The sequence below is a fragment of the Emys orbicularis genome, chromosome 9, assembly GCF_028017835.1.
Source record: "Emys orbicularis isolate rEmyOrb1 chromosome 9, rEmyOrb1.hap1, whole genome shotgun sequence".
Lineage (NCBI taxonomy): Eukaryota > Metazoa > Chordata > Testudines > Emydidae > Emys > Emys orbicularis.
In genome coordinates, this window is record NC_088691.1 from 5,512,907 (window position 1) to 5,584,995 (window position 72,089).

The 72,089-nt window shown below is 42.0% G+C and overlaps 1 pseudogene; it reads left to right on the forward strand.

Annotated features, from left to right (window-relative positions):
• The first annotated feature begins 9,277 nt into the window (after nt 1-9,277).
• LOC135883380 (transmembrane 9 superfamily member 2-like) lies at nt 9,278-55,716 on the forward strand (annotated as a pseudogene).
• Nucleotides 55,717-72,089: the final 16,373 nt, after the last annotated feature.

Consider the following 72,089-nt stretch of genomic DNA (forward strand, 5'->3'; position numbering starts at 1 on the left):
CTGGCTTTTTGAACAAGGCAGATTTCATCCAAGTAACAAAAGATGCCACATCGCTAAAGAAGTGAAAATGCTGCCATGTTTCACCTATCAGATTGATTACACTGGTCTACAATTTTTGAGAAGTCGTCTGCTTCAGAGATAAAATGTGCTATTTATTATGTATTTTGATGTGCTGAATTCAAATATGACAATTAAAACAACTGATTGGCTACTGTTTCTAAGATATTTAAGTTTTTACATTTTATGTCTATGTATATTGTGTAGATAGTAGAGTTTTAATCATAAATTGTAAACCTAGGTCTTTTCATGTGTTTATGGTTGCTTTACATGATAGTATTTCACCTGTCCTGTTTATGTAACACTTTAAATATCAGCAAAAGGGTTATATAAATAAAATGTATTATGAAACAAAAGGCAAAAAACTATTATATACATAGTTTAGTCCTATTCAGTGTCTACTCGGCGGTTCTTGGCTTGTCTCTTGTATTCATTAAATGGAGCATCTCTTGTCACTGTCTAGCAATAGTCTGCAAGCATTGATGGGCTCCATTTGCCCTGATAGCGTTTCTCCATTGTTGCAATGTCCTGGTGAAATCGCTCGCCGTGCTCGTCGCTCACTGCTCCGCAGTTCGGTGGGAAAAAATCTAAATGAGAGTGCAAAAAATGTATCTTTAGTGACATGTTGCAACCAAGGCTTTTGTATGCCTTGAGGAGGTTTTCCACCAACAACCTGTAGTTGTCTGCTTTGTTGTTTCCGAGAAAATTTATTGCCACTAACTGTAAGGCTTTCCATGCCGTCTTTTCCTTGCCACGCAGTGCATGGTCAAATGCATCATCTCGAAGAAGTTCACGAATCTGAGGACCAACAAAGACACCTTCCTTTATCTTAGCTTCACTTAACCTTGGAAATTTTCCATGGAGGTACTTGAAAGCTGCTTGTGTTTTGTCAATGGCCTTGACAAAGTTCTTCATCAGACCCAGCTTGATGTGTAAGGGTGGTAACAAAATCTTCCTTGATTCAACAAGTGGTGGATGCTGAACACTTTTCCTCCCAGGCTCCAATGACTGTCGGAGTGGCCAATCTTTCTTGATGTAGTGGGAATCTCTTGCACGACAACAACCTTCAAATCGCCACAAAGCTGCCACTGATGTTGGTCATAGTTTATGCACCTCAAAAGTTGTTTCATGTTGTCATAGGTTTCCTTCATATGGACTGCATGACCAACTGGAATTGATGGCAAAACATTGCCATTATGCAGTAAAACAGCTTTAAGACTCGTCTTCGATGAATCAATGAACAGTCTCCAGTCATCTGGATCGTGAACGATGTTGAGGGCTGCCATCACACCATCGATGTTGTTGCAGGCTACAAGATCACCTTCCATGAAGAAGAATGGGACAAGATCCTTTTGACGGTCACGGAACATGGAAACCCTAACATCACCTGCCAGGAGATTCCACTGCTGTAGTCTGGAGCCCAACAGCTCTGCCTTACTCTTGGGTAGTTCCAAATCCCTGACAAGGTCATTCAGTTCACCTTGTGTTATGAGGTGTGGTTCAGAGGAGGAGGATGGGAGAAAATGTGGGTCCTGTGACATTGATGGTTCAGGACCAGAAGTTTCATCCTCTTCCTCTTCCTTATCTGACTCAAGTGAGAATGATTCTGGTGCATCAGGAACCGGCAGTCCTTCTCCGTGGGGTACTGGGCGTATAGCTGATGGAATGTTTGGATAATGCACAGTCCACTTTTTCTTCTTTGACACACCTTTCCCAACTGGAGGCACCATGCAGAAGTAACAATTGCTGGTATGATCTGTTGGCTCTCTCCAAATCATTGGCACTGCAAAAGGCATAGATTTCCTTTTCCTGTTCAACCACTGGCGAAGATTTGTTGCACAAGTGTTGCAGCATATGTGTGGGGCCCACCTCTTGTTCTGATCTCCAATTTTGCAGCCAAAATAAAGGTGATAGGCTTTCTTAACTATAGTGGTTATACTGCGCTTTTGTGATGCAAAAGTCACTTCACCACAAACATAGCAGAAGTTATCTGCACTGTTCACACAAGTACGAGGCATCTCTGCTCACTTTGGCTAAACAGAAATGTGTCCCTTTGCAAAATCAAACACTGACAAATAAGAGAGCACGACACTGTATGATTTCTAGAGCTGATATAGGGCAATTTGTTCAGCAGAGTGATGTAAGCTTCGTTATGACTGCATCATCCATGACTTCTAGGAATAACATGATGCAATTCATATCATGTATGACGCAACACCAGCTTCAGATTGCATCATTCATTGTTTTGCCTAAAAAGCAAGTACTGTCCAAACCCAGTCATAGATTTATTCATAGATCCAGTCAAAGATGTATTTTAGTCATTTCTGGTTTAAATTGAGATCCCTTCCCTTTATAACTCACTTATCCTCCGCCATTCCCAAGTCAAGGGTCGTATATACTGACCCAATAGCATATCTTGAAAACTAGAGCCAATCAACAATTTTAAGCATCATTTTCGTTCTCAGTGACCCAGAATTAGTAAAGTTTGACTACATTTATTTCAGAAGCATTTTGGCTGTAGAGCAGTGTTATGTGACATAGACATGTCACGTGCACGGCTGGGTATGACACATTTCAGTGCTTCTCTGTATGCTTTGATGCAGTATGCTGCATTGTCAGTTCCGACTGCCCAAACATCATTGAGGCTGAGCTAGTTCCTATTCATTGACTCCAGAACAGTCTGTAAGAATGTGGAATGGTTGCCGTTCTTCATGAATATGACATCAGTCAAATAGCACTGATCTTCAACTCCTGAATATAATATATATTCTATTGCCATAATTTTTCTACTTGTTTGTTACTGGAGGATTTCATTAAACAAACTTAACATTCAGTAATGGAAGAAAAATCCAGCTTCAAAATCACTATAGTATCATTTCATGATAAAAGGGTTTTTTTTTATATTGTACAGGCATAATATTACAGGTGCACTGCAATACACAATTAAATGTCCTAATGCATATTAAATATGAAATGTTTGATACAATTATTAACAAGCATTTTATAGAATAGCTCTAAAATTCCAATGTGGTGCTTTTTGTGTGTGTTAAGGCTATTTTAAGGGGTTACAGCATCTTAAATGTTTTTCTTAAAGTATCTGTACTTTAAATAGTATAAATGGTTAGTCTTTTCTAAGTACAACAAATGTTTTTCTAAAGGCCAATGCACACGTTATAATAAAGCATCTACTTATGGATCTCATTATAGTAAAAGAAAAAAAAATTACCTTTAACAATAGCACAGTGTAGTCTTGGATATCTGTTGTCTTGTCGATCACCATTGAAATCTTTCTCCCATGGATTTTGCCAGCACTGCCACCATGTGCTCCTGATAAACATGCAGCAGGTGAATCTGCTATAGAGTTGCTTCATTTTCAGGCAATGCTCCCCTCTCCCCTCCACCTGCAGTGTTTTAAGAGGGAAGGTCGAAGCTTCTTCATTTTTTCCAATGGGATATCAGCCTCAGCACAGACCGCAACAAAATCTTCTACAAACTCGCATCTGGCATCTGCAGATTTCATACCGTCTGCAATTGTTCTCTGTAGAGGGTGAGAACCTCGATGATTCTTGTCATATGTGGCCTGATTCTTCAGATGGGTTTTTGACATTAGATGATGGTTGCAGGTATCTTTTCGGGTCCAGTCTATTTTTATGATGACAGCACTTGCAGAACATCATACCGCCTGATTCATAGAAGTCATTAGGGAACTGACTAGCTCTTAACTTTGGTGTCAGCATGTTGTTTCTTAGTTTTTTGGATGAGCATTTTCCAGTTGTAAAATGCCTTTTAGACATGCTTAAATTGTGTACTGAACATGGAGGGGTGTGGGAACCGCACTAGTAGTAGCAGGCTGAGTCTCTAAACAACGGTCAGTTAATTTACAGTGGCGAAGAAGGGCGAAAATGCATATATATGCATTCTTGTTCTGTGTGTGTACGTGTCTTTGACACTTCCCACACAGTACAAAATTCACGCACGGAGGTTTCAAGTATGCTATTTCAAGCTTCATTTTCTGCTGTTGAACGACTTTATTTTTTTTGTATAGCATAGATTTTTTTTTTTTTTACAGTGCTGGATTCCATGTTGTTTTGATTCTGTGATTCTGTCCAAGTTCTCGTTAACGCGGTTTCATAGGTTCCTTACAATCTCCTTACAGGTTTTGATGGACAGCCCTGGGTTTTTCTGGATCCTGCCACCCACTTGGCAGGGTGTAACTTCTTTTTCTTCCCATAAAAATGTATTTTGTGGTGTTTCCACCCCTCTTGCTCCTTCCTGGCAGGGTCACCAGCGCAGCTTGGGAGGAAAATTCTAATCACAGGGTAACTCCCACTTACTTGCCAGATAGTTGGAGACTTCCAAAAAATAATACAGACATATACAATGTATTTAGCACGGTAACTATATTAACCAGGAAATAAATATTACATAACAAGGTAAAACACTATTCTTAGGGTCACTGGTGCCCATGCTGATAATACCATGAATTTCCCCAGTGACCTGATATAGCAAATGCAAAATTAGTGTCCCGTTGGTATGTGTACTTTGTAGGGGCCCTTGATGACCGGTGACCACGCTATCTTCTGTGCAGAAGTTAGCAATGTGGCTGACTGCGTTCAGTACAACCCAAAAGACTCTCAAGTGAGATAAGGTGGTAAGTGCCTATGCAGATTTAATAGGCCGCAGGTAATAAAATCTCCAAACTCTTTCCCGCTGGCTTGAGGACACAGTTGAGGGAATAAGGGGTCTCCCAAACAATCTCCCTGACTAGCTAACTGACACTCACAACTCTGCAATGGATCCTCAGGTTCAGAGATGGCTCTGAACTCCTCAATCACTGCAGAGGGGCTGATGATCTCTGCTGGCAGGCATCCTATTCATGCAGGAATCAGGTTGCTTCTGGTGCCAGGATTTCCCCTCACCACACAGGGGTGCAGGACTCAAGGTGCAGATTACACAACTATACTAAAATCCAAACTAGTCTCCCACCCCAGCACTCAGACACACTCACAGCAGGTGCAGCCCTGAACTAGCAGCCAGAGGAGCAGTGATGCCATGTAGTGACTAATTTCACCTGGGGAGCTCAGCCTGGCTGGGGGTAGTTTTCCCAACAAAGTTCTACATTGTGGGGGTGGGAAGCTCAGGACCTCTGCCTTGCAGCGGGATGGTGCAGTAGGGGCATCTGCCCAGTGGGGAGGGAGGTCTTGGGGCTTCAGCCCAGCGGGGCGCACCTGCCAGAGCTTGGGGCTTCAGCAGGAGCGGGGCTGAAGCCCCGAACCCCATCAGGCACCTCCCACAACCACAACCCCGGCCCTTGGCAAGTATGCCCCGGCTCTCGAATTTCTGAAGATTGTCATATGTGGCTCGGGGGGGCCAATAAATTTGGCCACCCCTGGATTAGACTGTGGATGTTCCCCAGACTCACAACATGTGTCAGTAACAAACATGTAGCAAAACCTCATAACTTCATATACTATGATGATACATACATTTCAACAGGACAATAATGGTCAACTGATTATGACTAAGATTAAGATTTTGTCACGTTTAATAGGGATTCTGCACTGTAAAACAATTCAGGCACTTTAACCTTTTAGCTTATTGGAAAGCCAGGCGTTAAGGAATGATGGTGTTGGTGCTGGAAAGGGGTAAATAAGGTGCCCTATTAATCCAGTTTCACTCTTACCAAGGGTTTAGTGATGGAAGACTCAGGGGCAGGATGGGATTAAGGCAATCTGGGGACCTATGAACAGCACAATATGGGGCACTCTGTGGCTTAGTCCTCATGCTGTGATCACACCTCTTTAGTGTGGCGATGGCAGAAGGCCCTCCTCCCTGCCCAGAGAAGCAGAGGAAGGAACATGGTGCCTATTTTCCCCAAGGAGTAGCAGCAGGAGTCTCTCAGTTTGGGAGAGAAGGGAGGTGTTGGTGGGACACCCCATCCAGATGGGGGCCATTTGCCCCTTTTGGAGCTAGTGTTCCAGGCTATCTGGAGACCCAGGCAGTTGTCACTGCGACAGTCATGCTCAGATCAGGTTTCAAACTTTTCTTTGTGAGAACTGGAAACTTACTTTTGTTGATGAAAACTGAGATTCTGACATTATCATATGACTCCAGGAACTGGGGCCCAGAGCACAGACTAGTAGAGCCTATTCTTTACTCATAACCGGCAAGGGGCTCTGACACCCAAGACTGTGCTGTTGTACATACTCTTGGAATGGGAAAAGTTGTCATGGCTCCATCACTGAGGCCCTGATCCTGCAACTTGAGCTGCATGGGGAAACCCTCGCATATAGCACTTCAACAGGGCTCTGCATGGGTGTAGGGTAGGGGTCCATCTAGATGGAACAGATTTCAGGATCGGGGGGCTTAAAAGTCTTAGGGAAGGGAGGCTTGCATATATCACAGCTATGATTTTTCTTGCCTCATTTTTGCCACATGACCAGTCCCAATTCAGAATGTGCATTCCAAAGTGATCTGGATGTTTTCACCCACATTGAGACAGTGCACATATGCCAGTGTTTGCGTGCGCACACAGACAGACAGACACACAAGCATCCGCAAAATTTATCCAAGTTGGCCCAAAGTTATATTAAACATTTGCTTGTTTCCCTGGAACTGATGAACTCAAGCACTGGATTACTAATCAATGGTTTTGATTTCTTTTTGAAAGATTTTCTCAGCTTTAACTGTGAGAGAGCGAGCTCTTTTGTCCAACGTGGATTATTTTCAATAATTAAGAAGGATAACAATAAACTTACTAGCAGAGTTCCTTCCTGATAGCATAAATATTATTTGTTTTAAGGTTTTCCGCATTGTAAAAGTATTTTAATGGTTCTCATTAGAAATATAACACCGATCATTCTTTGAAAAGTAGGAGAAACAGGCTTTTAGCCTACTGGAAAATTCTAAAATATTTTAAGTATAAATTATTTACCTTAAAGTTCACTCTGTGAATTTTTCTTGCCACGGTAGCTAACTACTTATCAGGTTATCACAGCAATGTACAGGACAATGTACCCATCCCTTTCAGCAGTTTGACGGATGAGCCTTCCTAACTGGAATATGTTGTCTGTAACTTCACAATTGCAATACTGTGTCTGTGTTTGGGACTTTGAATTATTTTTTTTTTTTTTTTTTTTTTTAGCTAATGGTCTGTTTTTATGGAAACCTTTCAGAGATTAGGAGCTGATTTTGAAAATCATCCTCCATAAAGTCTCTTGGTCATATTTTATGGCATCTGCAATTTATAGAGGTAATCTTGTATCTGATACTTACGACATGTAGGAATAATTTCCTATGATGGTTAAGCTCAGTTCTATATCTTTTCAAAATATTAAAATATCTTTATACCAGAGCTTGTAAAAAGGTAACTCTTACAGCCGATCTTCAGCTCCAATTGCTCCTGCAGGGGAAGTCATAATGATGAATTTGTGACATAATTTCTATGGCAACGTTCTATGATTTCATAAATGCAGGATGATGATTATAGTGCAGGTTCAAGGTGAAGCTGAATTATGATGGAAAGAAGTCCCTATTCAAATGCAAATGTTTCAGTAATAGTAGATGGGATATCAGAAATTACTGGCAATTTATTATATTTGTGATTAAGCTTCTCATTAAATTTTCTCCAGTGTGAAAGTAACTCTTTACACGAGGAGAAGCAAAGAAATGGCAGAAAAGAGAGCTTAAAACAAAATAAAACAAAACAACCCTCTCGAGTCATGAGAATAAAATTGGTTTAGTAATAATAATACAGTAATTGACTAATATAATTAATAACAATGCTCTGTACTTCTACAGCTCCTCCATCCACGAATCTTAAATTGCATCACAGACCTTAATTCATGAAGCTGCACAACAGCCTCTGAGGTACATCATATTGTTAGCCTCATTTTACAGATGGGGAAGGGGTGGAAATAAGGTATAGAGGTTAAGTGATTTGCTCAAAGTCACACAGTGAGTTAGTGCTGTACAGTCAGGGGACACAGCGTGGTGGTGAGGGGATCATGCTGTATGGTTGCGGGGACACGAGGGCAGAGCTGAGGAGATGGTGCTGTGAGGACAGTTATGAGGGGATGGTGCTGTAAGGCCATGGGGACGTGAGGGCAGAGCTGAGGGGATGGTGCTGTAAGGCCATGGGGACGTGAGGGCAGAGCTGAGGGGATGGTGCTGTAAGGCCATGGGGACGTGAGGGCAGAGCTGAGGGGATGGTGCTATAAGGCCATGGGGATGTGAGGGCAGAGCTGAGGGGATGGTGCTGTAAGGCCATGGGGATGTGAGGGCAGAGCTGAGGGGATGGTGCTGTAAGGCCATGGGGATGTGAGGGCAGAGCTGAGGGGATGGTGACGTGAGGACAGTTATGAGGGGATGGTGCTATAAGACCATGGGGATGTGATGGCAGAGCTGAGGGGATGGTGCTGTAAGGCCATGGGGACGTGAGGGCAGAGCTGAGGGGATGGTGCTATAAGACCATGGGGACGTGAGGGCAGAGCTGAGGGGATGGTGCTATAAGGCCATGGGGATGTGAGGGCAGAGCTGAGGGGATGGTGCTGTAAGGCCATGGGGATGTGAGGGCAGAGCTGAGGGGATGGTGACGTGAGGACAGTTATGAGGGGATGGTGCTATAAGACCATGGGGACGTGAGGGCAGAGCTGAGGGGATGGTGCTATAAGGCCATGGGGACGTGAGGGCAGAGCTGAGGGGATGGTGCTGTAAAGCCATGGGGACGTGAGGGCAGAGCTGAGGGGATGGTGCTGTAAGGCCATGGGGACGTGAGGGCAGAGCTGAGGGGATGGTGCTGTAAAGCCATGGGGACGTGAGGGCAGAGCTGAGGGGATGGTGCTGTAAGACCGTGTGGGGACGCGAGGGAAGAACTGAGGGGACGGTGCCGTAGGGCCATGGGGATGAGAGGCCAGAGCTGAGGAGATGGTGCTGTAGGACTGTGGGGATGCGAGGGCAGAGGTGAGAGAGGATGTTGCCCTGGGGATGCCAGGACCGTGTTGAGGCCATTCTTTGGGCTGGATGGTGGAAGGTAAGCGTATGGGGGACACAGACAGAGCCTACGGCCACTGCCTTTGGAATCCAGCCCCTAGATTGGAGGAAGGTGTCAGGCAACCACCTGAGGAGGCGCTTGGCGTCATAACGTGGGGGCGGGGCCATTGTTCCTTCTTCCACCTCAGGCACAAGGTCGCGCCCAAGGGTTGCGCTGCCCGCACTCAAGATGGCGCCCGGGGCCTCATCATCTGGTGCCGAGGCGCGCAGGCGCCGGGTAGCGCGATTGTGACGCCGCCCCGCCCCGCCCCGCCAGGCGCTGAGCTCGGCCCCTGCACTGGAGCTGGGTGCAGCTTCGTCGGGTCCCAGCTCGGGCTTTCCTCCCTTCCCAGCAGGCGGGACGATGAGGCTGCTGGCTGCCGGGATCCTGCTGCTGGGCTGCTCGGCTCCCTTCTGCGCCGCCTTCTACCTGCCCGGCTTGGCCCCCGTCAGCTTCTGCGAGCCCGACGAGGCGAGGGATAGCTGCCAGGTGAGAGCGGCCCGCGGGGAGCCCTGCGTGGGCGCCGGCGGATCCCTGGCTGGGCCAGGGCCTGGGCTCAGCGCTCCTGGGAGCGGGCACCGCTTGTCGGGGGACGCTGGGGAGCCCTGGATGGGGGCTCCTGGTTTGATGCACCCTGCGAAGGGCTGGGGGGGAAGGGGGCTTGTAGGGCGGCCCTCGGCTGGGTGCGGAGTAGGGCCCATAGGGGCATGGGGGTGTGTGTGTTGTAGGGGGCGCCTAGTTGGGTACGGAGCAGGGTCCTGTGTGGATGGGATGGGAGGATTTGTAGGGGGCCTCCTGGTGACTATAGAGTAGGGCCCTGTGCCTGGGGTATGTGTGGGTGGGTGGGAGGGTTGTAGGGGATGCCCAGCTGGGTATGGAGCAGGGCCCATATGGGTGTGTGTATGGGGAGGTGATGACCCTTTCTCAGTGGTCAAACTTAGGGATCCTTGGGGCAGTCCCTTCATAGGGCAGCCAGTGGCTCTGGTGGGAGGAGAGAGCCCCACCCGTTTCACATCCAGTTCTCTCTTTCCTGTGGTGGGGTTTAGGACAGGGATACAGCCCATGGCTTTTAGCATCTCTGGTACAGATAAGATGTTGAACCTGCCTGTCAACCCTGGCCAGGTGCTAGGTGAGAGCAAGCTGCTTCTCAGAGGAACAGTGGATCTGTCATACAATACAGCTTTTCTTTGAATAGCGTACTGTACATAGAAAACCATGAGGGCTAAATTAGTTGTTATCATGCAGGAAAAATATCTTGAAGTTAGTGTAGATAGTTCTCTGAAAACATCTAATCATTGTGCAGCAGCAGTCAAAAAACAGATAAGAATGTTATGAACCATTAGGGAAGGGCTAGCTAATAAGACAGAAAATATTATAAGGACACTTTATAAATCCATGATATGCCCACACTTTGAACACTGCATGCCGTTCTGGTCACCCCATCTCAAAAAAGATGTATTAAAATTGGAAAAGGTACAGAGAAAGGCAAGACAAAAGATTGAGCATGTAACCGCTTCCATAGGAGGAGAAATTAGAAAGACTGGGACCGTTCATCTTAGATGACTAAGGGAGAATAGGATAGAAGTCTATAAAATCATGACTGATGTAGAGAAAGTGAATAAGGAAGTGTTATTTATCCCTTCACGGAACAGAAGAACCAGGGGTCACCCACTGAAATGTATAGGCAGCAGGTTTAAAACAAAAGAAAGGAAGTACTTGTTTACACAACACACAGTCAATCCGGGGAACTCATTGCCAAGGTATGTTGTGAAGGCCAAAAGTATAACTGGGTTCAAAATGAATTAGATAAGTTCATAGCTATTACCCAAGATAATCAGGGATGCACACCATGCTCTAAGCCTCAAACTGCCAGAAGCTGGGACTGGGCCGCAGGGGATGGATCACTTGATAATTGCCCTGTACTGTTCATTCCCTTTTAAGCCTCTGACATTGGCCACTGTGGAAGACAGGATAGTGGCTAGATGGACCATTGGTCTGATTCAGTATCACTGTTCTTATGTTCTTAAAAAAAGAACAGGAGTACTTGTGGCACCTTAGAGACTAACAAATTTATTAGAGCATAAGCTTTCGTGGGCTACAGCCCACTTCCTGAGGATTGAATAAGGACTGGGAATGGCTGAGCCATTACAAACATTGAATCTATCTCCCCTTGTAAGTATTCTCACACTTCTTATCAAACTGTCTGTACTGAGCTATCTTGATTATCACTTCAAAAGTTTTTTTTCTCTTACTTAATTGGCCTCTCAGAGTTGGTAAGACAACTCCCACCTGTTCATGCTCTTTGTATGTGTGTATATATATCTCCTCAATATATGTTTCACTCTATATGCATCCGAAGAAGTGGGCTGTAGCCCATGAAAGCTTATGCCCTAATAAATTTGTTAGTCTCTAAGGTGCCACAAGTACTCCTAGTCTGTATCCGCAAAAAGAACAACACGGCTGCTACTCTGAAACCTGTCCTTATGTTCTTAGTGTATCTGGTGCAAACTGTAACTCTGAAAGCATTTCCAAGTTAAAAGTTACAAAGCAAAGTTTCTGGGAACATTTTAAAACTAGGTGTTATCCACACATTTGTGTGCATGATAACATTTTTTTTAAATGTTTCTAACCATTTGTTAGGTGCCCAGAAATCCTCTTGCTTCAAACTTGTCACCTATGGAAACTTGGCAGAGGGGCAAGACTGCTTGTGCATTATGACGTTGTATCTTATTGCCATTGAGCCCTTCAAACAGCACGCTGGTTTCTGCTGTCATTAGAGACCATTGGTGCTGAAAAATTATCAGTTTCTTTTGTGATGTGGTGCCATAAAAATGTGAGAACTTCCTGCTCAGTTCTGCAAAGTGGACAGTCTACCTGTGTAGGTGTGTCTCTACTAGAAAACCTGATACCTGTCTTTCAGTCAGTGGTGCAGCTGTGCTGTGCTAGCAGCCTGGTAAGTGCTAATGTAGTTAGAGCTAGAGCGCTTTTAACCAATGTTTTAAAAACCTGAGTTTTGTCTGCACTGATGTTTACACAAGTGACTAGTGCTAGCTACTATTGTGCTACTACTGGAAAACAGGTGCAAAGATTTTTAGTCTAGTCAAGGTCTTTAATGTGAGTCTTCCTAGCACTGCACACACAATGTAAAGGATAAAAAATGAGCCTTTCTAAACTTGGAATGGGTTTAACTAGTTTAAGATACTTCTCACATGGGTGAAAGCCCTGTTGCCTTTTCTTGTATTACAGTGTATGTTACTTATATACTTTTTCATTCTTTTAGTCAAAAATTGAGCTGTTTGTGAATAGACTGGACTCAGTAGAATCAGTTCTACCTTATGAATATGATGCGTAAGTACATTACAGTACAATTCTAGAGTGTTTGAAAGCATGTTTTCTATCCTCACCTTTATTTTTATATAAACTAAAGTAATATGATTTATAACTTGATAAATATATATACAGTTTGAAAGAACTGTCAGACACTTGCTAGCTGGAGGAGTAAGCCTACTACTCAGATAGGTATGGAAGATGACAATTGGTGGAGTTATAGGGGTTCACTAGCTATGTCCTCCTAAGTAATTCAACCCCTACACTATTTGGAAAGAGGGGAAGTTTTAGGGTTTTCTATTGGGGTTTTGTCCCTGGGTCCTGCTTTGGAGTTCTATGTAGACATCTATTAGATAAAGTGGGGGTGAATTTCAAATTTATCAGCTATCTGCTGTAAGACCAGAGCTTTCTGTCTCTCTTCTCCCAGTGCCTCCTGGTTGCTATGAAGAGGAAGGAGGTCTTCATTACTCTGTTACACCCCCAACCTCTGTTTTTTAGTTTTTTGGGGGGATTTTTTTGGTCCTTTTCTGTGAAAAATGTTACTGCCTGCCTTTGCTGTTGCTTGTAGCTTTGCCAAGTAGAAGTGTGAAATTTGTGTGATTCTTAAATTTTACTGCTGAACACACTGGGGAATAACAAGTGATACTCTTGTAAACTTTACTCTGCTCTTCTTTGGAAAAGCAATGAATAGCTGCAGAGATACTGGAGGCTGGCTCAGTAAAACAACACTACAAGTGTTGCATTAAATGCTGCAGAAATTGATAGCTTAGGCCCACACACTGGTTAGGGAAAGCTTCTTATTCACTAGTTTCAAGTGTGTTTTTTATAATGTAGATGTACCCACAGAGATCATGAATAGTTATATTTCCCTACCTTCAGGTGTTTCAAGTAAAGGGGGACTTCTGGACAGGTGAATGGATCTTTTTTGCATACTGGTATAAAAGCCATCAGATTTGTCCCTCAGAATATACACTTGCCATGTTAATTATTTTCTATCTTTAAGGAATCTTTTTTTTTTTTTTTTTAAATCGTTCTTCATTTGGCATTATGTCATGCCAATAGTGCTTTGTATAATTTTCTTTCTTCTTTTAGTCTGGAACTTATCTTACTTCAGTTGCTGTCTGAAAACGGCACTTTTACTACAATCTTACAGTATTTATTTTAAACAATATTGCTGGAACTATGGAGTGCGTTGGTGACTGATTAAAAAAGTTACTTTTTGCAGTGAATTGTACCTAATCTGTCTGCATTTGGAGTCAGACTTTCAATGGTATATTAAGCATTGTTGGTTTAAAAAAAAACCCCATGAAAACTCCTGTATCAAAGATATAGCTTAACAAATTAATTTATTTTGTAACTGTAAAGTTCAGCCTAAAATGTATTCACATTAAAGACTCTAATTTTTTTCAGTTTTGACTTCTGTCAAGATGAGATAGAAAAAAGGCCTTCGGAAAATCTTGGACAAATCCTGTTTGGAGAAAGAATAGCATCATCACCGTATAAGGTTATTCTAGCCATCCAAAGTGATTGTGGTTACACTTGATAGTTGCAGTCTTAACACACTTAAAAAAAATCTCTCCTTCAATAATATTCAGATGATAGAAAGCAAGGAGATAACAACTATGGATTTTGTACTGTCACTATAAAGCAGTATCTTGGTCATTGTTAACTTAGTGCATGGGAATTGAGAATTCCATCCTAACCTGCTAATGCTTTTTCCACGAGTACTTAATTGTATATTTTACAGAGATTATTCAAGTACACATATGTGCAAAATTTTGGGTAACATAGAATGGAAGTTAGTTTGGTCCTCAGTATAGTTACCTTTGCACACACAATTTGGTAGAGCTATTGGTGTGATGTGGCAATATAAAAATGGCCCACAAGCCATTCAGAATACTTGTGAGCAATAACTTTCACTCACTCTTAGGGCTTGTATAACCTAGGATTTTTAATTGTGTTGTAACACGTGTTAATTAACACAGCTATAAATTCTAACCACACTCTAAAACCAGATTAGAAATATAAATATGTGAAAACACTTCCTTAATGGAAAAGTGCGCTTCAGCAGGAAATGTCCACCATGCTGCTGCAATTTGCCAGCATTGCCTCATAGTTTGTCATGCTCTATAGCAGCTGAAATTAAAACATACTATACAAAAGGGGTATTGTTGGTAACGAGTAATTTCATGATGCACCGTGCTAAGTAAAGCTAATGTGATTGCTCTCTTTACTGGTGCAATACTTTATCAATTTGCAAGCGGATTATTTTTAAAAACCTTATGGTTAACATTTCAAATAGTTGTTTACTTGGATTATTCTAATTGCAGAGATTTATGTGCTTTTTGGAATGTACAGATGAAATATTTTGCATAAGTTGTACATAAGCATTGGTTCTCAAACTGAGTTGAAACTGCTGATATGAAACCAACATTGGCTTCAAGAATTCTTTTTAGTGGGATAGGCTAGGATCTAGATGAAAAATAAACTTTGATTGAAAAATAATGGCTTTTTAAAAAGGTACTTTGGGAACAAAATTTTAAAATTGCTCTTTTTGTATGTTTTGGTAACAGTTTACATTTAAAAAACCGGAAACATGCAAGGTAGCTTGTACAAAATCATATGACCCAGAAAAAAGTGATGACAAAAATAAACTGGCTTTTTTGAAGAAAGGAATGCAATTGAATTATCAACATCACTGGTGAGTTCAGACATCCTGTTTTGAACTATGAACAGCTAAATGAAAATTAACATAATGTAATGAGTTGTTCTGAGAGGTGACACTTTTATCTTTCTTCTATCCAGTAATTGTCCTGTAATATATTATTCTTTGAGACCAAACTAAAACCCTGTTGCTTTTATTTGCATATGAAATGTAACTTAAAAATAACAGAATAATTAGATAACATTTCTTACTAAGGAGTTGCCTGTTTAAAATTTCTTTACCTAGGATTATTGATAATATGCCTGTAACATGGTGTTATCAAGTGGAAGATGAACACAAATACTGTAATCCAGGATTTCCAATAGGATGTTTTATTACTACAGATGGCAGAGTTAAAGATGCTTGCATTATTGATGTAAGTGGTGAGAGTTTATTTCTTTAATATGGCCAGATAAGGGGCTAGCTACAAAGCTGTGGTGTTGGGGTCATGTCCTTGTTAGTCTTTGTCATGGTTTTTTGTTTTTAATAAATAACTGTGTGCTTACAGAGTGTAAAACAGGCTTGATATACAAAACACAAATATAGTTAAATAAGATCTACAGTATGTGCATCGACAAAGGTAAGCACACCTATATGTAATCAAACGTTCCTCATTTTTATACATTATGTGGTTGTGCTGCAGTTTGTAGTAAACACTATAGTTAAGTATCGGGGGTAGCCGGGTTAGTCTGTATCTACAAAAACAAGGAGTCCGGTGGCACCTTAAAGACTAACAGATTTATTTGGGCATAAGATTTCGTGGGTTTTTAGAAGTGAGGTTTTTTACCCACGAAAGCTTATGCCCAAATAAATCTGTTAGTCTTTAAGGTGCCACCGGACTCCTTGTTGTTACTATAGTTAAGGGTGCAAAATAGCTTCATACATAACTTCCTGGTATAGCCTGGGTTTAAACTTTCTGAAATACATTTTGGGATGAAACTTCATGTTTAGGCTCCGGCCGAGGGGAATTTTTAATAGTTTGGGCAAAATCCTGTGCAGATTTTCAAGTTCTGTAAGGGTGGAAAAACATTCTTTCTGCCACCTCCCTAACTCAGAAACAGTAGCGTTTTGAAACCTGAGCCTAGATCCTGCTCCATGCAGGCAAATCCCTGCATCCATGCAGAACCCCACTGACTTTAATGGGGCTTGTGCTGCATGCAGCTTATTGCAAGATCTCACTAGGAATGAAACCATCCAGCAAACGCCAAGAAATGGGTACTGATGTGTTTGTTGACAAATGTGTAATCCTCAAAAATGGCAGTTAAATATATGTAGTTTATTCACAGTTGTGGAAATACTTGTCAAACACTGCTTTGATGGAGAAAATAATTGTTAGCAGCAAGTGTGTTTAGTACTCCTGGTAGAATTAGTGCCAAAAAAAATTAAACATTCTGCGCACAATATTTTAAAATTCTGCAAAATTCTGGGAATTTATTTAAACTACCATACAATGGATGGAGAATGGGAGTGGGAAGCGTTGGAGGAAATCCCCAAACCCCCTTTGTCTAATAATAATGTAGCTAGGTTTGATCCTTTATTTCTAGTTATTAGTTAACAAATATATGCAGCCATATACTCAGTGTTACATCATAGGCAACTGAAGAGTAAGTGAGGGCTGGGGTATCAAACCCAGAGTTTTTATATTGGCTACTGACTAGCTCCAGAAAGGTCAGTAGTAACAGTTCATGGAGTACATTTTGACAGAAAAAAATTTCAGTCCAAAAATTTAGACCAGTTCTAATCACTAAAGCACCATAAGCATTTATAAGGCCACACTGTTTTTCACAATGTCTCCTTTACACCACTCTGGCAGGGTAAAGTAGCTTTAAAACTTTTACACCTGTTTTATGCTTCTGAGGAGATTAACTAACAACAATGGAAACAACTAAGCAGGCAGGCTGCTATATTATTACTCCTGGGGGGAATTTTGTGCCCCCCCCCCAAATTCAGGCACATCTGCCCTGTCCCCATGTGTCCCTGCACTGCCATGTGTCCTTGCACCCCCTGTCCACATGGATCCCTACAGACCCACTCCCCCCATCTGGCCCTGCACCACCCCCACCCCCAATCCCCATGTGTCTCTGTTCCCCCTACTCAGCCACTCCCCTGTCCCTATGTAGTCCTGCATCCCCTCCCTGTGTCCCCATGTGTCTGTGCCCCCACTCAGCCACCCTCCTTCCCGTTGTAGCGCTGCACCCCCTTCCCCTCTGCTCATGTGGCCCTGCACCTCCCTCCCACCTGTGGTCCTGCACCTCCATTCCCATTCAGGCCCTGCCTCCGTATGTCCTCCCCTACTAGCCCTTAATGAGCCCCTGTCTGATTCCCCCAGCAGCCCAATGCTGTCTGTCCCCCTCATAGTTCTTCTGTCCTGACCGGGCCCGCTGCGAAGAAGGCTCTGCATGCTCTTTCTCGTCCCTAGCTGTCTGGGAGCTGCTGCTCTGTTCTAGCGCCACAGCAGCCTCTGGTCGCCAAAAGGCAGAACTGCAGCAACATTCCAGCAGAAGCTTTTTTCTGCACAAAAAACTAAAAATACGTGTGGCTCATTAATTATGCGCAGTCGTGCAGAATTCCCCCAGGAGTACATTATGCTCTGCCTGAGGGGACAAAGCCTGCCTCACACCTACCTCCAAACATCCCAAAGCCCTGCCCCTCCATGCTGGGCATGTCACAATACCGAGCTAGAGGGACAGAGTGTCTCTCTCTCTCTCATTTGCTTGCATGCATACACGCCCAGCCCTGTCCCCCCGGCAGTGATTGACGTGTCCCCCGGATGCATGCACAGTCCCCCCCGCCCTCGCACTGATTTACGTCTGTGCCGGCTGCTGGGGAGAGGCGAGAGACCGCTCTTGCGGCTTCCCTTTGCTTCCCCTCAGAAGTCACTTTTCTCCAGGGAAGCAAAGCAGTCTGCGGGTGACATGAATTCTGCGCCCGCGCAGTGGCGTAGAATTCCTCCAGGGTAGTATAGGGGAATATTGTAAACTTGATATCATAGTAATGCTGTTATGATACCAAGGTTCATACACGAATACATTAATAGGACAATATTTTATGGATTAAATTTGTACAGTAATAGATCTAACAATTGGCTGGTAAATGCATATTGACTGAATCAAAGACAGCAAGTTGAAAACTCCAAAGCTTAAACTTCTCTGGGTTTTGATACACAGGTACCAAATGATTTTCCCAGAGAGAACAGTATGTAGTACAAGCCTATTTATAAAGTGTACATGTTTGGATAAAGCACTAGCTCTGCTGTACAGTGCTTCTGCAGCAGTGGATATCCTAGCCTGGTAATGTCTCTGTGTATAGATGAATGGATTAAATATATTTATATGCCATTGTGCCAGAGACGTAACTGCCATTGTGACCAGAAGCAACTGGGCAAGGAAAAACACAGTAGTTATGCATGTAAGTTTAAATTGCAAAGGTGGTAAAATGCTATGCATCTTTCCAGCATCTTTTAAAAACACACCAAAATACGTATTCCATCCTACCTAAATTCAGAAGCAATTATTGCTGCTTTAAAAAAAAAAAAAAAAAAAAAAATATTTTAAAGAGGGATAATACAACATGCCGACAGGGCTACTGCATATCCCCCATACTTGCTGCAGCTATTTAATTTTTCAGTGCCTCCAAAACCCTTAACTTAGAATATTTAAACTGCACAAAATGCCAAAGAAAACAAACCAGTGACTAAATACATAAGTTACTGGAGAGAATAGTAGCAAAAAGCTAGCACTATGCCAATAATGCATGGATCTTGATCTTGGGGAAGGAAAAGACTCCAGAGTTACTGGATCTTAGAGGATCAGATATTTCAACACTAGAACTCCCCAGTGTTACCTTTGTTGGAATCCTGAAGAATACTGATCTGAGTGCTTTCAGAACAAGGACAGATTAATCTATGCAGCAAAGCATGAGGGGAAGAGGGCATTTTTACCTGAAAATTCAGGTAATGTTTCTGGGTGCAAGGCACATTACTCAAAATAATTGAAATGCTGGGGAAGGGGGTTAGAGTGATATGGAAGTGTTTTCTGAAGGCGTTTTGAAACGGGCTAACTGTTAGTTTCACTAACACTTTCTGGGACAAGCTATTAGCAAACAAATCTCTTTTGGGAAAAAATGTGGGATGGAAGCAGAAAGGAAAGTTCAATCAGACTTAGTTATGTTAGACTTTGTCTACATAGTAAACTTTGTTGTTGTCATTTATCACCATTGCAGCTCCAGGAGCAATAGAATAGAGAGGACTCAGTATGTTTTTTTAAAAAAAGTAGCTGCATTGTTATTACCAGTGTCTAACTATGGCTACAAAATTAGGTGTTTTGATATGCACTGCAGCTTCCATCATTGCTATTGCCAGTGGAAATGCACCAGTAGTGATTGGTCAGAAAGTTTGCTAGTGTAAATTTAACATCACCTCTGGATTGGTCATCTGCGGGAATTGAATAATAGATCTAAAATATTTTTGTAATTTAAACTACAATACAATGGATGGAGAATGGGAGTGGGGAGCATTGGAGGAAATCACCAACCCCCCTTTGTCTAATAGTAATGTAGCTAGTATTGACCCTTTACTTCTAGTTATTAGTCAACAAATATATGCAGCCATATGCTCAGTGTTACATCATAGGCAACTGAAGAGCAAGTGAGGGCTGGGGACTCAAACTCACAATTTATACTGGCTACTGATCATCTCCAGAAAGGTCAGTAGTAAACAGTTCATGGAGCACATTTTGATAGGAAATTTTTTCAGTCCAAAAATTTAGACCAGTTCTAATCACTAAAGCATTTAGTCACTAAGCATTTATAAGGCCATACTGTCCTTTACAATAAGGCTCCCTTACATCACTCTAGCAGAGTAAAGGAGCCTTAACATTTTTACAACTGTTTTATACTCCTGGGAGAATTCACTAAGAACAATTAACTAGCAGGCAGGCTACTACATTTTGCTCTGTCTGAGGGAACAGAGCCTGCCCCACGCTTACTTCTTCAGAAACAGCCCAAAGCCCTGCCCCTCCACGCCGTGCGTGCCACAATAGCGAATGAAAGGGACAGAGTGTCTCTGTCTGTCTCTCTCTCTCTCTCTCTCTCTCTCTCTCACATGCATGACTACACCCCCCCCCCGCCCGGCGGTGATTTATGTCTCTATTGGCTGCTATGGGTGCCCAAACCAACCTGCCTGCATTACTGGGCAGAGGGCGCATGACCGCTTTTGCGGCTTCCCTTTGCTTTCCTGTCAGAAGTCATTTTTCTGCGGGGAAGCAAAATCTGCAGGGGCCATGAATTCTGCACAAGCGCAGTGATGCAGAATTCCCCCAGGAGTAATAGACTATTCAGCTGAAGAACCACATGTGTTAGGTTAGAGATAGTACTCACATGTCTATGCTCTAGCCCAGTGGTCCCCAAACTTTTGAGAGTCACGGCCCCCACCCTGTCTGCATCCCACCGTGGCTGGGAGCAGGGCTGTGGCTTGTGGGGAGAAGGTGACGCGGACAGGGGTAAGGGGGCTGGGGATAGGTCTGGGGCCAGGAGCGGGGCTAGGGACCGAGCTGTGGCCAGGGGCTGAGCCTGGGGGTGAGAGTGGAGTTGCAACCTGGCTATGGTGAGGGCCGACAGCCAGGCCTGGGGCCATGTGCGGAGCTGCGCCAAGGCTGGAGTGGGGCTGGGAGCCAGGACTGGAGCAGAGCTGGGGGCGAGGGAAGGGGCTGGGTGGTGTTCTCTCCCCACCCCCCCTGGGGGCTGGCCTGGGCCCCACTGTGCACCCCCCTTTCCTCCCCAAGCTTCCTCCGTGCCCTCTGCGGGGCACACCCCACAGTTTGGGGACCTCTGCTCCCGCCACTAGAGGCGGGACAAAGAGCTGCAGTTAGTGTGAGTTACATGGAGATAATAAAGAGTGAGCAGACTTTTAAATTTGGACTGGAGTGTCTTATGATGACCTTGCAAGGCTGATGTAGACTGCTTAAACCTTGTGGAATGCAAAGTTTATTCTTTACCTTTATTTTCTTTGCTTTTTGTAGATTTGTTACCTTTCTAATGTCTATTTTAAGAATATATAGAAAATATTCCTCATTCCTCCACCCCTTCTGTGTCTCCCCCACTCGCCCCCAGCATTCTTTTATTTTGGAGTACTTGGATCTTTGACCACAGTATTACCTCTCTACTGGAAATGTTTTTCAAACATGTAATATTTTGCAGTCTCAGTTTCACAAGTGGGACACTTTCTATCTCTTCAACCATGTTGACATTACGATCATGTACCATAGCGGGAAAGATGAAAGCTGGTCTGGATCAAGACTGGTAATGGCAAGACTGGATCCAAAAAGGTAATTACTAGTACACGCCATTTTAATATGCTTCAGTGTCTTCAACCGTGCATAGGGAAACTAGAAATTACAGTTGAAATAAACCAATTTCAGTCTTTCTGAAGAAATGTCTGTGATCTGTTGACTATTGTAAATCTTTGAATACATTGATGCATCTTCCTTACTTTACTTCTTAAAAGTAAAAATGAATGGTGTGGAGAAAATGTATGGGGAAGTGTTGTTTACTTCTTCACAGAACACAAGAGCCAGGGGTCATCCAATTAAATTAATAGTCAACAGGTTTAAAACAAAAGGAAGTACTTCTTCATACGACACACAGTCACCCTGTGGAACTCATTGCCATGGGATGTTGTGAAGGCTAAAACTATAACTGGGTCCAAAAAAAGAATTTAAATACGTTCATGGAGGATAGGTCCATCAATGGCTATTATCCAAGATGGTCAGGGATGCAACCCTATGCCTTGGGTTTCCCTAGGCCTCTGACTGCCAGATGCTGGGACTGGATGATAGGGGATGGATCACTTGATGATTTCCCTATTCTGTTCATTTCCTTTGAAGCCTCTGGCATTGGCCACTATTGGAAGACACGATAGTGGGCTAGATGGACCATTGGTCTGATCCTTTATGGCCATTCTTATGTTTAGTGGTAATAAAACTGACTCATTAGAACATTCAAAGGCCACTGTTCAATGAAGGCAATTTCTCTGGTGTACTTCAGCTTTCTCTTCATGTCAGTTTTGGCTACAGGGCTGTGGCAAGAATGTTGAATAATGGGGAGATGTGTTTTCCTATTATCCTCATAATCAGAAATAGCGGAACCATGTTTGCTCTAACTTTCTAAAGCAGGGATGGGCAAACTATGGCCCGCGGGCCACATCTGGCCCGTTAGACCTTTTGATCCGTCCCTCAGCTCCCCTCCTCATGCCCTCCGAACCCCTTGATCCCAACCCAGAGCCCCTTCTTGTACCCCCAAACTCCTTATCCCCGGCCCCAACCCAGCGCCCGCACCCCCAGCTGGAGCCCTCACACCCCTCCTCGTACCCCAATCCCCTGCACCCCAACCTTCTGCCCCAGCCTAGAGCCCCCTCCCAGCCTCTGAACCCCTCGGTCCTAGCCTGGAGCCCCCTCCCGCCCGGAGCCCCCTCCCGCACCCTGAACTTCTCATTTCTGGCCCCACCCCAAAGTCCTCACCCCCAGCCGGAGCCCTCCTGCATCCGTACCACCAATTTTGTGAGCATTCATGGCCCGCCATACAATTTCCATACCCCGATGTGGCCTTCAGGCCAAATAGTTTGCTCACCCTTGTTCTAAACCCTCAAACTAAACCCTTCACATGTTCAGAGGTGAAGTCCATTTTGATGGAGGGAACAGGAAGGCCTGTTGTCAATAAAGAAATTGTAAAACTGGTGGGAAAAGATACAAAAAGTTAGATGGCCAAATGTTTCACATATTAGTCTTAATTACTTTTAAATAATTGTGAAGTTCTCTACCCAATCCAGCAGCTATGAATCTTATTTAAAATTTCTGTCTTGCTAGCTACAAACATACAGATAAAAACAATTTAAATTGTGGAGGTCCCCCTATGGAGATTCCTGCTAAATTCACGAACAAACTGGATTTGATCTACACTTATTCTGTGAAATTTGAAGTAAGTATATTAATGTTTGGAACAAATCTCCTAAATTGTTTGGATCCAGGTTCTTTCTGGCAGTTATGCATTTATTCAGTATAAATGTTTCCACTGTTTTAATACAGTTTTATGAATATTAAAGGGTCTGAGGAACAACTTGGGAATGTAAGCAGTTCTGTAGCTAAAAATAGTAAACATCCAGTCCCAAAGTTCAGAATGCAGTAGGAGAGCACTGTGAAAAATGACTTCCAGAAGCAAATTTCTCTGTTTACAAGTAAAAAGATGGCTTTAACTACCAACTCTCCGTTTGAAAACTATGCAGGGCTTTTCTTTGATCATGCATCATCAGTACTGAAAATATTACAGGTTAAATTATGCCTTCAGTTACAACAGAGCAATCCACCTGTTCTCAAATTTTAATCTGCAAGTGGAACTGGAACTGTCTTTCTGATGGTTAAGAAGGAAATGGAATCCAGGTCACTCTTCTGTAGCTTCATTGGATCTTCAGTGTTAATAGGAGTAAAATTAAAATTTAGATTTGGCATTAAAGTTGGCAAATCCAGCTCTAAACACAGGGAGCAGAGCTATTGGTTCATGTAACTCTTCTACGTAGTCACTGTTCATAGTGAATCGCTAACTTAAGCAACCCTTATTGGAGAGAATATATTTATATATAAACTTTCTTGGAGACATTTTTGATTTTATAATTTACCTGCTTTAATGAATCAGTTTATAGCCAGCATATTTTTTTAGTTCTTGTCAACTGAGTTGCTGTCCATCTGATTTGAAAGTGCCTTCGTTATAATTTTACCCAGACACTTGCAAGCACTAAATTAAGTACTTGATAAGTGACTTTGAAAACAGAGTCCTTATTTCACCTAATACATCACAGGCAGTAAGTAGCAAATCGTACTTGTGAATGTGCTTTTACCCTAATCTGAAAAGTAACCTCTTATGGGTGTGAGGATAGTTCAGTTTCCCTGTTGCTTCAAAAATTGGTACCTCTGTTCAGCCTACCCTAAAAAGTGGCAATTATGGTTTGTTTTTATGATGTAAGACACCTGTCTACTAGGAATTGGACTGAGAGCACTAGTTCATTTTGCAAAGGCAGCCATACAGCTGTCATATGATAATAGCTTTCATTAGCCACCCATCTGAAGTTGACTTGAACCTATGACCTTGAGGTAATAGAATATAGAGCCTTGGACTTTTCCCTTGAGCTATCCTTAGACTTGCTGATTTTACTACATGGATGAGCCTCCTGTCTATTAACATGTGTTTAAATCTTGAGGATAAATTGCAAATTGTAATTGTAATGTCAATGTTGTTCAGTAATTTACAAAATGCGTTATGCATGTGGGACATCTGTTCTTTCAGCAAGAGTCGATAATTCCTGCTAGTTCAGATATTTCCAGCAGATGTCACTATTTACATCTTAAATATCAGGTACACTTCAAATTGACTATCTGCAGTTTGCTGTCGTTAAGCTTTACTTTAGATATAGTCAGAATCCATTTTTCGAAGGAAAAAAGGCTGTTATTTATTTAAAATTTAAATTAATAAACCAGTAAAGTCAATAGTGGCTGTTTTATGGATCCAGGACACTTACTTTTCAAAAGTAAACTTAAGCCCATTTCTTAAATAGTAATGGCTTCATGATTTGTTATTGCACCTGCATTGTTTTAGTTTGGCCACTGTTTTGTCAGTCTGATCTTGCAGTCTGCACACTGAGGAGACAGAAATCTGCTCTCTGTTCTACAGTAGCTGACTTTTGGTAATGACGCCATGATAGACTGACATCTTGACCCATTTTGAAGGGTCGGGCTTTTAGACCTGTGCATGTGCAAAAATACACATTTGTGCACTTGCTGTTTGCATACAGCACATACAAAAGTTCAATTGGATGCTAAAATAGTAAATTGCACACAGTTTTCTGAAAATCTGATCCAGTGAATCATGATCTATTTACCAAATTGTGGGATGGTAACTTCACAGAGTAGCTTGATGAACTCACATGAAGAGGTGAGTTCAATCTTGTGTTGTATAATTTTACTCTGAAGAACACTGATCAATATAAACTTTGCCCAAAAACAATACACATAATTCAAAAATTACAGGCAATGGACATTATAAAGTAAGTTACAGAGAAGGACAAAGTCATAAAATAAAGCAGTCAGAAGAAGAGATTGAAGAGTATAAGGCAGGGAAAAGACCTGTCTCTAAGGTGAAGATTGGAGTCAAGTAGATTATGCATACTCACTAATTTTAGGAAGTGGATCAAAACCTTTACTCCTCCAAAGCCATTTTTTTGTTTAATCGTTTTGTTTCAATTTGTTTATAGGAAAATGATATCAAGTGGGCTTCCAGATGGGACTACATTTTGGAGTCCATGCCACATACCAACATTCAGTGGTTTAGGTAAAAATTTTAATTTATGGAGCGAATAAATCTTGCTGTGAAGCACAAAGAACTTGTCCTGCAGTTTTCAGGATACGTAACTCTTACATGTAAAATGAAGTCTGTTAGTTTCCAAGCAAATGAACTTCCTTGTTTCAATATATGAAGTAACTTTGATCAGTCTTGGATCTCTTGAGAGCAACTAAAGTATTGTATGTCACCAAAGGAATGTGCCATTAGTATCCAAAAGCAAAGTAAAAACATGGAGGTTACTTTATCATCTTGTTCTGCAGAGCTTTTGGAAGGTGACTGCCCATCAGTTTTCTTACCATTACCATCTGGCTTACTCTGATGTACAGATCTTTATTTGGTAAAGTTTTGTTTTTAATATTAGCTGCTGCTGTTAAATACAAAAAATACAGTCAGTGAGATTTTTTTTATGCTAAAGAATGTACCAAAAGAGCTATTGTTTATGAATTAATGTATAATTTGTACAGTAAAGAGGAAAATGCTGTGCTGTACATAAATGCTAAAAAAGCAATATATATTAAACATGAAATAATTCATTTGATAGTTAATATGTAACTAATTTGTTTAATGGAATTACATTTGATTATTTCATATATATAAAATCCATTTGGTTAAAACCAGGTGGCTTGAGATTCTCTAGTCTTCGCTGCTCTTCGGCAGAATGGCTTTGCAGGGGCTTTCCTATTTGTTATATAGTAGTATGTCGTATTATAATTTATTTTTTCTGTGTAGGAAAACATTAAAATTAAAATACCTGACAGAATGACTTACACAAAAACTTGATATCCAAAAATGTGCTTCAGACTTCAGATGTGCACATATTATGACTATTGCAGTGCATATGCTGAAGTCTGAAAAAGCGGATAGAAACTTTGATTTTTTCTTTATCTACAGCATAATGAATTCACTCGTAATTGTTCTCTTCTTATCTGGCATGGTGGCTATGATCATTCTGAGGACTCTTCATAAAGATATTGCAAGATACAACCAAATTGACTCTTCTGTGAGTAGAACTCTTCCGGTTTTTAGATTATCTAATTTTCTATGAAGAAAAAATCTATTAACTACAGTTTTGAATGCAGTCTGGGGGGTCAGTATAAGTAATATGTAGACATATCAGCTCTTTGGGAGTAATAAATGGCCTTACTAAAATTTCAGATTCTCTAAAGAAGGGAGTATTTGGTGTAGATATGATTAAGAGGCTCAGTTTTCCACCTCGCTTTGACAAACTTTTAATGTGGAAGGACAAACTTTAGGGGTAAGCAAAGGTCAGGTGTGAGTGCTATTTAGATATTTCAGAGAACTTAATGTTGAGTGCCTGTGCACATACTTGGATGCCTTGTGAGGGACACTAACAAGTAAATCTGTAATGCGTCAAGTGATGGCTACAAAGGCAAGCTGAGAATTTCTATACTGCTATACGTAGGTTTCTGCGAGTCCATTGTAATGGTAAAAACCAAAATCATTCTGCTTATCTCACTGGTTAAATTTATCAACCTGAAGTGAATTTGGTACAACTTTGTTCCTTTTTTTAAAATGCAAATAAACGTGCTCTCTGAAGTCCTATCGTAATCTTAATGAAATATTTTATTAACAGGTTTATTTGATTTGTGCACTGGATGGGGAAAGGACTACTTCTACACCTTACATCTAAAGCATGAGGTTCATGGACATAAAACTATCATTTAGAGAATTGTTTTCTAGTAATCGTCAGTTGTAGATGTAAACCTCTTCATTTTAAGGCCTAAACATTGCATATTTCAAACCTACTTGTTTTACAGGTTTGAAATACCAAGCTTGCAGTAGGACATTGATTTTTTTTTTATCAATAGTGGTCTAACTGCAGTTTCAGCTAGATGGTGGGACCAGGTTTAGCTCTGGCATAAGCAGATGGAACTCCCATTCTAGTGAAGTTGTATTGAAAACAACAGTTGAACCTTCTCATAGTCAGTGTGGCTCTAAGTCCAATGCAGTACACCTCTACCTCGATATAACGCTGTCCTCGGGAGCCAAAAAATCTTACCACGTTATATTGAACTTGCTTTGATCCACTGGAGTGCGCAGCCCCGCCCCCCCGGAGCACTGCTTTACCGCGTTATATCCGAATTTGTGTTATATCGGGTTGCGTTAAATCGGGGTAGAGGTGTATTTCTTTTAGGGTACATCTACACTGCAATAAAAAACCTGTGAAAGCAAGTCTGAGCCTGGGTCAATTGACTTGGGCTTGTGGGGCTCAAAATATCAGTGCAGACACTTTGGCTTGGGCTAGAGCCTGGGCTCTGAGACTCACCCCTAGGCTTACTAAAAATCCAACTCTATTGAGTGAGGAGTGCTCTGGTTCACATAAGACAAATCAAGGGCTCAGGCTGCCCAGCTTGATTTGATGTTTTTCAGACATACAGCACAGATTATGAATCAACTTTCAGAGCAAAGTTGGTGATGGGACCAGAACCTGCTCTGTTTTCCAAGGCCTGGTCTACACTAGGAGTTTATGTCGAATTTAGCGCCGTTAAATCGAATTAACCCTGCACCCGTCCACACCACGAAGCTATTTAGTTCGACATAGAGCTCTCTTAAATTCGACTTCTGTACTCCTCCAAAACGAGAGGAGTAGCGCTAAATTCGAAATGGCCATATCGAATTAGGCTAGGTGTGGATGGAAATCGACGGTAATAGCTCCGGGAGCTATCCCACAGTGCACCACTCTGTTGATGCTCTGGACAGCAGTCCGAGCTCGGATGCTCTGATCAGCCACACAGGAAAAGCCCCGGGAAAATTTGAATTCCTTTTCCTGTCTGGGCAGTTTGAATCTCATTCCCTGTTTGGACAGCGTGGCGAGCTCAGCAGCACTGGCAACGATGCAGAGCTCTCCAGCAGAGATGGCCGTGCAATCTAATAGAAGGAGGGCCCCAGCATGGACTGATCGGGAAGTCTTGGATCTCATCGCTGTGTGGGGCGATGAGTCCGTGCTTTCAGAGCTGCGCTCCAAAAGACGGAATGCAAAGATCTACGAGAAGATCTCTAAAGCCATGGCAGAGAGAGGATACAGCCGGGATGCAACGCAGTGCCGCGTGAAAATCAAGGAGCTGAGACAAGGCTACCAAAAAACCAAAGAGGCAAACGGACGCTCCGGATCCCATCCCCACACATCCCGTTTCTACGAGGCACTGCATTCCATCCTAGGTGCGTCCGCCACCACTACCCCACCACTGACCGTGGACTCTGAGGATGGGATATTGTCCGCGGCAGGTTCCTCGTCGGACATGTTAGCGGACGGGGAAGATGAAGAAGGAGATGAGGAGGACGAGGCAGTCGACAGCGCTGGCACCGCTGATTTCCCCGACAGCCAGGATCTCTTCATCACCCTTACCGAGATCCCCTACCAACCGTCCCCATCCCTTACCCCGGAGACAGAATCAGGGGAAGGATCAAGCAGTAAGTGCTTTAAATATCTAAACATTTATTTTTACAAGAACTGAAATATTTATAATATTAACAATGGCTGTTTATTAAAGTGCTTAAACATGTAAACAATTATCTGCAAAAAAACTGGAATATTTACAATAGTAACAAAGGGTTTTTCATGATTTGTCTGCCTTAGGCTCTTCACAATTTAGTCCCAAGTATTTAAAAATTTTTTTACAATGTCCGGTAAGTCATGATTATGCTGCCCAAGACGCTCCACTCTTTAGTCCCAGTGCACCTACGCGAAAATCCGGTCAATATGGCCGGGGATGGAGGCGAAATCCTCATAGGAGAACTCCTCGTAGGTCTCATGAAGGTACATTTCCAGCCTGTTCATCAGGTTCCTGGGTAGGGCGATCTTAGTGGGCCCTCCGTGGTAGGACACGTTACCGCGCCACGACACCATCAGATAGTCTGGTATCATTGCCCTGCAGAGCATAGCGGCAAACGGCCCTGGTTTCTGAAGGCTTTCTCGAAACATCCTTTCCCTCTGGGACTCCGAGATCCTCAGCAGGGTGATGTCGCTCATTACGCCCTGCTTTGAATTAGGGAGGGGAATGTTAGTATTGGGACTGCTTTACAGCCACGCGGTGGAGGGAGAGGGGCAGCATACAGGGATCTTTCCCTGGAACAGCCGCGAGGGGGTGGGACAGGGGCATAGTTCATGCTGTCCTGATTGCTGGCAGCAGAGACTGGCATTGCTTTCAATGTGAAAGGAGGCCAGTGCTACTAGTACAGTTTTAAGCAGCCAGAAGTCTACGGCTTACCATGATTGCACGCTACAGAAGTTCAGGTGTCCTGCCACGCTTCTCAGATAACTGCAAGACCACTGCAGGACCCCAGGCACTGAAGGCGATGGCCGAAAATTCGACCTTGTCCTGAGTGCGCATGTGAGAGGTGCAGTGCATGGTCTTGTTCACAGAGAAAGACTAGGTTCTTTGTACACAACTTCATTTATCTGTCTCAGGAATTCACTCCATTTTTCCCATTCACACAGACACATCTGCGACTGTCTCCCAACCCAGCCTGTCAGCACACTCCCAGAGGCTAGCGCAGATTAGGAGGAGGAAGAAGAAGACGCGGGAGGACATGTTCTCAGAACTAATGAGCTGCTCCCGAGCCCAGGCAGCCCAGCAGACACAGTGGAGGGAGAACTTGTCCCAAATGCACCGAGCAGTCATGGAACGGGAGGAGAGGTGGCGTCAGGAGGACCAGCAGGCTACTGAAAAGCTGCTTGGACTTCTGAGGGAGCAAACGGACACGCTCCGGCGCCTTGTGGATGTTCTGCAAGACCGGAGGCAGGAGGACAGAGCCCCGCTGCAGTCTATCTCTAACCGCCCTCCCCCGCCACCAAGTCCCACACCCCCCTCACCCAAAGTACAAAGAAGGAGGGGCGGCAAGGGCCGTTAAAACTTTCAGTCAACCCCTGCAGACTGCTCTAGCACTAGAAGGCTCTCATTCCCCAAAATTTTAAAAGTCCTTTCCTACACACCTCACAGAAGCCCCCGTGCAAGTTTCAACCCCCACGTTTCATGTCTGGTTCATAATAAAATATTCGTTTCTGTTAATTACTGTTTCCATGATTTTATTTTGGAGGAGAGTCTGTCTGAACGAGGGGAAGGGGCATGGTAATTGGACAGGACAGTCACCTTTACCAGGGTACAGAGGCGGGGTCAGGTCCAGGATCAGGACACATACCCAGTGCAGTGACTAGTGACCCTGTTCAATCTGGGAGGTGGTTTTCATGTTCTGTGAGGGGGGGGGGTTGCTCTGTGACTTTGTGGCTGGGGAGGGCAGTTACAGATCTAATGCATCACAGAGCCCCGCAGCAGGGGAGCTGTAACCCTCCTCCCCCTGCCAGACAGTCACATAGCCGACACATACACGCTGTCCCGCCCAGGAGGGCTGGCAGGCTCTGTTGAAACAACCAGTCCACCACTGCGGAACCCGTCATTCCTGGAGTTTAGAAGCATCATTTGCATCACAACACTAAACCCGCACCCCGCCACAGTCTGCGTCCCAGGTTTAAAACATTCCCGCGAAAACAGTAATAAAGACAACGGTGTTCATTAACAAAACAGAACAGATTTTATTTTTTGGGAAGGGGGTGAAGGGGGTATGTAACTGGAGAGGATAGTCAACGGTAACTGGGTAAAGAAACGGTGGCAAGTTCAGGTTCTGAGTCCACAAACTTAAAATTCACTGGTGACCCTGCTCAGTCTGGAAACTGTCTTTCAAAGCCTCCCGGATGCACAGTGCGTCCCGCTGGGCTCTTCTAATCTCCCGGCTGTCTGGCTGGGAGTAATCAGCAGCCAGGCGATTTGCCTCAACCTCCCACCCCACCATAAAGGTCTCCCCCTTGCTCTCACAGAGATTGTGGAGCACACAGCAAGCTGCAATAACAATGGGGATATTGGTTTCGCTGAGATCACAGCGAGTCAGTAAGCTTCTCCATCTCCCCTTGAGACGGCCAAAAGCACACTCCACCACCATTCTGCACTTGCTGAGCCGGTAGTTGAACAGTTCTTTTTCTGTGTCCAGGGCGCCAGTATAGGGCTTCATGAGCCAGGGCATTAGCGGGTATGCTGGGTCCCCGAGGATCACTGTAGGCATCTCCACATCCCCAAGAGTTATTTTGTGGTCCGGGAAGTAAATACCTTCCTGCAGCCTTCTAAACAGACCAGAGTTCCTGAACACGCGAGCGTCATGAACCTTGCCCGGCCATCCAACGTTGATGTTAGTAAAACGTCCCTTATGGTCCACCAGTGCTTGCAGCACCATTGAAAAGTAGCCCTTTCGGTTGATGTACTGGCTGGCCTGGTGGTCCGGTCCCAGGATAGGGATGTGAGTCCCATCTATAGCCCCACCGCAGTTCGGGAATCCCATCGCGGCGAAGCCATCTATGATGGCCTGCGCGTTTCCCAGGGTCACTACCTTTGACAGCAGTACCTTCACGATTGCCTTGGCTACTTGCATGACAACAACCCCCACGGTAGACTTGCCCACGCCAAACTGGTTCGCGACTGACCGGTAGCTGTCCGGCGTTGCAAGCTTCCAGAGGGCTATGGCCACTCGCTTCTGGACAGTCAGGGCTGCTCGCATCCGGGTGTCCTTGCGCTTCAGGGCAGGGGACAGCAACTCACAAAGTTCGAGGAAAGTCCCCTTCCGCATGCGAAAGTTTCGCAGCCACTGGGATTCATCCCAGACCTGAAGCACTATGCGGTCCCACCAGTCCGTGCTTGTTTCACGGGCCTAGAATCGCCGTTCCACAGTATCCACAAGACCCATTGCCACCGTGATGTCCTCGGCACTGGGTGTCGTGGTTTCAGACAGGCGTGTGCTACTCTCGGAGTTCAGGTCCTCACCGCGGTGCCGTAGCCTCCTCGCCTGATTTCTCTCTATCTGCCTCAGTGAAAGGTCGATGATGAGCTGCGATGCGTTGACAACGGCCACAACTGCAGCGATGGTCACAGCGGGATCCATGCTCGCAGTGCTGTGGCGTCCGCGCTGTCACTGACCAGAAAAGTGCGCGAACTGATTTCCCGCCGGCGCTTTCAGGGAGGGAGGGCGGGAGTGACGGTTGGATGACGACAGTTACCCAAAACCACCCTCGACACATTTTTTTACCCAGAAGGCAATGGCGGCTCGACCCAGAATTCCAATGGGCAGCGGGGACTGCGGGAACTGTGGGATAGCTGCCCACAGTGCACCGCTTCCAATGTCGACGCTTGCCCCGTTAGTGTGGACTGACAAAGTCGAATTACTGTCCTTAGTGTGGACACACACGTTCGACTTTGTAATATCGATTCCACATATTCGATTTAACTAAAATCGAACTACTCTCGTAGTGTAGACATACCCCAAGGAAAGTATTTTTGCTGACTAATTTCTCATGGGAAATCTAACTCATGTACTTTCACTGGTTAAACCTTTCCAAATGTGCCAATAGAAAGTGTTTGCCTCGTCCCCTGTTGGATTGGAATAGAAGGCATGCATTTAGGAAGTCCATCCTGGAAAAGGGATATTTATTTTTCAGTTGAACTAAATTAAAAATAAGCATTTGTTTCAGGCAACAACCTTTTAAACCAATACTTTGTTTACTTACTGGTTTATGAAAAAAGGCTTAGTAAGGATAATAGAAGCTTCCTGCTTTTGGAAATGAGAACCAGATTTATGTGGACTCCCACAGCAAAGTGCACTGGACTTTTGGGAAAAGAGCAACTAGAAGACTTCTGTCCTGGAGGAGAATTTATTATGATACTGAGTCTGGAAGTGTTTCAGCCATGTTGTACCTTTATAATCATGTTCCCTAACTCTGGATCTATGGTTTCTGTTTCCCTGCTGACATAACACTTGCTGTAAAACTGTTTTCTAAACACATTAAAAAAAGAAAAATCCCACTTCTAGCATACCCCCAGCTCTTGAGAGTAATTTATCAACAAGGTGGACGCAAAGCTCCTCATACTGGGAAGATAATAAAATGTTTCAGAGGAAATGAAGAGACGTCTTTGTCACTAGCTAAGCTGTTGTGCGTTGTCATGCAGTTCGGTTTCCCTTCCTTCCCACCTCTTTTCTGTGAATGTTTGATTTTTGGTACCAAACACCCTAGGGAAATATTTACTGATTACAGTTAGGCTGGAGGATGGGTAGGGAACCCAGCACTCTTTGACTGAATGGGGCACAGGTATTTTAGCATGGGCCAAGTTTGTTGGAAGCCACCAGTTTTTCAGAGTTGGCTGCTGCTTAGTTCCTCCAGATTGATATTCCCTAAGACTCAGAGACTACGTTAGTTTATTTAGCAATATGACAGCTACATGGTGAAGAACACTATGGTCTCAACTCAAGAATTAACAGGCAAGATATTTGGAGCAGAGGGAGCCCAAATTTGCACTTACAAAGTAAAGCAAAAAACCTGTCATTCCTTACTGTTATAGTTACTGAGACTGATATGCTTTGAGACAAGCGAAAGAGATAAATATTTAAACCATCTGAACTGCTGTATTCCAGGTTAAATTAAATGGAATGCTTTGTTTTGCTTTACATTCACATTGACCTTATGAGGATCTTTGCTAATTACATTGTTTCTCTGCCACTCTCAAAGGCAAGTAGTTTCATCATAAATCTTGCCTATTTCTTCCAGAAAACCATGAGGGGACAGTAAAATCAGTGAGTGATGAATCAATGCAATTAGTCTGTCTTTGGAACCAAACTGAAAGTTAATCAAACTTTGAAAGCACGTTTCACATCTTGCTTATATTCACTGCTGAATTATGTATATTTAATAAAGATGTTGCTATTATGCAGGAAGATGCTCAAGAGGAATTTGGTTGGAAGTTGGTTCATGGAGATGTATTTAGACCTCCGAGGAAGGGAATGTTGTTATCTGTCTTCTTGGGTCAAGGAACGCAAATTTTCATTATGACATTTATTACTCTATGTAAGTATCATTAGGTTTATTAAAATTACGTACTTACACTCTGTTAGTGTAATTGTAAGAAACCATAAATGATTTCTGGCATCGCTGTCTATCCTTTTTACTTTATTTAAGAAAAGAAAAATACACTTGCTTATAGTAATGACCCAGATCACTGTAATAACACTATTGCAAATAGTAGTGTTTTGAGCATTATTGCAGCATCTCCCTATTAGGGCTAATTCACATGCTCTAGATCTATAGAAGTGAAGTAGCCCTAGTCCAAATCCCCATTTAAAAGTTAAAAATATACTAGAAGACCACACTTACTCATCATGGTCCAATAATACCTGGACCCCAGTAAGGTAAGTTCAAAGACGTTTAATCAAAGCTCTAACATTTTTTCTGATAAATTTGATACAGCAGTCAACAGCCATTCCGAAATAAGAACTTGAGTATGTGCCAATAAAATGGCACTGAGACAGTGCTCATGTAACTTGAGCTTGGTACAAACACCTAGATACAGCAATAACATTGTAATCTCCTACTAATTAGTATATTTCATTGTTTCATATAAATCTTTTACAACTCCCTTTGTTACTGCACAGTAAAATATTGGAACATACTGAGGTTTATATATTTTTGTAGCACTTTGTATTAAATCATTTGTTCTAAATTGTACGTTAGCAAAACATTATCTTCCGTATATCTTGATGCCAAGCAAAAAACAAATTGTCTTTGATTAAATGTTTCAGACCAGAGAACTACCGTAAATACAGATAGAAGTCCAGATAAAATGGTAGCAAATTCAGACTGACCTTCAGTACTCGCTGTTAGCTATAAACATCTTATGCAGGGAAAAAGGGTAGCCTGTTTTCCCTTTTAGCGTAGGTTGTTAAGCAGAAGAGTCAGTATACACTTGTCCTTGATCCTACTCTAAAATATATTCTTGCCATATTTAACAGCATACTGTAAGATGTTGGCTTTCCCTTCTGGCTTGTTTTTAAGCTTTAATTTTAATAAAGATTCCTGTGTGGCGCTGAGCGTGAACAAGCAACCATCAGTTCTGTAGCCTTTGACTCCCATAGAGCATAGACTTGCCAGTGGCCTGAAGGCTGATTATGTAGCTGTTCTGCAAAGACCATTATCAATAAACAACAAGGAAAACTTGCTGTTAGAAGATAAGACTTCATAAAGTCTAGACAGTGGTGGTGAAGATTTTTCTGCCTTGTTGATTGTTCATTAAAAGTAGAAATGAAAATCTTATGGGGAGAGGAATAACTTTTGTATTCAATATTTTAAATTTTAAAAAAATCACATCAACAAAATCCAAATAGTCTGACTAGCCCGAGTAGGGTACTCATGTATAGGTTGGCGAAACAAATAAATCAATAATGTAGGATAGGATTATAATTCTGGGTTTCTAACATTCTGTTGGCCTTCTTCTGTTTTAGAGTTTAAAAACTTGGTCAATTATTTTTAACAGTGAAAATGGCAACTTTATCTTTCCACTTCATCAGTTCTTTTCTTCGTTAGAGATCAGAATATGAAAATGTTCACCCCAACTCACTTCATTCCTAGCTGACTAACATTTCACACAGAGCATTACTTTTCCGAGTTGTAGTTCAGCGTCCTTTTCTCTGTTCCTAATGTGTTTAAATGTAAGTATAATAACTTACCTTTTTGTGTCTTCATAAATTGGTCCTTCCAAATCCATGACAGCTCTTGGAGTCTATTTCCAAATACAAAAATTTCACATACCACTAGTTGCAGAGTCTGTAATTGAATAACTGCCTTTCAACTTGGGGGTTGCCCTTGCAGTTTTGTTCAAGAACGCCAACTACCCCCCCCCCCCTTTTTTTTCCTTTTTAAATATGGGGACCTTATTTTCCAGATGGTCCACCTTGTTCCTGAGGATAAGCATTGTCCATCATGGGAGCTGCGATAGCCTTTGTCTGGAGTTTGAAGTTTCTAAATCAGTTACTTGAAGATCCAGTCCTGTTATCTTCATGCTGCTTATAACTACCTTTTTAAAACTTAAATCACTGCCTTTTACTACTCTGGGCCTATTTTTCTTGGACAACTCTTATGGCATGTATTAAACTATTATGGTTGCCTATGCAATAAATGTACTTTTATAGAAGCATCATTTTTTAAGCTTTTGAAAGCTGATTTCCAAGCTGAAATCTCATGGCATAGTTGTTGGAGGAGCAGAGACTTCAACCATATGCCTCTCTTGAAGCCTTTTAGCCACAAAAATCTTTGCCTTTTGAGTATGAGGTGAAAATATCCAAGCATTTGGTTCAGAGTTATGCCCAGAGTGGTGTGCACTTATGGCTAGTTGGTATGTGTGTGTATGTTAACATACACATATGCCGTCTCAGTGAACTGGATAAACCTGTGCGCTATGGTGTACGTTCTACAATTTGCTAATAAAATGTGTTGACAAATGGCTTATTCTTTCTTTTCACATCTTTAGTTCTAGCTTGCCTTGGCTTTCTTTCTCCTGCCAACCGAGGAGCTTTGATGACCTGTGCAGTTGTACTGTGGGTCTTGCTGGGAACTCCTGCTGGCTATGTATCTGCTAGAATGTATAAAAGTAAGTACCATTGCTTATTTTGTATGATACAGCATGTTACATTCAGAATTGCCAGGCATGATATGTAATTCAAGTTGGAGCTGATGTCTCAGATATCAGACCTGCTCCTTGCTGTCATACTGCAAAATATTTATAAAAGGTGTTACGTTTGAAACTATAGTAATGATTTTTACTTATTCCTCAGCATTTCGAGGTGAAAAGTGGAAGACAAATGTTTTGCTGACAGCTCTGTTGTGCCCTGGGTTAGTACTTTTTGTTCCTTACTCTTATGAAATTGTTCTTTCCTGTAGTCTTGTATATAACGCAGTTACCACAAATAAAGAAAAATACTGATTTCTTAGCACAGAACTCTCTTGCAAGGGCTATGCCATTGCCTTTATTGTTTCCCTACTTTATTTTCCTTTCTACACAGAACATCTTAGAGTGGGAAGAAAAGCTTGTAGATCACAGCCTGTATTTGGAGAGTTTGCAAATTACATAATGTTCTAGAGCATGGCTTCTCAACCTAGGGGTCACGACCACCCTCCCTTTCTTCATAAGTAGTCCCAACACTATGGAGGTGGGGCCTGAAACATGGGTTTTTGTTGTTGTTGTTGTAAGATGAGGTCATGGCATGGAAAAATTTGTGAACCATTGACTTAGTTGTATTGTTGCTGGTGCAGTTAATCCTGATACAATACAACTGCTCTTAGATTACAGCACTGAGTATTTTCTGGATACTCATGTTAACATAGTAGGGACTATATTTCATTGTGAATGCATGGCTTATTATGGTGGCTTTTTGGAAAGGCTATTCTGTCTAGAGCACTTTATAAATCGGGGCTAGATCCTATCCCCATTGAAGTCAGTCACACACTATTCATACTTAGTATATGGAAAATAGGGTTAGATCTGAGATTGTAAATTTAGTTCCTTACTAATGTGGTACAAATACTTTATCTTGTTCTTTGTATCTTGAATATATTGATTAGTGTTCTATACAAAATTATTTTTATGACTAAAATAGCAGCTGTGTTCTACTGCAGTGAATAATCTTGCTAAAGATGGGACAAGAGAGTAGTTCATGAAGAACAATATGGTGTTCTGCATGTATAGCTTTTAAAATTGGGTTTAGGAACATTTCATTTGGAAACTAGGGTTTCAAGTATGTTTTTATGTCTATGTACCTAAAACTATCATCATTTAAAATTAATGTTGTATATACAATTGTACTGGAAACCTTAGAGGTAATTTAAAGTGGTCCTTTAAGACAGAAGGTTGCCTATTAGAGGTAGTCCTTGGCGCAGCTTTCTGGGTGGGTGGGTAGTAGAGTGGAAAATAAATTATTGGCATAGTGAATAGTTAAAGCAATTTTTCTGATTTGTGTTCAGTAAATATCTTGAATTTGGCTTCAGATTTTTATTCTAGATAACCTATTTCAGAATGGAGTTTAACAAGATATGTTTTCAGCAAAAGTCTCTATCTTTGAATGAAGACAGATGAAAAATAGAATTAATAAAACATGGCTTGGTTTGAGTAAACTAGAATTGGATCGAATGAAACCTGATGTATTGGGTAACAACTGAATTTGTAGTATTTCTATGTGGAAATCTTATTCCTAAACAAAATGTGCTTCAGTCTTCCTGCTGTCATTTAGATATCTTCACAGTGCAGAGGGTATTTATCTGTAGAAAAAAAATCATGCTGATAATTTAAACTCCAGAATATATTCAGTTTCACAGAGGAAGAAGAATGATTGGGATTGGTAAAATAAGAACAGATGTCTTGATTATGCTGTGCTTGTTCAGTGAAACTGCATAATGTCATAAACAGCCCAAGGCAGTTATATATACTCAGTAGACTGAGTTTATATACAAAGTATTTTTCCTTTATCTTTGGAAGGGGAGAAGCAGAGATTGGATTACTGACATGGACAAGGTCTAAAATACACCATGCAGTTTGCTTTAACTGCATTTGATTGCACATTTATAGGCTGCTACTCACAGAAGTATTTGGGAACCATTTGTGCAATGGCTTGCCCACTGCTTTTGTTTTGCATGACGTCCAATACAGTGGAATGTGTAGCTTCCTCTGAGACTAGTGTAAATTCTGTTTCAAGAATTCTTCCATATGAGTCCCAGTGAGTGGTTCATTTGGCAATGCCCCTTCCTGGGACTGATGCTTCTCCTGTACCCTGGATGGTGAGAATCCATGCAGGTTCCCAGATGAGGTTCTCTGGCAATGTATTTTTTTGCTTTATTACTCGATGGGACATGTTTGAAATCTTAATCACTTCTCTCAAATTTAAACTGGGTTTCAGTCTCATTTGTTGAAAGGCTTTTCCTAAAGCAGGTGGAGAGGGTGCAGGAGAGCATGACATAAATCTTGTTAATTTCCAAAATCGAAGTCTTTAAAACCTTTTTTTTTTTTTTTTTTTTTTTTGAATGGAGGGTTTAGGGGAATAAAATGGGGTGAGGAAGTTGTTTGCTTTGTGACATAATTCTGCACTAAAAGTGCAAGAAGAGGACTTCTTCAGGCTTAGAAAACCAGCCTTTAGGGCTTAGCAAACTCTGAATAGTTTTTCTTTTTATAGATTTTGAAAAAATGAAGGTACACCTCTACCTCGATATAACGCTGTCCTCGGGAGCCAAAAAATCTTACCGTGTTATAGGTGAAACCGCGTTATATTGAACTTGCTTTGATCCACCGGAGTGCTCAGCCCTGCCCCCCTGGAGCGCTGCTTTACCGCGTTATATCCGAATTCATGTTATATCGGGGTAGAGGTGTATCGTGCTGATTAAATCGAAGAAATAACACACTCTTGCTTCAGTAGCTTAGCTCCTTTTGAAATTGTGAATTTCTTAAAATAGTACAAAGATGTAATGTTATTGAACTAGCACACTTTTTTTTGTTCACTTTTTATGTATTGTGTCCCACGGCTGAAGAGATTTGGTTGTAACAATAAGCTTTTTCTAAGATTAGCCTGTGGTAGCCCTAATGTAGTTTGTGGTATCTTGAACAGTGGGTTTTGCTAGTAATGACTGAATTTGGCAGAAGGAATAACAGGTTCATTAGAAAAGAGCTATTTAAAAGCATTACCAGAAAATTAGCAGTGATGGGAAAGTAAGGGCTGGCAAAGTACAGTACAGTCGAGAGTATTTGCTAAAACACACCATGTAACGTTTTTTGTGATAGTGGCTCTTCATGTTCCCTCAGTTTATTTGTAGCCAGTTAAAGGTCTTCCAAATAAGTGGCCTTATTGCTAAAAGACCCTAAAGATTAAAAACAATTAGTTGTTGAAAGTGATAATTACCACTTTTTATGTATTAGTGGTGAAACAATATTGCACGAATAGAGAATGAAATAGCCTACAAGTGGATATTCATAATCCTTTAGTTTTATGAGCCACCTTAAAATATTTAATTCTCTTCTGATTTTACGCTGCTAGTGAGAAAATTCTGTTTTTTTCAGAATTGTCTTTGCTGATTTCTTCATTATGAATCTTATTCTGTGGGTGAAGGGATCATCAGCTGCCATCCCCTTTGGTACACTGGTTGCTATCCTGGCAATGTGGTTTGGAATTTCTGTCCCATTAACCTTCATTGGTGCATATTTTGGATTCAAAGAAAAGGTAGTTTTTGAGTACATTGTTTAAGTGTGTCTTATCTGTCACTCAGTATAATACTTTTTCTGTTCTAACATCAAGTATTTATTCATGCGGCATTAGTGTGTTAGCTGACAACATCAAAACACCAGAATTTGGCTAAGATGCATATGGCTGTCCATTCTGAAATGAACTGTTTGCCAACTTCTGATCTTTTTGTATGGTAGACAAGAATACAAACTGATTTTCAAAATATTTTTCTGGCCATTCAGGATCTCTCTTCTAAGAACATATCTTTATTGACATTCCTCTTGTCTACACAGTATGTGTGCTATAGTCCTCTGAATTGTTAACACATCTAGAAGAAATTCAGTAATTCCATCAAAAACTAAATAAAGACCTCTCCCTCCTGCATGTTGAAATTTACTAGGTCACCACTGAAGTGGAATTTCCAAAAAAATCACTGTTTGTTGGTTTGTGCATTAGTTTGTAATCTTCAGAGATATGGCTTATGGCTAAGGGCTGCGAGTCTGTCACTGAAGTCTTGGATTCTGTGACTTCTGCAGCGGCCAGCAACAGCAGTTTGGATGTGTGGAAGGGGGCTCAGGGCTAGGGATTGAGCGGTGGGGGGCTCCCCAGCTCCCACTGGCATGGCCCTGCAGCTACTAGGCGGTGGAGAGGGCAGGGGGCTCTGCGTGCTGCCCGTGCCCGCAGTTCCCGTCCCCCAGCACTAGCGGGGGTCCCGTCCACTGTCCCCCTCCCCCAGCACCAGTGGACGTGGCCTGGCCCTCCTCCCCCAGCACCAGTGGGGTCCTGGGCCACCTCCCGCAGTGCCCCTGGACCGCCCCCCCAATGCACCCACAGCCCCCCGCCCAAGTTTTAGTTAGGGATTTATAGGAAAAGTCACGGACAGGTCACGGGCCGTGAATTTTTGTTTACTGCCCGTGACCTGTCCATGACTTTTACTAAAAATATCTGTGAGTAAAACATAGCCTTACTTATGGCACAGTTTATGGATGAATATAATGGGAGAGTTAAGCATGTCAAGTTCCAAGGAGCTGATATTAGGAAAAAATCCTCTTAAGTGTCTTTAATTCTTTTAACACTTTCCTATCTTACCTTGTTACTATGGTATTTACAGTTATTTGTCTTTTTTAATTGTATTAATTTCTCTCAAAGCCTATTGAACACCCAGTTCGTACAAACCAGATTCCTCGTCAGATCCCGGAGCAGTCATTTTTCACAAAGCCGTTGCCTGGTATCATCATGGGTGGCATCTTGCCATTTGGTTGTATTTTTATTCAGCTTTTTTTCATTCTAAACAGTATTTGGTGAGTATTGTATCTTTACTTGATAGGTAGGCTGGGCTGTCAGCTCAAAAATGGACATGTACAATGAGCATGGAGAACCCAAAACAGTGGATTCAGAAAAATCAGGAGGGAGACATGAAGGAATTTGCCAGTATTCCCTTTTTGTGAATTATCTTTAAATTATAGTAATTGCATCCTTCTAATTATTACATTTAATGCTTCCTCCCACATCTCATAAAAAAGATACTTATGCACTTGGTAGGAAAGGGTGCATTTTTCTATGGTCAAGCGTTTAGATGACCCTTGAACTGGAGTAAGATTGATTTGTCTAGGGATAGGAGTCTGGGAGTGGAGGAGCGACTCTTAGAAGGTGTAGCATGGTGAAATAAGACAGCTGGAGGACTAATTGCAGCAATGTGAAGGAGGCAGATGTTAAGCTGAAGAAAAGGTAGTTTTCGAAGAGCAGCACGAGAGAGCCAATGGAGCATTAGGGCTCAGAAGGCCCTGAGATTTGAAATCATGATAGTACCTTTCTAGTGGGAACAGTCCTTGACAGAAAGGTGAGGGAAAGGAATGATTTCCCTGGTCTATATAATCAGGGGCTAATTGTTTTACAAACTATGCTATTGATTTGAGGTGCCCTTTCCCTGACTTTAACAATGCAATTGTGTAAGCAGCGTATTTACTCATGAAGGTAGAGGGATAGCAGGTACAGACTAAAGATTTGTAGGAGTATGTCAACAATGCAGACAAAGCCTGTTCTGTTTTCTGATTACTTATTTCTTAGGTATGTAACACAAAAAAAGTGAACACTAATTTGACACAGATTTCTTGTGTGTGTGTTTTAGGTCCCATCAAATGTACTACATGTTTGGTTTCCTGTTCTTAGTGTTTATAATTCTTCTTATTACGTGTTCTGAGGCTACAGTCTTGCTGTGCTATTTCCATCTATGTGCAGAGGTAAATAAACATATTATTTTGATGCCTATATCATGACAGCACAGTGCATAGCTAGCTGGGACATGTCAGAGTGAAGTTTGCAAGGATGCCTATGCATGGCCACCTCTGCAAAGTGCTGGACACTGTGGACTATGTGGATGTATTGTCAGGATTCTGTATATCGATTGTATGTACCTTTGGCCTGGTTATGTTGTTGGCCTATGTTTTGTAATATATACAAGTTAAATTTTCAAAAAAGGCAATTTCTGCCTTGTCACTGCAACTGCAGCTAGCATTGCAAGCTCTCGTTTTACACACTGGAATGGTCCTGTAATGGTAGAGGAGCCACAAAACAGGAAATGAGTCTCCAGCTGGTCTGGCAGAGGTATACTTTTTAAGGTTATGAACAGCTTGATTTAAGTCAACTGTTGGGCATAACATGTCAGTGCTGAGATTTGGAGGCTTTATGCTACTAATATCCGGCATGGCATTACAAAGTCATCAATATAAAGGGGGAGAGATGTTGCTTTCAAATTGACCACTAATGAGGTATTTTACACTGTGTGGTTTTAGTAATTTTGTCCTTACTGAAAAGGGCTACTTAAATATTTTCTAGCGATCGCCAATAAAATAATTCTTGTGGTTTAAAGAAAGCTTTGAATCTGATTTCACTAACACTTTTGCAGAAAGTTTGACACATTCTCAACTATGTGTATTTAAAATAACAGCGAAAGAATGAAGTCCCATTTGTGACTGTTCCCTGTAAATCATGAGTTAAGGTTTCCAATATGCTGTGGCCAGTGTAACTTATAATTGCTCTGCAGTTTCAGTACCAAATTTGCTTAACTTTGCGTGCCATCCAACATACCCTTCTTGAGGATACACTCATCAAGGGGTGTGTATGTTGGCAGTTTTTGCAGACGTTTGAAGATTTGGTCCTCAACCACATTGTTCATTTCCACTCTTGAATGCTATAGTTGTACTGTGCAGTTAAACTACTATTGTGTTGCCCCTTGTGGCTGTGTTTCTGTGGTGGATACATGTACCATATATATGTAAACTTGCAAGGTGCTTTGGGATCCTTGAGAGTGAGAGCTGCTACACATCTGTGAAATTGTTTCAATGAATTAAGTTACTTGTTAACACATTACCCTGTGTAAATGTATAATTCTGCAACTTTTTAAAATCTACAAAACAAAAAAAATTAGTTAAGTCCCCAGCACATTCTCCTGAGACTTTGTAGACTGAACAGACATTTGCTGTAGTTCCCCTGGATAACAGAGTTTCACGTTCATAGTTGAAACATCCTGACAGAATTGACTTTGAGAAAGAAATAGCAATTGGAAAAGCATAATTTTAATGAAAAGGAGTTTAAGCAAGAGTATGAGTGTAGAAATATGCCAAGAATTAATTTAATCTTTCATAGACTTGTAAATAGTGCTTTGCTTTGAAATAAAAGTGCAGTTTTAGTTTTGTACTTGGATTTTTTCCTGAAATGGTTTATTATTTCTTTCAGGATTATCATTGGTGGTGGAGATCGTTCTTAACGAGCAGCTTTACAGCCGTTTATCTTTTTATCTATGCAGTTCATTACTTCTTCTCTAAACTCCAAATAACGGGAACTGCTAGTACCATTTTATACTTTGGGTATACTATGATCATGGTTTTGATATTTTTCCTTTTTACAGGTAAGTGCAGCATTATCGGTGAAATTCAGTGCAATGGTTTCAGGACTTCTGGGTTACTGTTTTTTGATCATTATAGCCAGAGTCAATTTGAGAAACACTTGCTTGGAAGAAACCAGCAATTTTGATCATTAAATATGGTTTGAGTCTGCTGCTACCATTATTCACGCACCCAACAATATGCACACTAGGGACATAACAGTATAGATAATGTATTGTTCCTGACCTGAAGATCTACAATCTAATTTGCAGCGATTCTTTTCTAACTTATTAAGTTTCCTTGATTATTGCATTGTAGTGTAACAGTGACCTAAGAACATTATAGATTTACATTTTCAAAATGCCCTCGATAGAAAAGCTTTTATATTGGAAATTACTTAGGAAGTCACAAAATGCTATATATATAAAAACGTAAATGAAAGGTAAGAAACGGAGACTTAAAAATGAGAACAGCCTTTGCTAGAAGGATGAATGTGGGACTGGAAGATTTAACCCTGACACGCTGACACTAACTGTTGCAAGTCACTCAACATCTTGATGTGTGTTCAGTGTGTGAAATGGGGCTAACACTTACCTAATTAATCCTTACAACAGATAATATTTGTAAAAGGTTTTGAAAATGTAAAGTGATCTAAATGCTAAATATAACTATTACTAAACGTAAAGGTTTTAAACTGCAAATATTACACGCAGTGTATAGGGACTGGAAATTTTTATTTTCAACTTCTTTAATTTGATAATGAATGCAAGATGTCCAAATATTCACATGGTAGTGAACTGGTATTGAGTATGTGATAGAAACAGAATACCCAGAGCAGTCAGATACTTGAAATGCCAGATGGTGAAGCAGATGTGATGTTGCATAACTTGAAGATGCAAAGAAGAAAAGAGGGGTTAGGAATCTGTTGAACAAAACTTGCCCTACACTGACACCCCCCCACCCACAAAAAAAAATTTGGGGAGGAGTTACACATCTTCAAAGTTCTGAACCTATTGAAATGAGGCAAATGGGGTACTGCAGCACATTGTTAAACAGACAATGTGGGGACACTTCCAGTGTTGTGCTGTTGAGATGCAGGCAGGACTTCACCTACTGTGGTCTACTACAGTGGTTCTCAAACGTTTATACTGGTGACTCCTGTTGCATAGCAAGCCTCTGAGTGTGACCCCCTCTTATAAATTAAAAACACAGTATTAAATAATAAAAACATTATAAATGCTGGAGGCAAAGCAGGGTTTGGGATGGAGGCTGACAGCTTGTGACCCCCCCCCATGTAATAGCCTGGTGACCCCCCTGAGGGGTCCCGACCCCCAGTTTGCGAACCCCTGGTCTACTAGAATGTACTTTTCTCATATCTTCTGATGTAATTAGACTTGGAGCATAATGTGAGGAACAGGATTTTTTCCAGAACTAGACATTAGCTTTCTGGTAGAGTATGAAGAATGTGTGAATTTTATTGATCACATCATCCGCTCTTTTCTCCAGCCCCACAGAAAAGGCTAGGGGTTGTGAGGTCTAGGTTCAGCAGAAGGTGGTGGGGGTTAGCTCAGTGGTTTGAGCATTGGCCTGCTAAACCCAGCGTTGTGAGTTCAATCCTTGAGGGGGCCACTTAGGGATCTGGGGCAAAATCAGTACTTGGTCCTGCTAGTGAAGGCAGGGGGCTGGACTTGATGACCTTTCAGGGTCCCTTCCAGTTCTATGAGATAGGTATATCTCCATATATATATGGAGATATACCTATGTGTGTGTTTTTTTTTTAAAGGTCTTTAGTACTGCAGTGAGTCAGCAAGCACTTGGCTAATCCAAGAACCCACCTCCTGCACTGATGTTCAATGGGTGCATGCTATGGAGACTTCTAGGTGGTTATTCGAGTCTGGCTTCCTCCAGTTGTTCGAGAAGGGTCTAAATCTGGCCTCTTGTGACTGTGGCTGTAACTTTTAGAACTTAGAAAGGCAGGATGGCTCAGTGGTTAGGGTGCAAGTCTGGGACTTCAGAGACTTGAGTTCTATTCCCTGCTGTGCCACAGACTTCCTTTGTAACCTTGGACAATTTACTAAGGGCTGGTCTACACTAAGTTGACCTAAATCTTGGGAGCAAGTGATAGGACTTTTATAGGACTTTCTTAGATCCCCATCTCTTCTTGGAAGATCCTCATTTACATTCAGAACAACTTAAAAAAAATAAAAATATTTTGGATGCACTCAGGGTTGCTTACACCACCAACCTCAGTCTCTTCTCTGTTGCTGCCCTGCACCACCTTCTCTGCCATCACTAGACTTGCTGAGATTAAGTTCATTGGCGCCCGTTCCAATTTGTTGCTTGCCATACACTAGTTGTGGAGAGAAGTGGATTTGGTGCCTGGCTACTTAGTGGGATAACTTCAAATGCTGTTGGAGAGAAGGAACTTTTGCTTGCTAAATTGGGATCTGCTGCCGCACTTGGATTTATGATTAAGACCTCTGTAACTTTATTCTGTGGAAACCTGAAGAAAAGTGGTAAAAAGGCAAATGTCTATGAATGAAGAATGAGATGCCAGGTAGAATTTGCCACCATTTTAACAAGAGGCGTATTCAGGGTAATAAAACTTCACACACCATAGACTTCCAAACAGAGAGCCATACTTTGAAATGTGGCCTCTGAAATTACTCATGCAAGCTGGGCATCTGCTACAGAATTTCTCTAACATTCATAAGCAAGTGGTGTCAAGTGTAATTTTGGGGCCTGACCTGAAAATGTGGCCCAGAAAGCTTCATACCAAAGAGGAAAGGCTCTTATGCAAACAAACAGGTTCAAAAACAAGGTGCAATTCTCTTCATGCTCAGGATCACATCTTTCTAATAATCTTTCATTATCTTGGTGCTGCAAGATGTAGAGTTCACACAGTGCTATCTTACATGTGCCATTTCACTTTGAATCCCAAAGCACGAGTGGTAGAATTATAGAGAAAATGCCTTGTGTATATAGAGGGTTATTTTAAACTGTGACTACTCATGTTAATTTGTAGTATCCTGTTATTGACTAGCTACAAGACTCTGACAGATAACTCATTGCTACCTCTAAAAGACATCTCCCTGCTTATTGAAAACCACTGCAAATATTTATATTCACTTAACATAGATCTAGAATTATAGAAATGTAGGAGTGGAAGGGAGCTTGATAGGTCATTTAGTCCAGTCTTTTGCACTGAGGCAGGACTAGATATATATGGCCAAATTGCACACAACTGTGTCTAGGCAGTTTTTCTGCATTTTCCTGGACACTGTAAAAGTTAGTGTGGGGGGGGGGGGTGTTTTTCTTACTATTTAAGCCCTGCAGCTGAGAGGGGAAGAGAGCCTGATCTTTTTTTATGTCTGAAACTGGTTGAATGACCATCTGAGGTAACAAAACAGCACCGTGCATGCTAGAATTAGCAAGGAGTATTAGTGCATGTTTTTCTGAGCAAAGTGAGCCAAATACCCTGTGTAAGTTCTGTTTAATGATGTTAGCTGCCATGTATTGGCTATGGGTTTTTCCTTCTCATTATTTACACCCTGATGAAGTCTGTCTCTCCTCCTGTTTTCATGGTGGGCGAGGAGGGGAAGGCTGTGGATTGTATCTTTTGCGGTTTTGAGTCTCTTAAAAGTGAAAACTGAGAAGGATTTAATTCTTCCAATTTTAAATTATTAGAAAGCAAACATGGAATGTGGCATGTTGCCAGTTAAACCCCTGCTTAAATCCTGGCAAAACAGAGAAGCTCCAGATGTCTGCTGTAACTTACAAAAAAGAAATCTATAGTTAAAAATATTTTAATTATTTTTAAACTAAAGAAATATGTTAATATGTGTCTGGGTTTTAGCATAGGTTAGCTGCTACTCTGCCAATTTCAATTTCAAGTTACAAGATGTAAATTGGTAGAATTAAAAATATCCTTTTCACATATAAAATAATTGAAATTGTCATGGCAGCTGCTGAAATGGTATTAAGAGCTTCAGATGTGTTGATCCAGGAGTCCTTAATGGGAAGGCCAATGAGGCTTGAAAAACTACAATAATGTGTAATTCTGTTATTTTCATGTGTTAACTTTTATAGAACCACATTAATAATAGTACTGCTTTCTATAACCATTTCATGACAGAAGTCACTGTGGAATCACATTACCTTAGGTAGTGACTGTTTTTCCAAATTCTATACTTTGTAAGTTAAAAATGGCTTGTATATTTAAATTTGTGAGCAATTCTGAGTTTGTCCTTGATAAACTAAAAATCTGTTTTTGAATTTTATCCTCTCTAATAATTTAACAACCTGTGCTTTGGGTGGATAGTAAACTACTGTACCTAGACAATCCAACCAAGGTTAGAGGAGTTTTGTTTTGGTTTATCATGACTTTTCCTTAGTAGCACCCACTTTGTAAATTAAACCTAAATAAGGGCCCAATCCTGTCAACACTTCTGAATGTGAGTAGATGTACTCATGTGCATAACTATTCCAGTTACGGTCTTTTCTATATTTTTTTAAATGTTTCTCCATCACAATACTTGAAATCCAGTATAAAAGTCATCATTAACAGCTCATGCATGGCAACACGGTTGTGGCCTCCACAAAAGAGACTATAGTGAATAGCCAAGTAGGAGCTGAATGCTGAAGTTGAACAAATACTTGTGAATATTTAAAACAATGACTGTCACCAATATAATCAAGCTGGCCAAAGCTAACAATTATTGTGTACATCCAAACAGATGCTATTTTAACGTACAAATTGCAGTGAAATAAATAAATATGTAGTAAGTATATTTGAATGGTGATAGTTATGATTACATGGATTTTATGCTGGGGACAAAAAATGGTTGAGTTTAGTCAAAGCAAGTTGCTTTATAGTGACCTCTGTTTTTGAACATCACTTTCACTTGTGAGTTAATGCCATGTTCAAAATTGAGTTTTGATCTTCTGGGTAGATTGTGTTTAGAATCTGAGATTCTGAAGCACCCACCACTGTGCAGTGATTGAAACCAGTATGATACAAAGAGCTTTTAAGGTACATAAGAAGTATCAGCCAAGTGCAGAGTGCTCTTCTATTTGCTTTCTTACATTCTGTTCGTGCTCTGAATGTTTTTTTCTTCATTAAACAATAAAGCTAGAAGAGCCGAGTAGAACAGGGCAGTCTCTTTGAAGTGTTTTGGCATTACTTGGTGCAGTAATTGTGTTTTTAATATTGAAGTGAAATTTTAAAAGAAATAGTTTACTAAAAAATCTGTTAGCCAGTTAAAAGAATACCATTAGCTAACATTCTGTATAGACAGAAAGAAAACTGTTGCTAAGTGCTATTATGCATTACTGAGTAGAGAATTCAACAATATAGAAAGCTGAGGACAAAAGATAAAAAGGGCTGAATTGTCAGCTGTTTTCAGATGTATTGGTCATATTTTGCCTCTTGGGGTAGGAAAGTTACTTCAGACATTCAGTAACATCTTGACTATCAGTTTCATGAATTTTAAATAACTTCCATAAAAAAAAACCAAGCTTACATTTACACTTCTGGAGAATCAGAGAGAAGGTACATAATGGTTTGCAGTGAGCTGATGCTTTCATTTCTATGGATGAGCTCTAAGGGCTTATCTACGAAAGTTAGAATCTTAAAGTAATTGTGAAAGACATCCCTTTGAAGATAGCTCTACCAAAAAAAAAGTAATTCCTTAAATGCATGTCTGCCCTAATCCATATTCAGATTTTTATAAATTTGCAGTCTGATTGGGATTACTTAAACTAAAGTAAAAAATAATAAAAAGGTGCACTCGTAACACTTGATTCTATAACAAATCAAGGCCTTTTAGGGATATCAGAGGAGTTTATGTTGCGGTTGAGATCTTTCACAATAGTATGGGGCAAAGAGAAGTGTATATCAAAGCTCTTACCCCTATCAAAAAAGTAGATTGTGGAATAAAAGTGTAGTGCTAACAAATTCTTCAGGAACAAAGTGTTACCTTTCCTGTCTGAATCAGTACTTTTTACTGTTATAAACTGGTTAACATCCACAGTGAGTAAAACTTGCTTACAGTGAAAAGAGTTTGTGGGTTTTCCTGTTCTGTCTTCTATCTGATATTTCACTTGAGATTGAAAGCCTTCTTGCACTTTGCTAACTAAATAGCCAGTCACATGAATGTGTAACTTGAATCAGTAGACTACAGATTCTTTCAGAAAATTCTGATTTGCTTTTGACGATGCTTTGTGAAAGAAACGGAAGTAGCTTTGAATGGTAACAAATTAGACCACCTATGAACAAATAACCTTGTTGTTTTTTGATAAACATAGATGTGTTTTTGAATTGGGCATCATGTTGTAAACTAAAATTGATACCAGGCATGTATACTAAATTAGAAATCTAATAGAGTGTCCCCTCTGCAGGAAAGGGTGTCCTGTTTAACAAGCTGGTTCAGATATTTACTGGAATGATATTTTAAATAAAGCAACAAAGGATGGCAATCTAGGCAGTATTTCAGTTGAGAGAAACTATCAGCTGTGTGCTTGTATCTCAAGACTGGCTTTCATGAGAGAGGTGCTCAGAGGAAAGAGAATCTGAAAATGCCAGTGCTGACTTGTCTGACTGGCATCAGTGTCTCACCAGTGTGCCACGCTAGCTGATAACATTTTGAACAATGGCAGTCGGGCACCTAACTCCTTTTGGGAGCCTCTGAAAATCCCAGCCTTCTTGTCCATCACACTGAAGTAAATGATATAGCTAAAGCTGCAGCCTTTAAAATAACGGTTTCCTTCACTTGTATTCACCTCACCCAGGTGTTACTTGGTTTGTATTTTACTCTTAACTGGTTGGTCAGTGCCAATATCATAGAATTGCTTACGTGGGACACCATCAGAATCTAACATTTTATACCCATTTATCACTTCTGTATATTATTACACCAGGTGCTGGACAGAGAAGAATTGTCCCCACTCTGCTCAATCAGTCATTCACATACCACAACTTAGTGCAGTGGTCTTCACGATACAGAGTTGAAGTGAAATACGTTAGTTTATTAAAAAAGTTTGCAAAGGCAATAGAAAATAAATTACTTTACAAACAGAATAGAAAAGTCAAGTGACGGCCTTTCGGATAGCAATAAAGCTGTGCACCAGGTTGGGGAAGAAATGCTCCCGTCCCCAGAAATGGTCTTTTTGTTGGAACCTGGAAGAAGTGGGCAGCTTTTATGAGAGGATTTTAAGTGAGTTATGGGAGCTCTGCAAACATCGGGGTTACTCGTGAATAATAATTTAATCTAACTGTCAGGTAATGTTGGCTTTGTGTAATCTTAAATTAACTTAAATCAAACGACTGAAAACAAGCAATGTGCTGAACTTAGCCACGGGAGATTTTTAAAAGATTGCTTCACTGAAATTTTCAACTGATTGGCTATAATTCACTCAGCATATAAATCTGTAATTAAGGATGCTTAAAGGTAAATTTTTGAAAAGATATGGACCATGGTAGCTCCTCTCAAACCATTTTGATCTTTGAGTTTGAAGTAGACTTGATAGCTATCAACTAGGGGCTATTTATGATTCAAATAATGGTATCCATAGACTTAAATCCCCTTTGAAGTCTCTTGTCAATACAACCATCCACATTCTAAATCCTTAAGAAATTTTTGTTTGGATGGAGGAATTACAGTGCATGCTGGGGTTTATAATGGAAACGGTGACTGAACTCTAACTACAGATGTGCCATTATAATATTGGTAGAGGAGATTTTGTGTACTGGTGATGAAAGTAATTATATAGGCTACTGGACAAAATCCAAATTAGGAGTCTAGCAGTTTTCTGTCTAAGAACTACATCTGTGTGCCTCTTGCAGTTCAGGGTGACAGGTGGTATTTGACACTTGCCTCCATTTTATGCATTTACTAGTACACATCTCAGATTTAGCTGCTAATATCAGTAAATCTGCTTGTCTTCTACTATCTAAATTGGTAAAATCTCCAAGAAAAATAATATTTTCTCTTTGATTTGTTGAGCAGATTTTGGGGAGGGAAGTTGGCAAGTGGTTCTGTTGGTGTACTTGAGAAACCTGATTATAGATTAAATAGTCCTTGTTCACTGGGAATGGCTTTGGTAATTTCATATTTTGAATGAAGTCATCCTTTGAGGGGAAAGTGGTGCATAGGGAAGATCCAGAGTAACAAGGGTCAGTGGATGGGTGTGTTTATATAGAGTATATTTCTCTAGTAAGCTTGTACATACTTGCAATTGTGTGTTCATAGAACTGTGCAATGGGAAAAATCTTATTCTTGTGCTAAAACTTTAGTGCTGTAAAATATTGAATTTCTGTTGCAGGAAAGTGGATTGATTTTTAATATACCTAATCTGTTAAACATGCAGGAAAAACATAGCACTTCAGTAAGTAGCTGCTTTAAGAGACAGACAGGCTCAAAGCAGGCTATGTTATAAACATAACAAGAAGGCGGGATACAGAGAAACGAACACTAAAAGGAAGAAGCTATGAGCTAGGGGAGGAGAGGTTGTAACAATGCAGATACAGGAGTATTGGACACAATGGGAAGGAGTGAGAGAACCAACTATAAACTAGAAAGACTTAGTGATGTCAAGCCCACAGAGGAATTACATTTCTTTTGTGGTTGGTGTATGATTTCCTATCAAGCATGGTAAATCTGCCATCCCCCACTGTTTGAGTATGATAACTGAAGATTTGGAGGAAAAGGGTAATCTACAGCACCTAATAGTAGGCTGTCAAAAAGCCCTTTACTAGAAATATATGTGGCAAAATGAAGTATCACAAGAACTAGCAGGTATATAATAGGAAGCATCTGAAGAAAGGCTCCTCATTTATCACTTGTGAAAGTCTGGTCAGCAAGTGGTTTAGGGTTGTAGAAAGACAGAAAAGCTAATTCAATAAATATGTGAAAGGTAAAATAGTCTAATAAAGAACCTGAGACTCCCTTCCAGTGGTTGTGCCTGTGATGGTGAATAAATAAGGTTATAGAGCTGATATTGAACATGATCTGTTTTCCATAATTACTGTATGTTTATAAAAAGTCTCTGATGGAGTGGAGTGGACTGGGTATGTCTCCTAAGGGTGCAGTGAATCTTTATAAGACTGTTGCAGTAAAACACAGCATATCACTGTCTTTTTAAAAACTTGTTCAGCTAACACTGATTTTTCCTACCATTGGGAGGGTATTAATTGTGGCATCTAGTTTAACATCTGTGCCTCAGTTAACCAATGTGCAAAGTGCCTATTGCAATAGCTATTTCCTGGATGGGTTTTGAGGTTTAATATTGAATCTCCTTAAATCCAAGGTTGTTAGAAGGGCAACATATTTATTTCATAAAGTTTGCCTCTGAAATTGGTGCAGGATTTTGAGAGAAACCTATTTACCCTCAACTTTCAATTGAGTTAATGGGGAGGATATTTGGGACACATTGCACATGTCCCCAGTAACGGAAAAGGAAGCATAGTCTTCCCTCCTTCTTTCCAGTCACCCCATCACAGTGATAGTGGGCGAGGAAGCCACAGCATTGGTCTTTACACTAAAAACAGAAAATACTCTGGCCCTGGGCCAGTCTCTTCCTCTGCCCTATGTTGTTCTCCACCTTCTTGCCATGCAATGGTTACTCCTGCCTTAAGTCTTCAATAACTTCTGCAGGCTACTTAACCCTTGCTTATAGAGCAGAAGAGACCACTCTGATAATCTAGTCTGACCTCCTGAATAACACAGGCCAGAGAATTTTCCCCAAAACAATTCTTAGAGCACATTTTTTAGGAAAACACCCTGTCTTGATTTAAAAATTGCCAACTTGCTTACTGTAGCCTTTCATAAATTGTTTCAGTGGCTAATTACCATCACTTAGAAATTCACACCATCGTTTCAGTCTTCATATGTGTAGCTTGACGGGGAGGTGGACAGCTCACTCATGTGAACTCCCTTTCCACAGAAGGGTGGATTTTGAAAATTTAGTTGGACTACCATTTTCAGTGGTAGGTTGGTCCACACTCTAGCTGGAATATTTATTTGTACCATGGTTGTGTCTAGACACCCCAATCAAGATCAGCCCTAGTACAATGGAGTCACATACATACACATAGTAAGGCAGTTTCTGTCCTTAAGAGATAGAGTTGAAGTGACTTATGTGGAATCACATAATCAGTGGCAGAGCCAGGAATAGAATCCAGGTCTCTTGACTCCCAGTCAGTGGGCAGTTCACTAGATATATAGCCTTGCAGTAGTGTATGACCTAAAGAGAGAGCTGGACATGGCCTTTGCATATGTATACATTGTAAATGTTGCATACAGTTGAGGAAATTAACTACTAGTTGATTTAGAGTATTTATATGGCTGCTAATGATAGATTTGTGTAACCATGTTCAATTGGTTACAGGAACATCATGCAAGAAAGTCCTAAAAGTCTTTATTAGCTTTGAAATTGATAATTTAGTAGCCCCAGGCTGTGCATTGTTAAAATTAAAAAGTGCACTTTTATTTCTAGATAGGTAACTGGAGGATAATGGGATATTCTGTCCTGCTTGAAATTGTCTGTTACTAGACTTGCTCCAGAAGCATGTACGGAAGGTAAACTAACTATTTTAACACTCTTCTTGTTTTAGGGACGATTGGATTTTTTGCCTGCTTCTGGTTTGTTAGTAAGATTTACAGTGTTGTGAAAGTGGACTGAAGAATTTCAAAGTGTCTTTGGAACATATCTCCCTTGCTGTGATATATTTTTACCATGTATTGAAAAACCTACTGCATAATTATTTTAAAATGTAAAAGCTGAACCTCAGCCTGTATGGCAAAAAATACAGGTTTTATGGATGGAAATAGCAGCATTGGAAAACATCTACACCAGTCCTGTTCCTGAAAATGTTAATCCATTCTAATCATTTTTTAAAAATACTGTATACAAAGTTTGATTTAAAACAAATGAATGATGCAATGAAACCAGTTTCTTTTTTTAAAAAAAATAGTGCATTATATAGTTTTCCAGCTGAGATTTCTTGTCATTTTTGTTACTTTTCTTTTTACTCTTACCAATTGTACCATCAAAGCATAGGACTGTCCAGTAAATACTATGTAAAAATGTGAAACTTTTTTAACTTAAAACTGATTGTACATAGTATTGTGCACCTTCTTTACAGCTTGTTTATCATCTTAAAAAGGAACATGCATTTAGTGTAATGTAGAATTTTGTTAAGGATATCGACACTGTTTTTCTTCAAATAAAACTGCACAACTCTGGCTGACTTGTCCAGTTTCTTGTCAAGTACGTCACCACTCTTAAGCATAAGTTTCATTCATTTACTTTGTCAAATGGGCTGACAAGGGGATGATTCCCTTAGTTCTGGGCTGTACTGCTAGTTATGGAGTGTTCGAATGAAGGGAACAATAGCAAGTGGAGCCTAACTGCTGCTTTGGATTATAGGATGAGAGGCATTCTCTCGTCTAACCAGATCCACTCCAGGGCTTTATAGGGGATTACCAACACCTCTGATTGTATCTGGAAGTGAACAGGAAATCATTGCAGAGACAAGCTCCGTTACGTTCATGCTGGTCACATTTGAAGAACAAGGGGATGTTGAGTGAAATTAAAGGAAATCTTTTTTTCACACAATGTATGATCAAACTGGAACTTGTTGCCAGAGGAAGCTGTTGAGGCCAAGAATTTAACAAGATTCAAAATGTCATAATCAGTTTAAGGCCAGAAGGGATCACCAGATCATCCAGTGTGACCTCCCATATAATGTGATTGGATTTTTACATGGTTATCAAGAATATCCAGAGTTGTTACCATTAACAACAGATTTTGGAAGGGATATTAAACCTTGTGATTCAAGGCTTAAGCAGACCTCTAACTATTAGTGATCAGGATGAGACTGATGTGTGAGGCAGATTATCCCTCATGTGCCTACTGTAGCATCTCGTGCTCTGAAACATCTGGGAGGCAGGGTACTTAACTAGATGGACATTGGATTTGATCCAGTATGGCAATTCCTATGTTCCACTACTTCCATTTTATCTAGGTTGGAATCACAGCCAGCTTGCTTTCATACAGCTCCCCCATTGCTTGTCGGCCATTAGGAGTGTAATGGGACTATGACCCAAAAATAGAAGTGTAGAGCTGAGGATCACAGGCATGCTGATGACATTGCAGTCCAAGACCTCTTTTCCCCTTGTGGATTCATGTGTCAATAGTGAACAAGGGTGACTGAACACCTCCACATGTGAGGTCTATCAGAGTTCTATCAGGCGTGCCAAGCAGTTGTCCATGGTTAGGTTGAGACCCCTCAAAGAAACAAATCCATTGAAAGCCTATTCTCTTCATTCCTGCCAGATTCCATAGGTGAGTGACCAACAATGCCTTGTGGCCAATGGTACTGAAAGACCTAATGAAATCAGGTATGATTAAGTCTGATGGAATCCTTAAAAGGGTTACTCTGGACTTTAATACTTTTTATAACTGTATTCTAATATTTAATAAACTAGTTTTCTATTTATAAACTTAACTGTAGGATGGTCTTGTCTGAGGAATTTCCTTAAAAGAAAACTCTACAACTTCTAAAAGTTTTTCATTTTTAAAAAGTTTGAGAACGGCATGAATTAAACTTCTATTTCCTGAGACTTGCAGAGAAGCTGGCAAATGTGTGTGGGTGCAAAAATTAGTTTTACAATAAAATCGACCGTTGGTCAAGCAGAGCAGAGTTGTGTCTGAGTATGTTTGGCAGCATGAGCATGGGATAGTAAATTCAGTACAGTAAGCCCGTCTTCCAGCCAGGTAAAGATAAGCTGGGGGAGCATACAACTTTGTCAGGAACTCCTCTTTGGCTGATATTCTGCCCTGTAGTAATCCTGTTCCTGCAGAAGTCCAAAGGTCTTCAGTTTTAGCTCAGATGTTTCTCTCTTCCTGCAGACTTTATAATTTTTACAGGTCCAGAGAGGAACATGGGTGTAACACTCAGAGTTTATAAGCAGCTCTGGCTCCATAATACCATTGTACAGTTCCCCCGCCCACCAAATTTGTTTTTCAAAACGATGCTGAAATGGCCCCTAATCAGAAACTTGCAGAATATGGAGACAAGTAGAATAAATTACTTTATTGCACACATTTTGGAGGGGTGGGGGGGGAATTAAACAACTTTATAAGAAGTTTTCCTCCATGACAATCCACCCATTCTCTATACCCAGTTAACACTCATAATGGGAACACTACAAATAAGCAATACACTACTCTTAAGTACTTGATCAAAGGAAACTTGCTATAAAAATACTGGTGCTTTGCTAGGCAGTTAACACATCTTTTCGTGCACTTCATGTGTGATCTTGCTTGCGATGTGGCCTCTTAAGAGTCAAGGGATCTGATTTTTCAGCATTGCTGAGCACTTGGAGCTCCCAATGACTCCAACTAGGGATCTGAAATCAGGCCCTGTGTACGCCCAGAAACACTAGCCAGCGGTGTTCAATGTATTCATCCTCCTGTTGAAACTGGTGCCATTCCACAAAAGGCACTTACAAAAATGGCTTTTATTTACATTTACAGGAAATGTCAGCTGAAATCGCTTCTGCATCTTACGGAATTTGGGGTTAAAACTGGCATAATGTCCCAGCAGGATTTGGTTGCCAGATTCATACCTTAATTTCTGTAAGCAGGCATTGTCTAAAATAAAGTTTTAGTTTAAGATACTAGCTTTGCTTAACCACCAGACATTTTAAAAATAGGAAGAGCAAGGTCTCCACAAAAGTCACAAGTGACACAGGGCCCAGGTTCTAAAGTTTTAAAATAGGTTGGTCTAAACTACAATTATCTCTTTTATAAAAAGCTTCACCAGGACTTTTAGCATGTACATAGCAGCCAGATTCATTGGAATTTTTATTAACTAATTAAACAGTCTGATAAATGCGATTCAATGAATATGGCTCCAAAGGACAGTTTCAATTCTGCTTTGAAATTTCCAAGGTAGAAATATGTTGTTTTGCCTCCCAATCTGTGGACATTTTGCTGACCGACTTGTTGTATTAGGACAGTGAGATTACAATAAACTGAAACATGAGATGGAGCTGTCTCCTCCCTCAATGGGGAGGAAAGGATCTGGAGTCAAGATGGGAATTAATACAGTTCTAAAAATTAGTATTAATCCAGTTAATTTTTTTTACTAAATATTAGTATACTAAATACTAACACCCAACAGCCCCCCCCCCCCCCCCCCGCTTTTAATGGACAATGTGAGTATGACTGATTTCAAGCTATCCTTGTCATCTTTTAGAAGGTCGTCTTCATTTAAAAACAGGGCAGTCAAGATCTGATATTTCTAAGGTTTTTTGTTTGTTTTCTTTTTACATAACTGCTCTTTGGAAAGAATTCGGTGGCAGCTTTTGTGCTCAATTAAGAGTGCAAATACTTTTTTTGTCTTGGCTTCATCTAAGACGCATCAGTATGTGTCAATTTAGACTGGATGCAAAGTGGTCCGCTCAGCCCAGAAGAGGCTTAAATCCTGTTTTTAAAGTTAACAGGTACAGAATGGGCTGTGGTAGCATAGCATAAGTGGTTTCATCTTCATTCTTTTTACTGGATGATGCTGAATGTGTGGGTCTGATCCCATCTCCTAGCAGATGCTCTTGTGTATGTAGCCGTAGATATAGGGGTAGAGGCAGCACAGGCAGAGGAATGGGAGAAACACCGCTGAGCTAAGCCACCAGCCCTGGCCACATGTGCAGCAGGCTGGAGGGCGTCATGCACAGCAGCTGCAAGGCCATGATCATGAAGATCACACTGGTGGCCTTGCAGTGGTGAGGGCTGGGTTGCAGGCGGCTGGTCCTGGGGTGCAAACACTGGGTCATCAGCACATTCTGCACCATCCCATAGCAGCCCAGCAGGATGGCCATTGGGCTGAAGAGGGAGGGGGGAGATGCTGCAGTGAGCTGGCCACCTGCCAGGGTATCACCAGCACACTCTGCAGGAGGTTGGCTGCCAGCAGGTTGAGGATGAAGCGGTTGGTCACCTGCAGCAGTTGGGGCTTGCACCAGAAAACCAGCAGAATGCTGCATTGCCAAGTACGGAGAGGCAGAGCAGGGCGAGCCTGGCCAGGCGGAGCAGTGGGCCTGGGCCAGGCAGGGGCTTGGTGCCATTACTGGGCACACTGGCACCAGGAGACAGAGACCTCGCGCTACCTAATGGAGGCCCGTGCAGGCAGGCTTGGGTGCCAGGAGCTGGCTACATCCTAGAGATCCAGTTTGTTAGAATTTGCAATGGAGGTTTATCGGGGTCTATCCCCCCCCCCCCACCCAGGCAGCTAACAGCAGCAGGGTCACCCTTGCTGCCTGTTTCCCCCTCGGGCAGCGCTGCAGGTAGAGGCCTGTATGGGGAATGTGGAGATGAGTTTGCCTAACTGAGCTGCATTCTGCAGTGCCCCTGTGCTGGGACAGTGACACTGGTGTGAGGGGGCTGTTGGCCCCTTACCGAAAGGCAGTGGGGTTTTTTTGGTTGGCCCTCTCCCAATACCTGGAGAAAGGGGAAGGGTTGCAGAGGAGTCAGGGTCCTGAGCCTGACAGTCCCTGTGGCCAGTGGGGAGAGGCCAGCATTCCAAGTCAGCCAGATTGACAGGGCAGGCAGGCCAATAAGGGAGTCAAGAGCCCCATGAGCCCATCCTCCGTGGGAGCTGGGGCTGCCAGGGCAGAGCGGCGCCAAGGGCGTCCAGGGGCCGGAGCGGCGGCCGGGAGCTGGGGCGGCGAAGGTGCGCCAGGTGCGAGCCGCGGGCTGGGATAGCGGGCGCCAGCTGTGCCACACACGTAACAGCAGGGAGAGCGAGGGGGGGCAGTGCAGGGAGACGTTGCCAGACGAGGGCCTTGAAGGCCAGACTTGGGGGAGGGGCGACCCTGACGGAGGAAGGGGGGGTGATGCTGAGGAGAAGGGTCCTGCCCCCAAGAGCCTGAGGGCACGTGGCCACCGCCAGAGCAGTGTCTGAGCCCTGGTATCACGGCAGCCAGAGACTGTTGTTGGGGGGGTCCCTGTGCCCATTGGGAGGGTTCCTGGATCCTTGAACTTTTACGGCTTTTCCCTTATGTGTTGACAGTTGCTGTTTAATAAATTGTACGTGGTTTAAACTCAACGTAGCAATCACTGAGTAGGGAAGGGGCTGGTGTGGAGAGAGTACCCCGGAGTGGGGATGCTCTAGCCCCTGTCCTGAGTGACTCATGATGAGACTGGGGGTTAAGCCCTCCCAGGGATCCTGGGCCCAGCTTTATTGGGGCTACAAGGAATCTGCTGCATGGGAGAGTGGAAGAGGAGTCCTCGAGGTCAGGCAGGCATCCGGCTAAAAAGGGCTGGGCAGGGACTCGGATCCTTTTGTCGTCTGATTCCACTGGGATAGTATAGAAACCAGGAGAATACCCCACAAAAGTGGGACCATCCCCCAGATTACACTGGCTTTACCTTGGATCTAGTGCCGGTTCTTGGCTTGCAAGGATTTCCAGGCTCACAATAGCATGCACTCCGCAACATAAAGAGGGCACCAGTTGCTAGTGCTGGATTAAAAATGATACAGCAGCGCCTTCCTTCCGAGGCCAGTGGCCTTACGTGATCGGTGCAGGCTAAGGAACTGCTGCTGCTGGACATGCTTCAGGTGAAGGCAGCGGCCCCACTCGGAGATCTGCAGAGAAGAAACGAGAGATGGGAGAATATTGAGATCTAGAGAGAGGGGATGAAAAAAGAGAATGGCTGGAAGCAGAAATGAAAAGGGGGAGCTCGCACCCAAAGTAGCTCTGTCAAATGGGAGGTAATTTGAATGATGCAGGGGTGAAAACGTAGTGTCTCACATGGGCTGCCCACTCTTGCCTATCGTTGAGTTACTTACTATGGATTTGATGACCTGTTGATGTCAGCTGTTACATCTACCACCCCCTTCCAGTTCTTTGAAGAAGACGGTGAGAAATCGTAGATTGATTTTCCTTGCCTCTTTTCTGTGCTGAAGCTGAGCTCACTGCTGCCAGAGGGGACTTAGCCCCCCTACCTCTTTCAACAGCTTCTCTGCATCTGAACGCTATACAAACAGAGGGAGCTGTTTAAAATCCAGTGCTTCCACTGCAAGCATTGTCAGTACTGCTCTTTGCTAAAGAGCAGATATTATTGTTGTTCTTAGTACAAATCTTTCTAAGGCTGGGATTTGCAGCATTGTCATCTTTGAGCCTTTTTTCTCTAGAAATTTAACTACACTTATTTTTTTTGCGCCTATGGCATAGCTATGTCTCTCTGGTCAGAGACAGACCTCCTGCTCCCTGTTCTAACAGGGGGCCCAATCCTGTAGTTATTACATAGGCAAAATACCTTTTGAAGCTGGCAAGTGTTCAATATGAGAAAGGACTGACTGCAGTATTAAGCCAAGGGATGGAAAGGAGGAAGCCAGCGGATGCTGCACTGTGCTGAAGCTCTGGAGACTGAGATGGGAGGTCTCATAGCTTCCAAATCCTCACTTCTTAGGCCGGCTGTTAACTCCTGGGAATGATGTTGCGCACACTGGTCCTGGCCCGCAATGCAGTGGCCTCTGCAGGGTGGCCAGTCTAGATACAGAGGGGACACTCCTAGTGCATCTGTTCAACCAGTGAAGCTCCTATAGTCTGTGGCCGCTCCAGGCACCAGCGCTCCAAGCGCGTGCCTCGGGCGGCAAGCCGCGGGGGGTGCCCTGCCGGTCAGTGCAAGGGCGGCAGTCAGGCAGCCTTCGGCGGCTTGCCTGCGGGAGGTCCGCTGGTCCCGTGGATTCAGCAGCAATTCGGCAGCGGTAGCCGAAGGCCGCGGGACCGGTGGACCTCCCGCAGGCATGCCGCCGAAGGCAGCCTGCCTGCCATGCTTGGGGCGGCAAAAAAGCTAGAGTTAGTGCTCTTCCCCTGCTGTTTGTTTCGTTGCTGTGACAACAAACACTGCTGTCCCGGTAGATAAGGAACCCAGTATGGAACATAGTGCAGAAGTTACTGCACTAGCCATACTGTGCTTACCTTACTGTTCTAAACAGTGGCTAAGCCTGGCCGCTTCCTATAGCTCTTACTGCTATGGAGTGACTGAATTTCCATCCAGACCAGGTGCTGCAGCATTCTAAATCTGAACTTCCTTCACTACCCCTTCACCCCAACTTCTGACTTTAGTGAGAAAAAAGCAGGCTTTGCTGGTCAAATAGTTTTTCACTTATGTTGACATTTGATTGGCTGAAGGAGGTGAAATCTGAGCAAAGGAGGAATTTTTTGGAGCCCGTTTATGAAAGCAGGAAATGGCAGCTTTCCACAATATCACGCTTTGAGTGCAAGGTGTTTGCACAGATCTCGTTAGAATGGTTTCTGCAACAATGAACAGCAAAGAGCAAGGATTAAATGGGGTCAGAGAAGAGAGATTTCTAATCCCCAATACAGTACTTGATCCAAAAGAAGGGCTCTCAAGGACGATCAGTCATTTCCCCTGGGCTGCCCACTCTCGTCTATCAACATATCAAAGAAGATGACCACAGTAGAATTTAGTTTCAGAAAGGGGAACCACACAAAAATGAGGAAGCTAGTTAAATGGAAATTAAAAGGAACAGTCACAAGAGTGAAATGCCTCCAAGCGGCATGGAAACATTTTTGAAAAACACCATAATAGAGGCTCAAATTAAGTGTGTACACCAATTAACAAAAATTGAAAGAGGACTAAAATAATACCTCCATGGCTGAACAACAGAGTAAAAGAGGCCATTAGAGGCAAAACAATATCCTTTAAAAATTGGAAGTTGAACCCTACTGAGGAAAATAGAAAGGAGCATAAACTCTGGCAAGTCAAGTGTAAAAGTATAATTATGTCGACCAAAGAAGAATGTCAAGAGCAACTAGCAAAAGACTCAAAAACCAACAGCAATTTTTTGTAAGTATTTGGCAAGCTTCCTGCTTCTGAAGTAATCAGTGGGGCCACTGGATGGGAGAAGCCAAATGAATTCTTTGCATCGGTCTTTACTGCAGAAGATGTGATGGAGAGTCTAAGGCACTGTCCCAGATTGAGGCATCAGTAGAGGAGGTTTTGAAACAAATTGATAAATTAAACAGTAAAAAGTCTCCAGGACTAGATGCTATTCACCGAAGAGTTCTGAAGAAACTTCAAATATGAAATTGCAGATCTACTAATTGTGGTATGTAACCTATTGCTAAAATCAGCTTCTGTACTGGATGACTGGAGAATAGCTAATGTGATGCCAATTTTTTAAAAAGGCTCCAGAGACGATCCTGACGAGCCTAACTTCAGTACCAGGCAAATTGATTGAAACTATAGTAAAGAACAAAATTGTCAGACGCATAGATGAACATAAGTTGTTGGGGAAGAATCAACATGGCTATTGTAAAGGGAAATCATGCCTCACCAATCTATTAGAATTCTTTGAGGAGGTCAACAAGCATGTGGACAAGGGTGACCCTGTGGATATAGTATATTTGGACTTTCAGAAAGCCTTTGACAAGGTCCGTCATCAAAGGCTCTTAAGTAAAGTAAGCCGTCATGAGATAGGAGAAAAGGTCCTCTCATGGATCAGTAATCAGTTAAAAGACAGGAAACAAAGGATAGGAATAAATGGTCAGTTTTCAGAATGGAGAGAGATAAATAGCATTGTCCCCTAGGGATCTGTACTGGGACCAGTGCTATTCAACATATTCATAAATGATCTGGACAAAGGGGTAAACAGCAAGGTGGCAAAGTTTGCAGATGGTACAAAGTTAAGTCCAAAGCAGACTGTGAAGAGTTGCAAAGGGATCTCACAAAACTAGGTGACTGGAAAACAAAATGGCAAATGAAATTCAATGTAAGTAATGTATATTGGAAAACATAATCCCAACTATACATTCAAAATGATGAGATCTAGATTAGCTGTTATCACTCAAGAAAGAACTCTTGGAGTCATTGTGGATAGTTTTCTGAAAACATCTGTTCAATGTACAGCAGCAGTCAAAAAAGCTAATGATGTTAGGAACCATTAGGAAAGGGATAAATAATAAGACAGTAAATATCATAATGCCACTATATAAATCTATTATATGCCCACACCTTGAATACTGTGTGCAGGTCAGGTCGTCCCGTCTCAAAAAAGGTATATTAGAAATGGAAAAGGTACAGAGAAGGGCAACAAAAATGATTAAGAGTATGGAACAGCTTCCATGAGAGGAGAGATTAAAAAAACTGGGACTGTTCAGTTGAGAACAGAGACAACTAAGGGGGTGGGGATATGATAGAAGTCTATAAAATCATGAATGGTGTAGAGAGAGTGAATAAGGAAGTGTTATTTATTTCTTCACATAACACAAGAAGCAGGGGTCACCAAATGAAATTAATAAGCAGCAAGTTTAAAACAAGCAAAAGGGAGTACTTCACACAACACACAGTCAATGTGTGGAACTCATTGCCAGGGGTTATTGTGAAGGCCAAAAGCATAACTGGGTTCAAAAAGAATTAAAGAAGTTCATGGAGGACAGGTCCATCCATGGCTATTATCCAAGACAGTCAGGGGTGTCCATGCTGTGGGTGTCCCTAAGCTTCTGACTGCTAGATGCTGGGACTTGACGGGATGGTTCAGCTGATTATTGCCCTGTTCTGTTCATTCTCTTTGAAGTATCTGGCATTGGCCACTATCAGAAGATAGGATACTGGGTTAGATGGACCATTGGTCTGACCCAGTATGGCCGTTCTTACGTTCTAATAGCCAATAAAGGGTATTAATAGATTAATGGACCTTTTATGTCCTATGTAGCTCATTCCATCAACTAATACAGAATTGTTCCTCTATTATTAATAATTGTTTTTATTATAATTAGCTTTTTTTTTTTTTTTACAGAACATTAAAAGGGCTCTAGATTGGAGCTTCATTATGATGGGTACCATAAATACACATAGTAAGAAACAGTCCCTGCTTCAAAGAGATTACAATCAAAATCGATAAGGCAGGCAAAGTATTCTATGTATCCTGTGCTCAACCTGCTCGTAGGGGTGTCACTTCATGACATTTCAATGGGCAGTGCATTTATCCCAGCAATGCCCATCTCTTTTCTGGGCCCCCTGTGAGATAGGGAAGCATTATCATCCCCATTGTACGGATGGGAAATTGAGGCACAGAGAGGCTAAGTGACTTGCCCGAATCTCACAGGAAGTCTGTGGTGGAGCAGGGAACTGTATGCTGATCTCGCGCAGCCCATGCTGATGCCCCAACCACCAGGCCATCCTTCCTCCCAAAGGAAGTATTATCCCCATTGTACAAATGGGGAACTGAGGCACAGAGAGCTGTAAATGCCTTGCCCAAGGTCACACAGAATGGCTGCAGCAGAGCTGTCTATTGCATCCGGATTGTCTGAATGCCAGACCAATGCCTGAACTACAAAACCATCCCTACTCATGATACTTACTAGTGTTTTTCCAGCCCTTAGTATTGTTCTCTCAGGTATTTAAGCCACCAGACTTGACAAGAGAAAAAAATCTGCCTCGAAATTCTATTAAGAGCCTGACTTAAACCCCAACCACCAGAATATGTAGCCTAAGCCTGCCCACTCCATCCATAGCCCACCCTGCTTGGACTAGGCACTGCTGCTGCTAGGAGATACAGAGGCTCCTAGGTTCTCTAGGGTGCAGTAGGCAAGCTGCATAATTTTGTTAGAACAGATGGTGGGTGGGGTTTTTAAAATATAATTATTTTTAATAACTATTTTTAATTCATTCCTCATTCAGCAATAAGGAGAAAGGTAACAAACAGGAGCACACCGCACAAGGGAGGTTCCGACATACTCGCCACTGGGGTTCGATGTTGGTTCAACCTCCTCGTACAGAGAGGACTAGTGCAGAGACACATCTCCGATTCCATGGAATATTTTGGAGTTGCCTCAGCTCCTGTGTCTTTGATCCCTGGGGAGTCATTCCTTTAACCCATCCTACTAGGGCCTGATCCAATACCCATTGAAATGAAGAGAGAGACTCCCATTGACTTTGATGAGCTTTGAATCTGATCCTTTCTGCATCTTTATCCCAAATAAGAAAATTTCTTCTAGCTAATGACAATAGTGTTTCCATGAACTTACTGGGACCCAGCTCAGAAATGTGACTACCAGCTGCAACATCAGCACCAAGGCTAGAGCCCAACTGCACTATATATCACTTACAAAATGGGGGACTGTATCCTGGAATACAGGGACACTGACAAAGACTTAGAAGGGTCATGGTGGATATCCAATAGAATATAAGCTCCCAGTGTGATGCTAGCCGAGATGACTAACACCATGCTTGGATGCATGAGGAGGTGACTATCCAGTAGGCACAGAGGTGGCATTCTGCATATGGCATCTGTGAGACCATTACTGGATATTGTCCAGTTCTGGTGTCCACATTTGAAAAGGATGTTGAAAAATTGGAAGGGGTTCAGAAGAGGGCTACAAGAATGATTCAAGGTCTGAAAAACCTGCTTTACAGTAAGAGACTTGAGAAGCTCAATTTATTTAGTTTATTCAAGGGAAGGTTAAGAGGTGACTTGAACCTGGTCTAACAGTACCTAAATGAAGATGAGATTTCTCACAGTAGATATTCTATAAGCTAACAGGAAAGTGCATAGCAAGTTCCAGGGCTTGGAAACTGAAGCTAGACAAATTCAGACTAGCAATAAGATACACATTTTTAACAGCGAAGGTTATCAACTATTGTATAACTTACCTTGGGACATGGTGGATTCTCCTTCACATGTCTCCATTAATTTAATACTGGATATCTTTGACTTCAATGGTCTTAAGATCAGGCCTTTGTTTTGTTGAGACAGTACGAACCTGTACCTGAAAACTCAGTTCTGAGCCCTACTATTTTACTATCTAGAGCTACTGAGTTCACAGTAAGGTATTTTATCTTTCTAATCTAGATGCTTACTCTATGCACTCTCATTAGCTTTGCTCATACCAAGTGGGAAGCCCTTAGACCTTCCATGAAGTTATTAGCCCCAGGGTTTTCTGGGTAACATTAGCATCTGCAGGGTTTACCCAAGTTAATTTATATTCTATTTTCAAGTGAAGGAACAACTCTTAGATGTTTGACATCATAAAACACTATAAACACAGAGATTTATTACAGTAGCAAAGAGAACAGCCCCTTGAATTGCTTTGTTTACCATAAAAAGTCAGATTAATCAGATGTGAACATGTGTCTCCTATATTTCTTTGGTTTAGTTTCCGTCCTGGGCTGTTTGTTGCAGGAATCATAATATATTGAAAAACTTTATAGCTGTAGCAAAAATGCTTTGGACTATATGGTACAGGGATTATATTTTTACATCTAAGGCATATTTATCTCCCTCTTTAGCTACCAGTAATGGAAAAGAAACACACACAGTCAAAACTCTCATTGTAACTGTTCCCAGGGTAAAAACTACAGTGAAATTATAGAAAATTACAGTAATGTAACCAGCCTGGTAGTTTACTGGTTTAGTTGGTCAAAAATGTTAGTGTCACTGGCACATAAAAATGCTCTTACAAGAGGATAACAGGTTACCCGGTTGGCTTTGATGACAATTGCTGAGAAAGAATTAGAGAAAAATTTACTTTTAAAAGAATTTACTAGAAAAGAAATGCAACCATAAGACTGAGGTACCATGCTGAGGTGCCATGCAGTTTGCTTAGCTAAAACTGAAATACAGTAGGGGCAATTGTAAGCAACAAACTTAGCCTCTACTGAGAAGAATGTTTCATATATTACAGCAACCCTTCTGGCCAGTAATTAAGGAAAAGCAGTGACAGGCTCTGAAAGAGAATCCGTTTCATAGGGGTTACCATCCTGGAATCGACTAAGGACTGATCTATACTAAAAAGTTAGGGTGACCCAGCTAACTCATTCAGGGATGTGAAAAATCCACGCCCCTGAGTGACATAGTTAAGTTGACCTAACCCCTGGTGTAGACAGCGTTAGGTGGATGAAGAATTCTTCTGTCGACTTAGTTACCACCTCTTGTAGAAGTGGATTATCTACGCCAATGGGAGAACCCCTCCCATTGGTGTAGACAGTGTCTACACTGAAGCGCTACAGCTGCAGTTGTAGCATTTCAAGTAGACGAGCCCTAAGATCCATTTAGTCCTTTAACCCTGACTGTGGTCAATGATGTATGCTTATGTATAGGCTTTCTTATGGTGCTCATCGCTGTAGTGTCTGAGCACTCATATTTGTTAATAGATTTGTATTTACAGCTGCCCTGTGAGTAGGGCTTTTATCCCTAATTTACAGATGGGGAACTGAGGCCCAGAGATATTAAGTGATTTTCCCAGGGTCACCCAGGATGTCAGTGGCAGCAATAGAACTCAGTTCCCCTGAGTGCTAGTCCAGGGCCTTGATAACAAGCCCATCCTCTCCCTGAACAATAGGAGGAATTTAGAAACACCTAAAATTCACCTATTTTCCAGCACTATGTCATAGTTTCCTTGGCCCCATGGTTCATCTTTTGCCTTTAACCACAAGGCTTGATTGCCCTGGAAAAGATTCCTCTAGCAATTATAACTGCTGAGGCTCTTCTTATTTGTAAACATGTCTAATCCTTTTCAGAATCTCACTTAAGAGTCTCAGTACAAAATGGTGGAAGTGAATTCCACTGGTTAGTTATATCTATCCCCAATTGTGAGGTTGGCAGACCAGGTGCAGCTCATGCCAAGGCCCCAGGCTAGCCTGGAAAGCAGTCTGGCTGACCTGTGTGCTTGTATTGTTAAGGTAAATATTAGAGTTGTAAGGCTGTGTTTGGTGTCTAGACCGTATGAATAGTGTAGGATGCTGCATGTATTGATCTCAATTATAACCACTAGCCCATGGTATAAAGTTGTATTGAGTGTTTGCATTGTAAACCTCTGCAATTGTGTAACTTACCAAACAATAAAAGAAGCATTAATAAAGGTGAAGCACTTGTCCTGCACACTGAAGGCCAATGAGGCATTGTGTGGCATCAAAGGACAGAGACCTCGTTGACTCACTCCTGAGTGTTCCTCACTCCCTCCAGGAAGGGGAGACATGTGCATGAACTCATCCTAGGAGCTTGGATTGTGGGTGAAGGGGATAAAAATCCCTGACAAGGAGAAACTGGGTTCTTTATGCTGTCTGAGCTCTGCGGGACAAAGATTGCTAAACAAAAGCAAGAAATTCCCATGGTCAGCCCTAAAGGACATATAGAGCTGCTTATTATAGAAGCTTATATTACCTTTTTAAATCTAAGACTGTAACTCATTTGTGTGTACATGTTTCCTAATTTAACCATGTAAATAACTTTCATTTCTTTTCTTAGTTAATAAATCTTTAGTTAGTTTATTACAGGATTAGCTTGAGGTGTTGTCTTTGGTTTAAGATCTGAGTACAATTGATCTGGGGTAAGTGACTAATCCTTTGGGACTAGAAGTAACCTGAATATTGTTGTGATTTTGGGTATAAAGAGACCATCTATCACATAGTCCATCTTGCCTGGGTGGCAAGATAGACCGGAATGCTCAAGGGGACTGTCTGTGACTCCGCGGTAAGACTGTTATAGTGTTGTAGAAGTTCACACTTCTTGCTGGGGTGGTAAAATCTAATTATAGAACATAAAACCAGTCTGGGGTTTCTGCTCTGCTTTTCGACAGTCTGCCCTGAGGTTGGCACTCATGGTCACGAGCCACTCCAGAAAGCATGACACCAGTATCAATCCATTTTAGTCTCTGATCCTGCCAACACACACTCAGTGGGACTATTTTTGTGTGTAAAATTACTCATGTGCTTTCAGGAATGGGGCCTTCCTTTGCTAGAGGAGGCTTGCTAGGTTGGAGGGCAGCAAGACTACATGGTGAGAATGGGGATAACATAGCTGAAAAGTTTCAAAGGGCCATCCCCAAGGAAGACCCTTACTACAAAAATAAGGCCCTAATCCTGCATGTGGATACAACTGGGAGGACTCTTGGATTTTCACAGAACCCCATTTACCTGAATGGGGCTCTGGGTGTGAGTATATGCCCATGTTGATCAGATGGAAGGATCAGGGGCTCTATCTGAAAAGATTTGGCGCTTGCCCTGTTTTTCCAGAGCCTAATGCTACTCTCCACCATCTTACAGTAAATGCTGTTTGATTGTTATTCTGATTACTGCACCAGCATTAAAGCAAAATGGAAGCTGTTGTATATTGTCAGGTCTCTCTCTTCAGGAAGGTTAGGAGGGTGCTGGAAAGACATACCCAAGGGTCAGGCTCTGTAACGAGATGGTAGAAATGGCCATGTGTTCTCAGGCTCTGTTGTCTAACTCAGACGCCTCTTTCCTCCTTTGTGCTGTTTCCCTAAAAGATCCATGGAAATCTGCATCAGCATGAAAGTTTTAAGATGAGATGTTTAGAGTTTCTTAAAACAAAGTGTTTGAAGTTTTAACTAAATCTGCTGGCAATCAGCCTAATGGTCAGGAAAAGCTAACTGCATCCTGGGAAGGGAGGGTTTCCCCAGGATCGGACAAACTAAGCTAGTTCCTGCAGGAAAAGCGGGTGAAGCGGTCAGGAAAGTTGGATGTAAAAGAACATCTCAGTGATAGGATCAGAAAAGGCTGGGGAATTTTGATTTTAATGTTAATCCAAGGAAGCAGAAGCCCAGTGGGGTTAAAATTAAGCATGATTAGAGAAAGCAGTCATAGTATCATCTGCACTGGGGATTTGGCCCATTTTCAGGCCGATTGGTGCCACTCCAAGTGCACAGAGACATCTTTAGAGCTTATTCTTCACTGGGCAGTTAGCAACTTCACCTGTTTGCTCTAGGGGCCTATACCTGCCCAACTTTATCATTGGCTGTAACTGGAGCAAATCGTCACTAGAGAGAAGGCCTAGATCCTGGAAATGGACATTGGCAGAGTAGAGAAGGGGCTGGTAGCTGCTGAAGGGGTAACCCCAAAAAAGCCCATTTGTCTCTCAGACCCAGAGCCTTGACCGCTGGACAGGTGGGAGGTCTCAGGAAGCCGAGGCTAGAAGTTGCATGTGACTGGAACCTGGTTTGTAGTTTGGGATGTGCAGTTTTGCCCTTGATAGAGATGGACTTGGATTGGTGCAAGGTGTAAAGAGAAGGGCTTTGCTAACAATGTGCATCTGCTGCTGTCTGAGTGGCTCTATTCTGACTGGGCTGCTCTGCTATCAAGACTGTGAAAGATTTGGCTGGTGTACAAACCCAAAGGGAACATTTCCTTGGGAGAAAGGAGGCTTAGGAGCAAAGAGATCAGCAGACTGGAGTTAATTGTGTTATCTGAGGGTGGCTAATATGCATAATTAGTGTAATAAATGTGCCTACGACTCCCCCTGTGTTTTAGGAGGTACCAGGTGCAATGACAGAAGGGGCTGTGTGGATAGCAGGTATTGTGATTCTGGGTCACCAGACAGAATCATTGATGTAGCCCTGCTTTACTCTTTGCAGGTCCCAAGTGGCGAAGGGGCTGCCTCTTGGCAGGAAGGAGAATGGACGCTAGCAGTATCTGACAGAGTAATGGAAATGTACTACACCCTGAATAGATGGGGGATTGTGTGAGGTTGCTTCATGGCCATGACTGAACAAATACTTTCCCAATCTCTGCCCCATGTTGAGTTCCTTGATTTCTCAAAAGGAGGAGGGTGGGAAGGGAAGGAAAGGAA